The sequence below is a fragment of the Crocuta crocuta genome, unplaced genomic scaffold (assembly GCF_008692635.1).
Source record: "Crocuta crocuta isolate KB4526 unplaced genomic scaffold, BGI_CrCroc_1.0 scaffold219, whole genome shotgun sequence".
NCBI lineage: Eukaryota > Metazoa > Chordata > Mammalia > Carnivora > Hyaenidae > Crocuta > Crocuta crocuta.
The window spans coordinates 6,468,025-6,540,113 of record NW_027551572.1 but is presented as its reverse complement, the minus strand read 5'-3'; the positions used below and the strand labels follow the sequence as shown (position 1 = coordinate 6,540,113).

Below are 72,089 nucleotides of genomic sequence, written 5' to 3'. Positions count from 1 at the left end.
CCCCTTCCACCCTCCCAAGTCCATTTTAGTAAAGCTCTTTACTAATTTTCATAGTTGTAGCCATAATTTTTATCTTTAGTGTAATTTCTTTCTTTTTTTTTGTGTTTTATTTATTTTTGAGAGAGAGAGCGAGCGAGCAAGCATCAACAGGAGAGGGTCAGAGAGAGAGGGAGATACAGAATCGGAAACAGGCTCCAGGCTCTGAGCTAGCTGTCAGCACAGAGCCCGAAGCAGTGCTTGAACCCACCAACCATGAGATCATGACCTGAGCCGAAGTTGGATGCTTAACCAACTGAGCCACCCAGTTGCCCCAATTTCTGTTCTTTCATCTTCTCAAAGAAGCCCCTAATGCTAGCTGTTACACTAATAAGACAACTGAGAGCTCTCCATAAAGATTTTTTTTCTTTCAAATATAACCAATTTAAAGGATTCATCATCTGGCCATTGACAAAGAGGATCTATTAATAGTGACTCAAACCAATAAGCCTTTTAATGGCTTAACCAAAGATACAAGAGGCGTTCTTAGAGAGGGAGTAGATGAATGATGCAATCTTGTGATCCAGAAGTTCCTAAGAAAGCAAAGGCCTTCATTGCACAAGCAGTAAGGATGGCGTATCACAAAAACAATGTCCCTGGTCTCCCCCAAACTGTGAGATGCTTCCAGTCATAGATTTGCTAATCTATGACACCAGGCAGGTGCCACTGGAAATGGACTTCCAGAGGCTAGGTTGAATTGCAGACTTCTAATAGGACTTCCCAGCACTAACAAGCAACAAAGGTTGAGACAACAAAGGTTTCTTATGGTCTGGGACCTCTTAGGACAAACTTTCCTGAGAGCTGGCACAGTCAGACAAGAACTATGACGGCTTCTATTTTAAAACAGTTGCATCAAAACACAGAGAATCACAAGTTTTTCCCCACTTTGAACAGAATACGATGACTTACCAAGCCAAAACTTCACCCAAATTTTTGTTTAATTACCTATGTTTGAATCCACAGCCTATTCAGCTATCCAGCAGATGTACACAGGAACATGCATCATTCAGAGCTTATGCCAAGCTCCCAGGATATACTAAATGAAAGGAATACCTCATCTAATTTTTCTTATGTGCATATTAACAGCGTTAGCTAAGCCTTGGGTCTCTTGGAGCCCAACTAATATTAGGAGGGATGTGCCATGGAGTTAACGACTGTGTGGTGTTTTACAATGTACCACATGGCATGGAAGTTTGCTTGAAATTGACAGGTGACCTTGTATTCATCTAACCCATTCTGTGGGTTGATAGGATATGACCAAAATATCCTAACATAGGAATCTTTGAGTTAGGTGGCAGGCACTCTAACAGCTTTTGAGTGTGCAACCCATACCCACCTATTTTGTGGCTTTGATTTCCAAGATGTCCCTTAGCAACACCCTTTACCTCATGTGTATTTACATTAACAGCAAAGTTTATCTAAATAGATGCCAGTCTGGTAAGAACCATGAATTCAGCAATTTGTGAGGCTAGGTTGAATAGCAGACTTCTAATAGGGCCTATGCCTGCATTCTTACCCTATGGTTTTTCCTCTTAATGACAAACAACATTACAAAGACAAAAACAAAGACCATCTCTTGGAGGAAATGGATTCATAAAACTAAGAGTACTCTACCAAATTTAGCAAGAGTTGCTAAGTCTACAGAACTGGTTTCACAAATATTTTCTCCTGCTAATCTAAATTTAGAAAGAGGGGTGCCTGGTTGGCTTAGTCAGTTGAGTGTCCAACTTCGGCTCAGGTCATGATCTCATGGTTTGTGGGTTTGACCCCACATTGGGCTCTCTGTGCTGAGAGCTCAGAGCCTGGAACCTACTTGGATTCTGTGTCTCCCTCTCTGTCTTCCCTTTCCCTGCTCTCTCTCTCTCTCTCTCTCTCTAAAAAATGAATAAACATTAAAAAAAGAAAAAAAATTTAACATAAATTTAGAAAGAGAAATAGTACTGTCACCACTCTTGTTCCATTGGACCCTACAGACAGAAATTCTGGGAAGCTGACACGATAAGAAAACTTACCTTCTGCTGGGTGTATGTCAGATGCCCAAGGATATCAGTTGAAGCAATACTGGTGCGAGCAGTTGTCCAGAAAGTTAAAGTATCCTGATGACTCTGCCAACTGTTGGGAAGGAAGAAATTTTACTGTGCTCTTCAAGGTTCTTTTAACTGAACTAAGAATTAAATTGGCATGAGATGGCCTAACAGCTGAAAGTGAAATTTAATTTTATATGTACCGAGAATCCACATAGACATGAGATTCCAAAGTCCAGCAAAATGAGGTATATATCTCATTCTGAACTAACGGGAAGAGTAGGGAACNGGTTTGAGCCCCACATCGGGCTCTGTGCTGACTGCCAGCTCAGAGCCTGGAGCCTGTTTCAGTCTGTGACTCCCTCTCTCTCTGACCCTCCCCTGCTCACGCTGTCTCTCTCTCTCTTAGAAATAAAACATTAAAAAAAAAAGAAAAAAAAAAAGAAAACGAGTAAATATTGGGTAAACAAAAGTTTTCTGGGCCGTTCAGAAACAATGGGACAGAGAGAAGACCTTGAGCAGATAGCCTTTGCTGGTTCCTCCCTGCCTAGCGTACCTAGTTCATACTATAATGTAGTTATCTATGATGACACCTCTCTTGGAGCAGGTACTCCATCTAAGTTTAAGCAGTTGTTGGGGGAATGGGATCAGAGTTTCTTCCCGAGTCTTTTGGGTTTAGATTGTTCTCAGCTAGGCATAATCTGCATGCCAAAGTGGTCCATCTTGGGGAGGCCTGACATTGGCCCCTACAGAGACAACTCTCTGTCTCTAATGAAAATGATAATTGGAGTTAATTGAGATCATCTGGGGAAGGTATGAAGTTAGAGATAATGCTCCAGTGCAACAGCATTTAAGTGATGATCACTAGTAGAAACCAAAAGAAGAATGCTTTCAAAAATGAGGGGGCATTCAACACTGTTAGATATTCCTCAGCAGTCAGGTAAGATGACAACTGAGACGTATGCTTTAGACTTAACCAAAATGTTGTTGATGTCTTTGGAATAAGTGGTTTCATGAGAACAGTAGTGGGAAAGTAAAGATAACTGTAAATAATTACAGTCATTGGGAAGTACCATGGAGTTGAATGGGTGTGTTCATGTATTTTACAATGAGAAGGTTTTAAGTATGTCTTAGTGCTGGAGCTGAGGGACCAATGAGCCAAACTGTATATAAAGAAGGAAAGGTTAAGTATGTGAATAGAGTCCTAGAGGACTGGAGAGTTGCCAGAGGCACCTGTCTTTGATTGGGATGCATTATCTGTGTGTTTGAAAAATGTGTGGAATTGATGTGGGTGGACATAGGTTGGAATCAAGGCATCTCCACTTTCTAATTCTGTAACCTTGGCTGAGCAGCTCATTGTCTTTTATGACTGTTTCTCCCTTATTGAGCATTCTTTTGTGCTACAGGCACTAACTAGTGAAATCATTTTGTGGTTTTTCTTTGTGTAATGGGGAGGTTGTTTTGTTTTCTTTTCTTTTCTTACATTAGAGAATGCTAAAGCTATATAGCCTAGTGGAGAGAACCTGTTTGTTACAGTAAGTTAGACCACAGCCCAAATCTAAGCAGGAAATTGAGAAAATCCTTCTATGATCATTTACTTTTGTGTGTGTATGAAGTATGAGACAGAGTAGAGCTGAAGCTAAAAGGAAAGGTGGGAGAAGCCCACTCCATAAACCATGTAAAGAAAGAAAATTCAGAATATTTATCTAAAGTAGATAATCCTGTCAATGATGTCATGGAGTTGATATTTTACTTTGTATTAACCAGACTCTTGCAGACTCGGGGACAGAAAAGCCAATTCAAACTTCTTTAAATAAAAAGAGACTATTTTGTCTCAAGTCATTGAAAAATCTTAAGGTGGAACCAGACATCAGAGTGTATCCTACCCTATTTCTTCTCTCCTGTCTTCCTCCCCATATTTCGTCTCTGCTTTCTTCGGTTTTGGATTCACAAGGCTGACTGTATCCTTGTAATGACAGAGATGGACAAAGTAGTGCCAGCCTTCATCAGTCCCAGATGGGCAAAGTCTCCCTAATGAGCACTTCTCTCCTTAATTGCCCTAAAGGAACACCAACATTGACTCTGATTGGCAGGCATGGGCCATGTTTCCACCCCTAGAAATTGGGAATAGGTTTGGTAATGTACACACACACACACACACACATACACACACACACACACACACACATACACACATACACAATCTCTCTGACTGATTTAGGAGAGGGAAGGATCTCCAAAGAGCACAGCAGATCCTTTCACTCAATAAAAGGATGCTGGGCAGGGGAAAACACCACACACTGATAATCTTTTTCCATGTTCTGAAGACTAGAAATACATATTTTTTTCTCTTAAATAGTGTATTGTAAAGTTGGTTTCCATATAACACCCAGTGCTCATCCCAACAAGTGCCCTCCTCCATGCCCATCACCCCCCTTCCCCTCCCTCCCAACCCCATCTGCCCTCAGTTTGTTCTCAGGATTCGAGAGTTTCTCATGGTTTGCCTCCCTCTCTCTCCCCAACTATTTTTCCCCTTCTCCTCCCCCATGGTCCTCCATTAAGTTCCTCCTAATCCACCTATACGTGCAAACATATGGTATCTATCCTCTGCCTAATTATTTTGTTCAGCATAACACCCTCAAGTTCCATCCATGGCCAGATTTCATTCTTTCTCATTCCCATGTAGTATTCCATTGTATAGATAAACCACATCTTCTTGGTCCATTCATCAGTTGGTGGACATTTAGGCTCTTCCCATGATTTAGCTATTGTTGAGAGTGCTGCTATGAACATTGGGGTACATGTGCCCCTATGCATCAGCATTCCTATATCCCTTGGGTAAATTCCTAGCAGTGCTATTGCTGGGTCATAGGGGAGTTCTATTGTTAATTTTTTGAGGAACCTCCACACTGTTTTCCAGAGGGGCTGCACCAGTTTACATTCCCACCAACAGTGTAGGAGGGTGCCCGTTTCTCCACATCCTCGCCAGCATCTAGAGTTCTCTGATTTGCTCATTTTAGCCACTCTGACTGGCGTGAGGTGGTATCTCAGTGTGGTTTTGATTTGTATTTCCCTGATGAGGAGGGATGCTGAGCATCGTTTCATGTGTCTGTTGGCCATCTGGATGTCCTCTTTGGAGAAGTGTCTGTTCATATCTTCTGCCCATTTCTTCACTGGGTTGTTTGTTTTTCGGGCGTGTAGTTTGGTGAGTTCCTTATAGATTCTGGATATTAACCCTTTATCTGATATGTCATTTGCAACTATCTTTTCCCATTCCGTTGGTTGCCTATTAATTTTCTGGGTTGTTTCCTTGGCTGTGCAGAAGCTTTTAATCTTGATGAGGTCCCAATCATTTATTTTTGCTCTTGATTCCCTTGCTTTTGGGGATGTGTCAAGTAAGAAGTTGCTGCGGTGGAGGTCAAGGAGGCTGTTTCCTGCTTTCTCCTCTAGGGTGTTGATAGTTTCCTGTCTCACGTTCAGGTCCTTTATCCATTTTGAGTTTACTTTTGTGTATGGTGTGAGAAAGTGATCTAGTTTCATTCTTCTGCATGTTGCTGTCCAGTTCTCCCAGCAGCATCTGGTAAAGAGGCTGCTTTTTTCCATTGGATACTTTTTCCCACTTTGTCAAAGATTATTTANCAAACTTTCACTTTTCACAGACGACATAATACTCTACATAGAAAACCCAACAGACTCCACAAGAAGCTTACTAGAACTGATCCGTGAATTCAGCAATGTGGCAGGGTACAAAATCATCCTACAGAAATCAGTTGCATTCTTATACACCAACAATGAAGCAACAGAAAGAGAAATCAAGAAACTGATCCCATTCACAATTGCACAAAAAACCACAAAATACCTAGCAATAAACCTAACCANTCCAGGCTCTGAGCTGGCAGTCAGCACAGAGCCCGACGCGGGGCTCGAACCCACGAACCGCGAGATCATGACCTAAGCGAAAGTCAGACGCTTAACCGACTAAGCCACCCAGGTGCCCCTGTCTCTTGTTAGTTTTAAAAGCTTGTTATGCACTCTGCATCTGTGAGTACTGCTGTACCAAAGAAGGCTCTTTTACTGTCCAGGGCCTGTCTGTTCAGAAAGTGATATTTGAATGGTGTCTTTTGGTTTCTCTTTTTGACACCTTGGTTATTTTATTTTCTTACCTGTAGTGGTATTTGGAACTCTCCACCATGTGTACTTTGGCTTGTTTCCTGAGGTAGCCCTGAAAAAGAAAACAGACAGACAAACACTCAGGGAACAGAGGCACAAAAATGCACAGACAAATTCAACAAACACTCAAACCGAAAGGGAAAAAGAAAAAGAAAAAAGGGACACATACCAAAAAAATTAAAAAAAGAAAGAAAAAATAAAAGAGGAAGGAGGGAAGACGAATAATAAAAATAAAAGTACATAAAAAAGAAGAAAGAAGAAAAGGAAAAAGAAAAAACCCAATAGACAAAGGACAGTCTAAAGCATAGAAACAGAATTCCTAGCTACAAATAAATAGCTGGGTGTATGCAGTGCTGGAGGAAGAGCATAAAGAAAGAGAGAAATGACAGGGCGGAGAGGAAGCGAAATTGGAAATGAAATGAGCAGGCAGAAAGACTAAGAGACTTATTTCAAAGAGAGAAAGGGTGGGATATGGTTGGAGAGGAGGCAAAAGAAATGACGATGATGCTACTCAGAGAAACTATATAGTCTGATTACTGCAGAGAGAACGAGATAAAAAGTAGTNGCTGGAAAAAAAAAAAAAAAAAAAAAAAGAGGCAGCTCTGTAGTGGGGATGGGCTTGGTTTGGTCCAGTGCGTCCTGCGGGGGTCCTGCCTTGGTGGTTGTGGAGACAAAAGTGGCGGCACCCCAGTTCCTTCTTGAACAAAGCGTTACAACTCACTCTTTTGGGTGTGATCTCCCTGTGCAGGGGGCATAGTCAAGGTGGGCCGTGCTCTATATCCCAAGCCAGGCCTTGTTTCCAGATCTCAGTCCGCGTGCCCCATTGAAATTGCCCGAAATATAAACTCGCAGGTGAGCCCCTCAGAGTAGTTTCAAGCCTCTCACTCCCCCTTGGGGGGTCCAGCTGAGCCAGAAGCAGAGATGTTGCTCGCATCCCCTCCAGGTCGGGCTAGCGAGCGAGAAGCAGTTTCACCGGGGGTTGCATGGGACCAGTGCATCCGGCTAGGGTCAGCAGGACAGCAGGAAACCAGATCCCTCTGTGTCCCGAGCAGTTTTTCTCTTCTCCAGCGAGAGGGACAGTGTCTTGAGCAGTTTTGGCCACTCTTTCGTTTGTCCCCTGGACTCGCCACAGCTCCCAGCAAAGGGGGATCCCCCCCCCTCTGTGTCTCCCGTCCCAGCCGGATTTTATCTTCCCCAGTTCGCACTCACGCTATAAGGTTTTCTCAGCGGGCTCTGTCTCCTTTTCCTCCCAAACACCTGGATTCTGTAAGGGTTCCTATGGCTTCAGGCCTTCTCCGTTTTAGAGATGGGGGCGAGTGAAATGTATGGAGCTCCCTATTTCTTCACCAAATTGCCTCCAGTCTGTTCCTCATTCAATTCTAATGGTGTTCATTGTAATGGGATTTTGCTTCTAGCAGGGCATGTATCTTGAAGGCAGGGGCCACAAGAGTGGCCTAAGACCAATGTTATTATCCTTTCAAGACAGTGAATACTGTGTACTTAGATATAAGAAAGATTAAAATGTGCCCCAAATGCTCTTCATCCACGTTTGAGGATGTCAGGGGGTTGGAAGTTGTATAGAGGTAACTAGGCTGGAGTCTATCCACTAGGGGCCTGGTTATTCCATATGCCATTTTACAGGTGAAGAAATTAATCTATTAGGGGTTAGCAATTTTTTTAAAAATTTCAATTCAAGTATGTCTTCTTTATCCATTTATCTGTTGATGGATACTTGGGCTGCTTCCATAGTTTGGCTATTGTAAATAATGCTGCAATTAATATAAAGGGTGCATATATCCCTTTGAGTTATTGTTTTCATATTCTTTGAGTAAATACCCAGTAGTGCAATTACTGGATCGTAGAGTCGTTCTATTTTCAACTTTTTGAGGCAACTTCATACTTTACCAGTTGGCTGCACCAGTTTGCATCCCCACCAACAGTGCATGAGGGTTCCTTTTTCTCTACATCCTTGCCAACACCTGTTTTTTCTTGTGTTGTTAATTTTAGCCATTCTGACAGGTGTGAGGTGATATCTCAGTGTGGTTTTGATTTGCATTTCCCTGTTGATGGGAGATGTTGAGCATCTTTGTCATGTGTCTGTTGGTCACGTGGATGTCTTCTTTGGAGAAATGTCTGTTCATATCTTCTGCCCATTTTTTTTTAAGTTTATATACTTAGAGAGATTAAGAGAGAGAGAGAATGCAAGCAGGGAAGGGGCAGAGAGAGGGAGGGAAAGAGAATTCCAAGCAGGCTCCATGCTGTTAGTACAGAGCCCAACACAGGGCTCAACCCCATGAACCATGAGATCATGACCTAAACTAAGAGTCAGATGCTGAACCAACTGAGCTATCCAGGGGCCCCTCTTCTGCCCATTTTTAATTGGATTATTTGTTTGTTTGGTGTTGAGTTGTATACGATCTATATATTTTTTTTTATATTAACCCCTTATTAGATATATCATTTGCAGATATCTTCTCTCATTCAGTAGGTTGTCTTTTAGTTTTGTTGTTGGTTTCTTTTTTTTGTGAAGGAGCTTTTTATTTTGATGTAGTCCCAAAAGTTTATTTTTGCTTATGTTTTCTTGCTTCAGGGGACCTATTTAGAAAAATGTTGCTATGTCTGATATCAGAGATATTACGGCCTGTGTTCCCTTCTAGGATTTTTACGATTTCAAGTCTCACATTTAGGTCCCTAATCCATTTTGACTTTATCTTTGTGCATAGTGTAAGAAGGTGTTCCAGTTTCATTTTTTTTGCATGAAGCTCTTCCAGATTTCCCAGCACCATTTGTTGAAGAAACTTTCTTTTTACTATTGAATATTCTTGCCTCCTTGTTGAAGATTAATTGACAATATAATCATGGGTTTATTTATGGGCTCTTTATTCTGTTCTATTGATCTCTGTGTCTCTTTTTGTGCCAGTGCCATATTGTTTTGACTACTACAGCTTTGTGGTATATCTTGAAATCTGGGGTTGGGATACCTCCAGTTTTTTTGTTTTGTTTTGTTTTGTTTTTAATTGCCCTGGCTATTCGGAATCTTCTGTGATTCCATACACACTTTAGGATTATTTGTTTTAGTTCTGTGAAAAATTCTGTGGTATTCTGATATGCATTGCATTAAATCTATAGACTTCTTTGGGTAGTATAGATGCTTCAACAATATTTGTTCTTCCAATCTATGAGCATAGAATGTCTTTCTGTTTCTTTGTGCCATCTTCAATTTCTTTCATCAATGTTTTATAGTTTTCAGAGTATAAGTCTTTCACCTCTTTAGTTAATTTTTTTCCTAGATATTTCATTATTTTTGGTAAATGGGATTGTTTTCTTAATTTCTCTTTCTGCTTCTTCAAATTAGTGCATAAGAATGCAGCAGATTTCTGGGGCACCTGGGTGGCTCAGTCGGTTAGGCGTCCAACTTCGGCTCAGGTCATGATCTCATGGTTCATGGGTTTGAGCTCCGCGTCGGGCTCTGTGCTGACAGCCAGCTCAGAGCCTGGAGCCTGTTTCAGATTCTGTGTCTCCCTCTCTCTCTGACCCTCCCCTGCTGACACTGTCTCTCTCTCTCTCTCAGAAATAAATAAAAAACATTAAAAATTTTTAAAAAGTTAAAAAAAAGAAGTGAAATTCATTAAAAAAATGCAGCGGATTTCTGTACATTGATTTTTTATAGTGTGACTTTACTGAATTCATTTATCAGTTCTGGAAGTTTTTTGGGGAGTCTTTTGAGTTTTCTTTATACAGTAACATGTCATTTTCAAGTAGTGAAAGTTTTACTTATTTCTTACTAATTTGGATGCCTTTTATTTCTTTTTTGCTGTCTGATTGCTGTGGCTAGGACTTCCAGTATTATGTTGAATAAAAGTAGTGAGGGTGGATATCCTGTCTTGTTCCTGACCTTTCGAGAGCTTTTCCCCACTGAGTGTGATGTTCACTGGGGGTTTTTCTTAGAATGCCTTTTATATGTTGAGGTATGTTCCCTGTAAAACTACTTTGTTGAGGGTTTTTATCATGAGCAGATATTGTACTTTATCGAGTGCTTTTTCTGCGTCTATTGAAATGATCATATGGTTTTTCTCCTTTCTCCTACTGATGTATCACACTGATTGATTTGCAAATATTGAGCTCTTGTATCCTGGGAATAAATTCCACTTGATTATGGTAAATGATTTTTTTTAAATATTTTTATTTCTGTGAGAGAGAGAGACAGCGTGAGCAGGAGAGGGTCAGAGAGAGAGGGAGACACAGACTCTGAAACAGGCTCCAGGCTCTGAGCTGGCAGTCAGCACAGAGCCCGACGCGGGGCTCGAACCCATGAACCGCGAGATCATGACCTAAGCGAAAGTTGGATGCTTAACCGACTAAGCCACCCAGGCGCCCCGGTAAATGATTTTTAAATGCATTGTTGGATTCAGGTTGCTAATCATTTGTTGAGGATTTTTGCATCCATGTTCATCAGAGATATTGGCCTGTAGTTCCCTTTTTTGGTGGTATCTTTGGTTTCGGTATCAGGGTAATACTGTCTTCATAGAATGATTTTGGAAGTTTTCCTTTTGGGAATGGTTTGAAAATAATAGGTAGTAGCTCTTCTTTAAATGTTATGTAGAATTTGCCTGTGAAGCTATCTAGTCCTGGACTTTTATTTGTTGGGAGTTTTTTTTTTTTTATTATTGCTTCCACTTCATTGCTGGTAATCAGTCTGCTCAAATCTTCTATTTTCTCCTTCCATTTTGGTAGGCTACATATTTCTAGGAATTTATTAATTTCTTCTAGGTTGTCCAATTTTTTGGCATTCGTTTTTCATAATTCTCTTACAATCCTTTGTATTTCTGTGGTGTTGGTTATTTCTACTTTTTCATTTGTGATTTTGAGTTCCCTCCCCGACCCTGAGTCTGGCTAGAGGTTTATCAATTTTGTTGATCTTTTCAAAGGACCAGCTCCTGGTATCACTGATCTGCTGTATTGCTTTTTTAGTGTCTTTATCATTTATTTCCGCTCTAATCTTTATTGTTTTCTTCTGCTGGCCTTGGGTTTTTTTGTTTTGTTTTTTTCTGGTTATTTACACTGATGTGGATGTTATCTAGTTGTATCTATGGGACAGAATGAGGCTAGGATCCTCCTATTCTGCCTTCTTCCCCAGAAGTCACGGGTTAGCATATTTGTCTAAGGTCACACAAGTAGGGAGTGGCAGAGAAGTAACTTAGACAAAGACTTATCCCTGAGACCTTTGCTACCCAAAGTGTAATTCATGGACCAGCAGGTTTGCAGCACCTGGAGTTTGTTAGAAACGTTGATTCTTAGGCTCTGTTGCAGACTGCCTGAATCAGAACCTTCCTCTTCACAAGATCCCCAGGTGATTCTTGGGCTTGTTAAAATGTAAGGAGTCTGTTTATAGCCACTTGGGTAGCAAGTGATTGAGACTTCCTAACCAGGGGTGGCTTTCTCCATGAAGCACGTGCCCTAGAACTTGGGTTCTGTTAGTAATTTGATGACACTTTGTAGTCAAACAGAATCTGTCTTCCTAGGGGAAAGTGCTATTTTTGGTTTTTGCCTTTAATATGTCTTTCAGTCCATGCATTATGACATGTCAGAGAGAGACATGGGAGTTTTCAAGCAGTTCTTCCAATAATAAATTCTAATCTTTAATGTTCATGATATAAGCCAAGCACAAGATGGGCTCTGTAAGCATTTCCTCTTTTGCACAGCAGTGAAGGTAAATAAGCAACAAAATGGTAGGGTCCCTTTCCACTAAAGGAAACCAAAGAATTGACAGTGTGTGTAAAGAACTGAGGAAGGATTTTACAAAAGCATCTGCTCTTCTTACATTCTTCCATTTCAGGAAAAACAAAAAATCAGTACAAAGCAATTTTAAGATGCCTACACACTGGCTTTGTGTGCATGTCCCAACCCCAGCCTGCATTACAGTCATTGGATTAAGGGGTAAGACACAGAAATAAGGTCAGTCTTGTACAAAGTGACCTATGTTGATAAGCAGTTCAAATTCAAGACTTCAGTTCACAGTACTTCATAGTTAAAGGGACTTAAGCTTGTAGGTTGTAACTGTAACATCCACTAGTGAACATGGGCTGTGATAGACATTGAGGAGTGAGACAGTAAGTCAGTGAGAATTAAAAGAAACTGTGTCTCCCCATCTGTGAAATGAGGAAGTAGAACTAGATTTCTCTGCTTCCTTCCTACTTTAACATGTATGATTCTACATAACAAGTGTAATTACAAAAATGATACTTAACAAGCACTTCCAAATCATCTCATTTACTCCTTACAAGAGCCTTTAAAAGGGGCATCTGAGTGGCTCAGTTGGTTGAGCATCCGACTCCTGATTTTGACTCAGGTCATGATCCCAGGGTCATGGGATTGAGCCCTGCATCGGGCTCCATGCTCAATGTGGAACCTGCTTGAGATTCTGTCTTTCTCCCTCTGCTCCTCTCCCCCCTGCTCATGCTCTCTCTCTATAATTAAAAAAAAAAAAAGTTTTTTAAAGAACCTGTGAGGTTCCTGCTATCAATCCTGTTTTACAGATGAGGAAACGGGCACAAACATTTCAGTCACTCACTAGGTTATATTCTAAGAGGAGCAGCTTTCTCACACTCAGCAGTGTGACTCGAGCCTTGCTTCTATACACCCTGCCCCCTTGCCTCCGTCTCTATGGCAAATATGCCTCTAGCTTCGCTGGTCTTGTTGCTGGTGCAGTGGAAGCACCACAAGCAGAAATGAGGCATTTCCACACAGAGTGCAGAGCCCTTTCCATAAATGTTCCGGCCACCTAGTGACCTCTAAAGCAGCTGTCAACCTTGGCTGCACTTTGAGTCACGTGGGGAGCCTTGAACAGCACTGATTCGTGGGTCCCACCTTGAGATTCTGACAAAGTCGATCTGGCATGTAGTCTAGGCATTGGGATTTTTAAAAACTTTATGCTCCATAGAAATTCAAATGTGCAGCCCAGGTTGAGAACGACTATTCCAAATTTTCTGGGAATGGGGTTGGTTCTGAAGGCAAGTTCCACTCATATAGGATCAGGTACCCCTCTTATGTCGACCACTGATATCTTTTTTTTTTTAATAGTTTATTGTCAACTTGGTTCCCATATGACCATTAATATCTTAATGCAAGTTCTTAAATTCTGTTACTTTTATAAAGTGAATTCATCAATGTTTGACAGTATCATCTGTTGTTTTATTTGAACATTTTTCTTTCTCAGAGTCTTTTAAGTATTCCAGTATTTTATGACACACTGGTACGAGTTAAAAGAAAGGGAAAGAACACAAATGGATTCCTACTGAAAGCATCCATTACATTATTTTACTCTTCGGGAATAACTTTTTCACAAATTCTGATTGTGATTTTTGGTCCATTCTATACAAGATATGGTGAGTAACATCATTACATAGACCAATGGCAGTGGATTTCATATTTAAAAGTATAAATAAATTAGCTATCATGCTGTCTGACCACTTTTTTGATTAAGTATTAGTTATTACCTAGTAAGTTCCACGAGAACAAGAATCAAGTTTGTGGTACTTCTGTATCTCCATCCCCTTCCGTAGACGTTGGCCTGTAATAGGTACTTTAACAGGTGCTCTATGACAGTTGAATGTCAAATGAATTAATTATAATAGCTTCACATAATGAAGAAACCCAAACTATTGCATACTTCTACCAAAAAATGACTGTGTCAAAGGAAAATAAATAGTACTTTTGTTAAGATTCTCTCCCGTTTTTAGAGGTCAGATAAAAGGTGTGGTTGGGGGGCGCCTGGGTGGCTTAGTCGGTTAAGCGTCCGACTTTCACTTAGGTCATGATCTCGCGGTTCGTGGGTTCGAGCCCCGCGTCGGGCTCTGTGCTGACTGCCAGCTCAGAGCCTGGAGCCTGTTTCAGAGTCTGTGTCTCCCTCTCTCTCTCTGACCCTCCCCTGCTCATGCTGTCTCTCTCTCTCTCTCTCTCTCCTAGAAACTAAAAAAAAAAAAAAAATTTAAAAGTGTGGTTGGGAAGGACTGTGGAAATGATAATTTTTTTTATTGTTAACACACGGTGTTACATTAGTTACAGGTATACAAAATAGCTACATTTTTTGTAACACACAGTGTTACATTAGTTACAGGCATACAACATAGTAGACAAGTCACTACATTATGCTGTGCCATCACAAGGACAGCTGCCATCTGTCACCATGAAATGCTATTACAGTGTTAATGACTGTATTACCTGTGCTGTACGTTTCATCCCTGTGACTTACACATTCCATAACTGAAAGCCTGTATCTCCCACTCGCCTTCACCTATTTTCTTGTTTCCTCCCCACACCTTCCCTCTGGCAACCACCAGTTTGTTCTCTGTGTTTGTGTGTCTGTTTCTGCTTTGTTTGCTTTGGTTTTTATATTCCACATATAAGTGAAATCATATGGCATCTGTCTTTCTCTGATTTCACTTGGCATAATGCCCTCTAGGTCCAAACCATGTTGTCACAAATGGCAAGATCTCATTTGTTTATGACTAATATTCCACAGAACGTAAGTACATCTTCTTTATCCATTCATTTATCAGTGGACACTGAGGTTGCTTCCAAATCTGGGCTATTGTAAATAATACTGCAGTAAATATAGGGGTGCATATGTCTTTTCAAATTAGTGGGGAGTCTTGGGGGTAAATACACAGTAATGGAATTACTGAACCATATGGCATTTCTGTTTTTAATTTTTTTGAGAAACCTCCATACAATTTTCCACAGTGGCTGCACCAATTCACATTCCCGCCAGTAGCACATGAGGGTACCCTTTTCTCCACATCCCCAATACTTGTTTCTTGTGCTGTTGATACTAGCCATTGTGACAGGTGTGAGGTGATATCTGATTATGATTTGATTTCGATTTAATATTTAGTGGTGTTGAGCTCTTTCCATGTGTCTATCAGCCATGTGTGCCTTGTTTGGAAAAATCTATTTAGGTTCTCTAATTTTTTTTTTAATTTTTAAAATTTTTTTTTTTATTGCTAGGAGAGAGAGGGAGAGACAGCGTGAGCAGGGGAGGGTCAGAGAGAGGGAGTCACAGACTCTGAAACAGGCTCCAGGCTGAGCTGGCAGTCAGCACAGAGCCCGACACGGGGCTCGAATCCACGAACCGCGAGATCATGACCTAAGCGAAAGTCGGACGCCTAACCAACTAAGCCACCCAGGCACCCTGGTTCTCTGCTAATTTTTAATTAGATTATGTCTATTTTTGGTGTCGAGTTGTAGCAGCTCTTTATGTATTTTGGAAATTAACCCCTTATTGGAGGTTTCATTTGCAAGTATCTTCTCCCATCCAACAGGTTCCCTTTTCCTTTCATTGGTTCCTTCACTATGTAAGAGCTTTTTATTTTTACTTAGTCCCAATAGTTTATTTTTGCTTTTGTTTCCCTTGCCTGAGAAAACCTGGCTAGAAAAACGTTGCTAAGGCTGATGTCAAAGAAATTACTACCTAGGTTTTCTTCTAGGAGTTATGGTTTCATATCTCTCCTTTAGGTCTTTAATCCATACTGAGTTTTTGTGTAAGGTGTAAGAAAATAGTCTCAATAAATGGTGCTGGGAAAACTAGACTATCTTTCCCCCTTGTATATTCCTGCTTCTTTTGTCATAAACTAACCATGTAAGTTTGGGTTTACTTCTAGGCTCTCTTTTGTTTCACTGATAATAGGGTTGTGTGTGTGTGTGTGTGTGTGTGTGTGTGCGCGCGCTAGTACCATAGTGTTATGAGTATTACAGATTCATAGTATATCTTGAAATCTTTCTCAAGATTGCTTTGGTTTACCATCTGTTGCTGTAGGTAAGCTTCCTATAAGAGGTCTCATTTATATATGTATCCTGAGTCTGTTACCATCCATTAGAATTTTACTTCCAACTGGAAGAAACAAACTACATCTCTCCATCTCACAATGACAGGATATTCACTTAATCTATTCACTTAAATCTATCTACTGGCTATTGGTGGATTGAATACTTATCTGCTAAGCTCTGGATAACAAAAGAAGTGCATTCCATCCCTGTAGTTTGAGACTTTTTTTGTGAATGTTCTAGTAGGATGAATAGTAAGAAATTTTATTTGACCTCTGCTACCATAGGTCTGTTGCTGCCCATTTCCATGCAACAGACAGCCTGAAAGATGGTGTCAGGAGAAGGGCAGAGACTCAGGCCCATAAGCTCCACTGATTCTTATAAAACTTGCATTTGACTCCTCTACTACAGGGTCCTCATTAACCATTCCCTGGCTGGTTATGTACTTTGTGGCACATTCTCCCATCCTTGCACTGTGCTAGACCAGTTTTCTCACTCTGATTTGTGTTGGTTAACACCTCTGCACACCTGGCCTCAGCCACTGGTACTCAGTGCTCCCCCATCCTATCAGCTAGGCCAGATGCCTTTCAGAGTCAGCAAAACCTGTTTTTTTAAAGGTACAAAAGAGAAAGAACACATTTCACCAGCAGCAGGAACTACTAGAAGAATAGAGGCCTAGTTTTTTTTTTTTTTTTGTGATAGCTGTTTTGAAATCATTCTCAAGTTTATTTTCTTCATCTCTTTGAACCTTACCATCTCCTCAGTGGTTGAGCCATGACTGGACCCTACCCTTTGGTGTTACGGAATTGCCTTTAATCATCATTTACTTTATGATCCTACCTGATCGCAACTTTCATACATTCCTGTTTACTTAGCCCTCAGGCTACAGTCATATGGAACCCAGCCACCTATAGCATTTCATTCTTTTCTTCGTTAAAAACAAAACAATCTGTTAATCCCAACCTGTCTTCTCACGTTGTCCTTTCATAGGTTAGTGTACTAGAGATCTGTTCTCATTAAGATATTTTCATTTGGAGTAGAAGGCTTGGTCTTATCCTTACTCCCCTGCTCTGGACAATTTAAAGCATTCCCACTTACATCTGCCCCATATTCCAAAATAGTCTCAACCCCAAGGGCATGACCGAGTATGAGGTTGTGGCAAACAATCTGTAACCAACAACAAAATGTGTGTGTAAATGGAAGTCCCATTAATCTACGACTGTCATTCCTAGGCATTCCTGTATGATTTTTTGAGAGAAAGGGGTAGAATCCTAGGAGTCCTACAAAGCATTGGCATCATGTCCAGCACAAGTCATTTATACCATCGCCCTAGCCAGGCCACTCTTAATGGTTATGTTGATTACACACTGTAATAATTAATCTGGGCAGATCCTTGGGACTGTAAATAAAAGGGTCACAGCTACTGGTCTGTCATTAAGAAGTACCAATCACATTTCTTTGGGTGGTAATAGCTGTCTGATCTTCAAAGAACAAAGATTCACTATATAGTACCAAGTACAGTAGAAAACTAGTATTTAATTTACTACATAGACAGTATATTTTGCATTGGAAAATTCAGGCCAGTGCATGCTATATTATCTGAGCACTAGATGCATGCCTTGTTTTTATTTATAAGATTGTGATAAACCAGCTAGAGACGGTTCATAAGATTGCTTAAATATAAACAAAATCCTTTGGTAAAGAAAATATTTTCACACTGGTCCCTTCTGCCAGATCAGTCCCTGGTGATCAGTAAGGACACATGTCACAGCCGAACTGCTGTCACATCCAAAATATCTTCTAAGAAGAAAGCAACTCTGCTCTAAGAACTCTTACTCTTCATTCCATAGTATCACTGCTAAATGACATCTCTCAATTTTTAGGCATCTTGAATAAACCATCTTTTAAGATCATTTTCTGTTGACATCAACTGAACAGTAGAGCCCAAAAGAAAAAAAGAAAACCTTCAATCATATAAAATAAACTTTAGTTTGGCTTCATGAAACAAAAAAGCAATTCAGGTTATTTATCATCATTTTAGAGTTTGTTTCACACATATAATGTGGTGTTACTAAGCAATGAACACTTTCATAAAAAATTTATTTCACACTTTTATACAGATATCCACAGGTAGTTTCTAATCATGAATTTTACAGTGCTAGTTAGTATTAAAATGTATCAAATGCAAACAGACCAGTGACTTGACTTAAGATGACATTTTTAACAATAAACACCACTACATTCTTGTTTCATTGCTGTTGAGCCATCCTTCCACCTCGTCCCTGCCTTTTAGGACATTCAGTTTTTTAGAGCAAAGGTCTATAACACTCAAAGTACCAGCTTCTTAGCAACCTAGAAAGATAGTTCATTAGGTTACAAGTTACCTACACAAGAAACACTGGTATGACCGATTTTAGAGAAATGTTTGTAAACAAAATGTCATTTGTAAAACTGTCTTTGTGAATGAAAATTCCAAAATACGACAAGAGTATCTTAAGGGTGTAAGATTTCTGAAAAGAAAAAAAAGCTCCAAAGCAAAAATGGCACATATAGCTGTATTTTGTTCTTTTGATTGAGACACTGCTTATACTATGGCCAAACAAATTAGCACCTGTTTGCTATTATTCCCCATATAGCTTAACATTTTGAAGTATAGTAACTTTTTAAAATTCAGCTTTCCTATGCATTCAGTCTCTGTTGAATGTATAAAAATGTTTTCCTCCTCTGCCACCTCATTTTTACAATTTAGCCATTTAAAATTGTGGTTAGTGCAGTCCCCAAGTAATTTTGGGGAACACGGATTAGGAGAGGAAACAAAGTTAAAAACAGAACACTGACTCACTGATTAAATGATTCCAACATTTAAAAACTTACTTACAAGCAGTGGGATCAGATACTCAGTAGTCTCACACTGGATCGGTTTGGATCCACCAGAGGCACCCACCATCTCTAAGTCCTGATTATACAGTATTTGCAGCAAGGACTAAACACTGAAATTCAGCAAACAAATCCATTATTTCTAAGAGTTCCTGAAAGTTATAGCACAAAATGCAGGACGTCACACAGGGCTCTAAATTCTGAAATGTCCACTGTCTAATAAGGATTAAACATCTTATGGTTCAATCCTATTAAACATTCTGGGTTTGGAGGAAAGGGGGTGAGAGTTGGGAGACGTCATAACAACTTCTAATTTCTTTTTTTGCACTAAATTCAAACCAATGACATCTCATGTTCTAATTCTGATGGTCTAATCCAACTGGAAGAGAATCTTTGGCCTGTCAATGACAAAATGGTTTATAAAAAAGAAAAAATAAATACCATAGACAAGTACATATAACTAGCATTCAAGTCTGTTGCACCTGTGTTTTAGTGAAGACGAAGCATGAAACCTGTATGTTATTTAGTGAATATTCACACATCTAGGAAAGGTTAAAGATGGCAGGATGGCAACGTCACCTATTGCACATTTAAGAATAGCACTTTCAGTTGAAACACAACTCCCCCAACGGCACAGTCTTGTGATGCGGGACAGTTAAGTTGCAGGTTGTCGAGGCCTGTGGGAACAATGTGAGCAGAGGCGGCGCCAGATTAGGGCGGCCACTGTTAGCGCGGACACCAGGCGCCCGCTTGAGGATGTCGCGGGAGTGCAACCCGGCGGGCCCTTTCCCAGCACGTGTAAGTCAGCCACACCAAAAACAAAGGCAACCCGGAAAGTTAAATTAAGGCAGTGAAAGAAAAATCCATTCCAACAGTCTTCGATTTGGCTGTGCAGAACCGGAGCCTCAGGCTACGTGACCACGTCCACAGTTAAAACTGTTCTGTTCGCCCTGTGTGGCCTGTCTGAAGTGAACATTCCAGGGATGGAGCAGCTTTTTTAAGTCCATTTAGATTTCTGAGTTGGGAGGGAGAAGAAGCAGGTTGGGAACTGTGAAGTTTTTTTGGTCCCCTTTAGGAGTAGCTCTCATTTTCATTCCACCTTGTGATCCACTGTTTTTTTTCCAGGTTATCATTATATTTTTCATCTTTGATCTCCCGCTCTTCCTTCCGGATCCTCACAGCATGGTATCGGGGAACGCTATCATCGTACCTAGAGCGCTTAAAGAATCCGCACTGACAAAGGGGAAAGAGAAGCAGAAATAAATTAAGTATCTCAAGAAAAGCTAATGCACAAAATGGGAGCGTCTAAGCTTTCTGTTCAGCTACGCCTACCATTGGATAAAGGGAAAAAAAGACATGGGATAAACAGAAGAGAAGAGAGCTGTAAAACTGGAAGAAAAGTCCATTATTTCCATTCTGTCTTTACTAACAAAGTTGAGTTATAGAAAAATGCTTCCATTTTTTATAATCACAATACTATATGTTAAAGGTCTAATTTTCACATTAAAAAGACTGCTCTTTAAAATGATATTCTAACAAAGGCCATAAACCTAACAAAGGCCATAAACCAAAGATTATTTTTACCTCTCTCCCACTAACAGAGTGGAATCAGATCACAAATATTTTACAAATTACTATCTAAATATGCCAGTGTTCAAATGGGTCAGTGTTCAAATGGGTCAATTTAAGAATCTTCTCTTCTCCAAGGCTCAGCACATATCTCTCATTAGCTACCAGGCAATTTACACTGCCTGGATTTCCTGTTGTGCTTTCAACTTAAGCTGTTTCATTCATAAATCATGTAGTAACTGTGTCCTTAATAAAATCAGTCATGTACCGCAAAGAACTCGAGTAGGACAGTAGCACTACATTGAATTTTCAAGCACCCCTAATTTTTTTTTGGGCAAAAGAAATTTACACTTAGGTTATTAATGAATATATATTTTATTCATTTTTTAAAAAATATTCAATCTGATCCAAGGTAGATTTTGAGAACATATTAGGGAATTTTTTTTTAACTCAAATTGAATTTTTAAAATGAATAAAATATGTTTAATGAAAAAGGTGTGTTTTCAATTTAAAAATGCAGATAGAGGGAGGATGAGGAAGATAGTTGGAAGGGTCAATTTGTATCATGTAACAGGACTGGAACATTTATTTTGAATGATGTTATAAGATGTCATGGGGCAAAGCTTTATCCAGTCATCACTAAGTCAATTGGAAAAAATGACCAAGACATTTTGTTCTAAGGCCATGTCTACATGGACTCCTTAATTATTCTGTGCAAAAAGCCAAAATACCTATCAATTACAAAATGTGGCTCTTGCTTCATTTAGACAAAGGAGGAAATCAAGGGTGGTATGTAAAGCTGAAATGGAAATGTTGGGATGCATCATGACAATGCCATGGAAAGGGATTATGGAATAACTCCATCCTCACATGCCCACAGAAATGGAAAAAGGAATTACCACCAATTCCTGTTTCCATGGAATTACACACAAGAGAAGCAAAATACATGAACTTAAAATCAACCAAGACTCAAAGTTCAATAAAATCTCTAGAAACATGAAACCAGGGCAAATTCCATTACAACACATTGAAATAGTAACTGTCCAGAGCATTTTTATATTAGAATTTTGTATAATGAAAGTCACTTTGGTCTAGAGCCATCTTCTGAAATTGGCCATCATGTCCACCATGTCAACAGTCATAGTTTGTTGTAATGGTCTTTGACCTGTAGTAGATATGCAGGAAAAGAAGTTGCATGCTTAGCTGGCATAAAACAATTTCTGAGCAACAACAAAAGCATTCCAAGCCTTTCCCCATCACTTTATAGCAAGATCAAAAAAGACAGAAAGCCACCTCATCAAGAGAAACACAATGTTTCCAACATGCAACAGGTTAATTAGGCAGTCAGTCAACACAAGCTTCTATCTGTGGGAAATTCCAAAATGGACAAGAAACCTGTCATGATTTCTTATTCATCTTTGAAATTCCAAGTGGGGTGCTACGTACTAGATTGACAACACATGGCAAACTGGGCTAGTGTGGAGGGGTAATGCCTCCTTTTGTGTGTACATAGATTGCAATCTTCTTCATTGCCGTGGGTGATGTTTGACAACAACACAGAATAACTCACCTGTAACAAAAGATTCTTTGTGCATTTCTAAAACAAAAAACACCCTGAGCTTTCAAGTGAAATAAAATAAATCCAAGCAAGGCAAGCCAGTGTGGACATTTGGAAACATCTGTTAATGGGACACACACAGCAAGCTGTTGCTCTTAAAGTTAGCCACCACAACCACAGCACGTCCCACAGCTAGCAATTAAAAAACATTGATCAATTACCAATTACAGAAGTAGATCAATACTATGCATCAGAAGTAAGCCTCTCTTTATCAGACGGCTGAGCATGGATCTCAGCCTTGTGATATGTGGCATCATAATGATCTTTCTTATTTCTCTTGAAGAAACCACACTATAAGGAAGCAAGGTATTTAGTCAGTTTTACAGTTTTGAATATTAGGCTAAACAAAAGCAAATTTCAGATTTTAACCTGTTTTCCATTTATGGCTTGTTTACAAAGAGACCACAATGGATCAGCCAAAAGTGAAGAGCCACCGCACTATGTTACACTGACAGCAACCAAACCAACTCAATTCTCATGGGTCTCTGGTCAAATACTTAGACAAATGACATTAGTCACCTGATTTTTCTATTTGTAACAGAAGTCCTGAGTACAAACATCATTGTAAGGATTATGAATATGAACTCTAAAACAGGCAAAAGATTGACTTGTGCCTTTTACTTAGACAAATGGTTAAGGAAGTTATCTAAGATTTAGCACAAATCCACATAAAACAGATACTGCATTTTTCTGCCTTTCACAGTAACTTTTATGGAACAAATGCCATCTACTTTGGATTGTGGGTAAATCACAATATAAATTCGACTTTACCATCATGAAAGAATGACTGCTATCACTTTCCCAAATTCTGAACCACTATGGAACCCTTAAGTGGTAGGAACCTATGTTCTTTAGGTTAAGTCACTCTAAATGAACACAGAAGTGTAATTCCATTTTCTACTATAACTTCCTTCATTCAATGATGGAGAACTTTTTTGGTCTACTTGTTCATAAGGCTATGGAACTGCCTTTTGAGCCACAGCTTGGTCAAATAAATCTGCTGTCCTGGAAAATGCTGCTTCCTAGTCTGCCAGCTCAGGAAGATAAAAATCTTAAGTCTGTTTTGTACAGTGTGCTAACTACAAAGTACACGAGGGTATTCAAATTTAAATTAAAAATACCTCCGTTGCACATTCCAAGTGCTCAGTAGTCACCCGTGTCTCAGAACTACACACCAGACAGTGCAGCTTCAGAACACTTCCATCTTCACAGGACATTTTATTAGGCAGCACCAATCTAAACTCTTTATCCTGGTGTTTACTTGTGACTCTCTCCATTTAATATGCAGTGAACACATGGACCAACTTTCAGTCACACATGCCAGGCAACAGGGTGGGGAGAAGGAATGAGCCAGGAACCCAAAGTCCTGGTCCTGCCTGCAGCTTGGCAACATTCTTAACATCCGCAGGCATGAGCATCCTTGTTGGCACAATGAAGGTGACTGGCCCAGCCTGAAGGACTTTTTGTCTTTACCTCCCAACAAAACCCTATGCAATATCCTGGTGTTTAAAGCAGATAACATCAGTACCACTTGGGCTGAAGTGAGGATATCTGCACTAGCTCCACTGCTTCACTTCATCTTGGCACCTATGTGGATGTGTAAAACTCACTTTAAAGGCCGCTGAACCAGAGTCCTTTCTGGTCCTCAAGTTCTAGGATTTTAACACATGAAAACAAATAGTTCACTTTCAGAAAGAAGAGTATCCATAAAGTAATAAAGATGATGTTCATGTAGGGGATATAGAGATTGTCTGCTTCCTTTAGAGTTCACTTGTGAGTTCTGGATACTTTCAAGCTACAAACAACCCATGAGATCACATAGTCCAATCCACATACTGAAGAGCTGAAGCAAACCAGTGCCCCAGGGGGATGAAGTGATTTGCCTAAAATTATACAGCTCAGGTTTCTTAACTCAATCACTGCTATATCTTAGCCGCATTAAAGACTGCCAATAAGACCTGCTCTGAAATAGACGGTCTTTGTGACCTCCTCCCAAGAGGACACGAAGGCCATTTTCAAATATCAAACCTCAAATTCGGTTTTTGATACCAAAATAGTTTTCAGAGCATCTTCTATGGCTGGTTGTGCTGAACAGAGAAATCTACTGCCTTAAGTTAACATCAGAGGTAGGACTGGCTAATGTCCAATTCAAGGAGGAGTTTTGGCATGAACAATTATGAAGCTTTAATCACATATTTGGAGGACACCGGAAAGTTACCTCACACTAGGAAATTACTTATAAAAATTTAAAAAATGTCCAGTATTTGAAAGTGGCAATATCCGGAATCCTTGTCAATTATACGTGGATTCAAGGAAAGGATAAAGATGGTTTCATCCTGGAGATTGTTGGTAGAGGTTCATAATCATTTGGCCAAAATCCTGTGGATGAGAATTTTTCTGGAAATCTAGAAGTTTTGGCATCTTAGAAAAGTAATGTGCTGCATACATGATGCCACTGTAATCTACACATTAGTTTCACAGAACTGTTAAAGGATCAAAGGCATATACTGCCTCTCTTAACATGACATCTTGTTCCCAAATAAGTCATTACAAATTTTCAGTTTTCAGAGGTGTTTTTTTTGTTTTTTTTTTTTTTTTTTTTTTTTTTTGTTTTTTTTTTTTTGCAATTTGTAATTATTGATAAGGGACTGTGAACCTCCTTTACTTAGAATAGTCCAAAGTCTATAGGTTCATAATCTTTGGCAATAAAAGTATGCATCCATCTCATATACACATTTCTGTAATGTTGATTATTTAGTGGCAGAAATCAAGGGGACGATACTAAACTTTATTTTCAGGACCAAATTCTCATGCAGAACATCATATTAAACCCAGATCTTCCTCATGTTTGATAGAGGCTATGAAGATTCCATTGCAATGGAGTTATTAATTTCATGTTTGTTGATTTTGAGAGGGGAGAGAAAGAGAATCCCAAGCAGGTTCTGTGCGGATAGCACAGAGCCTGACCTGGGGCTCAATCTCATCAACTGTGAGATCATGACCTGAGCTGAAATCGAGTTGGATGCTGTGCCCCAATTTCATGCTTTTCTATTCCTAATCTAGCTGTAACTGTAAACAAGCCCCAATGGCTACCGTGAACATTTCGTTTACAAAAGTTGAGATTAACAAGGATACAGGTTCAGATTAATGGGATATCCCAACAGTGTGGCTTAGATTCAGAATTTTAGATGAAGAAAATGTTAGAGTAGTAAAAGTTGTAAATTGTTATTTACCAAACATGCTAAATTATGTGAAAAACACCAAGATTTTTTTATTTAGGAAGCTCCTCATAATGTACAAATAATATACATCTAAATCTAAGGTGCTGGGTGTTCACTGTAAAATTCTCAAGTTTGCTCTATGTTGGCAAAGCTTCATAATAAAATGAAAAGAGAAGCATTACAAAGAAACGTACAGACTTTGTAAATTCACTTTTTTCAAAAAACATTAAAACTCAAAATGCCAGATAGGACTTACCTTCCATAGTAAAAACACTAAGAGGGCAAGCATCAAAATCCCAGCAAGTATAGCCACTAGGATGATCCACCAAGGCACTCCTGAATATTGAGCTACAGTCTTTGAGGGAAACACAGTCACACGAACCTATGGGGCAAAAAGCAAGCACCACTGTGTAAATGAGGTTCATGGTTCTAATTCAGTTCCAGACACATTTTGAACAATCCAGCCTAATGAGATGCCTTTTGATATGAGATCTTTTCCCAGAACCTGGAAAATGCAAGACTGTGTTTTGACAGAGTATTGTTTTGCTAACTCCTCTTTTTAAAACCTTTGTATTGAATCAAAGTAGAGAAAATTGTATAATAAACCATTTATTCATCACCAAATTTCAACAATCATCAATACACAGCCAATCTTGTTTCATCTGATTAATCTGATATCTTTTTGAGAATGATCACCTTCTCTTTTCATCTCCGTAATGGAAATAGAAGGGTTCAAATGGCTAATATAGGCCATAACTAGCCTGTATTCCTCAGATTTTAAAATTTATTATTTTTTAAAAATTTACATCCAAGTTAGTTAGCATATAGTGCAACAATGATTTCGGGAGTAAATTCTTTAATGCCTCTTACCCATTTAGCCTCAGATTTTTTAAAAATGTTTTTATTTATTTTGAGAGAGCAGAAGAAGGACAGAGAGGAGGAGAGAGAAAGAAAAGCCTGTTGTGGGGCTTGAGCTCACAAACCTTGAGATCATGACCTGAGCCAAAATAGAGTTGGACAATTAAGTGGCTGAGCCATCCAGGCACCCCATTCCTCACTCAGATTTTAAAGATGATGTGAAATATGAAAATAGGGATGGAGCTGCAGTGCTGATACCAGTTTAACTTTTCCTTAGGATGTCCAACTAAGGACCCTAATACACAGTAAGATTTCCTGAAATGGCCTCGTGCGTATGTTCTACGACAATATATTTGTAAGCCCTGGATTTGTTCAGAGGTGGCTCAGAGCTGTAAGCTGCAGCTGATGAGAAGCCTAAACGCTAACCATTTGCTAGCTGGCAAATACCAAGTAAACAGAAATAGTGTCTATTCAGAAATCTAAGAAGTTGCTCATGGCAATTTGCAACAACTTGGTTATGTGTGTTTAGGATGCAGGTGGACTTCTGTGAACCCAGGAGACTATTTTTCCAAGCACGTAAAAGACCTGGTGATTGCTACAAACAGGATTTTGTAAACAGGTTAGCTTCATTTCTGATATTTCTGAATTAAGAGAATGTAAAGTGAAGTGTAAAGAAAAAGTGTGAGTTTCGCTTCAGAGAAGTGTTTTTAGTCAAGTACTCTGTATTAGTATCGAACTCCTGATGCTGCCTCAAAGTGCTTCTGTCTATATTGTGCTTCCATACTGATGTGATTCTCTTTTGAAAAGAAAACCTCTTCACTAAAATACTCCTCTTTCTATTTATGCTAGAAAACAGCTTCTCAACCTCATTTATAGAATAAACTTTAAAGCAAAACAACTGCTTTTCTTTGAACATTTAAGAGGAAAGACGTCTGTTTTCAGCCTGTTACACCAACTCTAACACCTCTATCAGCTACTGTGCTTCCTGTTATGCTCTCCTTGAGGTTTCTCTCAAACTGCCAGCCAGCTGTGGGGGTGGGGGAGCCCCTTTGTTCACTTCCCCCTGCCTCCCTTCCCCCCTGGGACAGGCATCCTAGCTGTAAGCTAAAACAACCCTCTGATTACTGGTCTAACACAGGAGTATCCATTTAGTGGGAAGAAAGAAAGGTGAGAGACCAGTGATGAAATAGTGTACTTGACAGGACTGGTAAGCCCGCCTACTCTAAACCAAAACAACAAGAAATTAATTAGCCTATACTGTATTTCATTTAACTTTGCTTCCCAATCTAGCATAGGGAAGGCATACAGTACTTGCGGGCCAGATGACAACCTGGAAGGGCCATCCTCATTTTTAAGAGTAAGTTCTGAAAAACCTGGACGTGTAGAGTGGTCCACGGCAGGGGACTCAGCCTAACAAATACCTTCATACCTGTGTACCAGAGTGCCTTTTAAATGGCTGATAATAGGGGAAAATACTCCTATAAATGGCAGCAAGCCAATAATCGTATAAGAGCCGAACAAGGTAATTTTTGATCTGGTGGAGGCAGAGTGTACATCCCGCTGGGAGGTCGAGCCCCAAGTCTGACTACCATTCAAACCAGATTTTGGAGCCTTTCAGAAACTGAAACAACTCAGCCTCAAAGACTGAAGACTGAAGCCAGAGGCAGGGCTACACTTTTAAGGGGAAGATGTGCTCTGCAAACCCAGGCTATGCGTAAGGCCACACTGCAGGCCAGAAGGTGAGAGAGGCGAGTCAGCAAGATTTTGTTGCTTCTGTAAACTGTCACCTAAAGTTTGTTTTGTTTTTGTAAGACAGTCATTCTCCAGCTGGGACTGGGAATCAAGGTGGAGCTGGCCTCAGAACTGGGGAAGGGGAGACCAGCCGTGAGCTGTGACCCCCAGAGCTCTGGGAAGCCTGGTCACATCTTCCATGGCAGCTGTTATTGATGGACAGTGACAGGTTAAGGGGAGTATAAATTACTCCAACTCCGAAGACATTTGGGGGAGAGGGGTTTCTTTAAAATCTAGGCATTGGCACATTTCATGTATGCATGTGAAAATGAGGCATGAGCTCTGCTGACGCATTAAATTCCATCACGAGGAGCAGTGCTTAGACCTCATTCACCTGCTCACTGCCCGAATGGTTCCCCTGAATCACTCAGTAGTACCCTCTATTCTTAGAACATCAATGTAGAAACTCACCACACTAAGGGATTTTCATATCTTTCACAAAACTCTCTATTAAAGACATCATCCCTTCGTGAGTGTTCCTCATGTCAGAAACCTATCTTGTAAAAGGATCCACATCTCATTCTCTGAATTTAGAGCCAGAAGAGGAAAATGATATTCCCCCTGAAGAATGATGCGCCTTTTACCTAATTTTGGCAGCAAGGAAGCAGATACTTTTTTCCAGCTTCCTTAAGAATGAAGTGGGGTATATATAAATACAACCAATTAATCTCTTCCTTCCTTGGCTTAATTCAACAATTTTTCCTGGTTCACAGTCCCCTAGACCATGAAACTCATAACAGTCAACACTGTATCTTATACAACTTTGTTCTGTACCATTTGGGCAGGGAAGGCACATAGTGTGTGCACAGTAAGTACTTGTTAACTGGATGGATTTAATTGATGCTAAAATGTAACCATTTTATCTGGTTCAATTAGGTGACCAGCTCTCGGACTTTGTTTTAGTCATGTGTTAAAATGTATTGACAAGCAAACACAACACTCTTAAAACTGGCTGGGTTACAAGGAAACTAAATTTAGGTGAGGTTTTTTTTTTTCTTCCTTTTTAAAGCCAGGATTAGAGGGAAAGCAAGAAGTTTTAATATGAAGACCAAAAGACAAGACTGAATTACTCAACCTCCTTTGCTTCCAACTCCAAAGAAAAATGATCTTCAGGCTGGAAAGGACAGCTGGACTAAGATAAAGATGAACTGAAACCCACAATAAGTGAGGGAATAAAAGAGAAAGGCATGCTGACACTTGAATTTATCTCAAATCTTTAGGCTCAGGAAAAGTATGCCTCAAAAACACTAAAGAAACATGTAGACAGGATATCTGAGCTGCTGTATCTCAGAAATCAGAGTCAATAGAAGAGGCACCAGAAGACTAGACATAAGAAAAAGTCCCCATTTTCAAAAGAAATGCAAATAGATACAAGGCAGTAATCCATTCATAAATCCACCCATTATTAAAGAAACCAAGGCGCATCATAGCAGACTCCAAGCCCCATTCGCGTGCATGAGTTCTCCAGGCCCTAACATGAACTGCCCAAGAGAACCTCGCTTTCATTTGTGACCCAACCACCGGACTGGGGTACCGGCATGCTAGTTCCACACACCTTCCCGAAAACAAGCGCATTTGATGAGGGGCTGTGAGCCCAAGGTCTACTCTCACCTCACGTGGCAGTCCTGTGACCCTGAGGGAGAGGCAACCTTCCCTGGATTGTTTTCTCATGGGAATTTGACATCTGGGGACTTAATAGAGAGTCAAAGACTAGGAGTCCTGAAACCAGAGAGTTACAGGTTTCAGTTCAGGACCCCAGCTGGCAGCCCCTCTGTGCCTGCTTCCTTTTCAGTAAAATGAGTAAGTCTACCTTGTCATTCTTCTGAGGTTTAAATAACTGCACATAGGTAAAACGTCTAGTAAATCATAGACATTTTATTAATGCTTTATAATGTTTGTCCATTCCCTCTAAAGAGAATTGTTCTTTTCCCAGCTCTAAAAACTCAGTAATTCTCAGGGTTACTGGGTTGTTGGGTTGTTTTTTTTTTTTTTTTTTTAAGTGTTTATTTACTTTGAGAAGTGCACAGGAGCAGAGAAGGGTCAGAGAGAGAGAATTCCAAGCAGTCTCTGCACTGTAAGCACAGTGCCCAATGCAGGACTCAAACTCACAAACCAGCAGATCGTGACCTGAGCCTACGCCAAGAGCCAGATGCTTAACCGACTGAGCCACTCAGGTGCCCCTCAGGGTTACTGATTTAAAGTTTTAAGCAAGCTATCACAGCGGCCTCCAGTCAGAGAGGGTAGAGAAAGCCTTCTCAGAAAGGTTATGGCTACAGTGACAGTCCTCTATGATGCCTTATTGATAAGAGGCAGAAAGGTGGGCTAGAGTAGCATGCAAAGGTAATCTAAGGCCAGGGTGACGTTATGTCCTGCTGAGCCTAGGATGGTCCTAATTTATCCCTGGTCCCAGCATCCTGCCCAGTTTAGCATTTGCCCCAGACAAATGTCTTCTGGTTTGGATGATGAGTTTTAACAGCTAAGGATCGTTCAGAAACCAGTGCTTAGGAGAGCTCACTGCTTCCTCAAAGGACTAAAGCCAAAACACCTCTATAGGCACATTAGTAGATCTGCTTAGGAACAGTAAGTCACAATCTTTTTCTCTAGTCAGTTTCTTTTGTAAAACATCCTGGTCCATGACTTGCAGTCACTGTATCTTGAGAACATGATAGAAGGCCCTGTGGGCTACAGACACCCACGAGGGGCCCTTTCCAGTGTGCCCCCAGAGCCACCGCTTGCAGCCCTGTTCAGCATTTTTCTCAATTCCCTGGATGAAGCCAGAGAAGGCACGCCGCTCAACTTTGCAAAAGATAAAACTCTGCAGGCACAGAAAGCTAACAGGGCAAAGGATCAAGACTCAGAACTACTCTGTGAACTGAAACGACAGCCCACAAGCAAATCCTATAAAATGCGAGGATATGTGTAAAGGCACGCATTTCAGGGCGCCTGGATGGCTCAGTCGGTTAAGCTTCTGACTTTAGCTTAGGTCATGATCTCGCAACTTGGTAGGTTCGAGCCCCACATCCGGCTCTGTGCGGATAGCTCAGAGCCTGCAGCCCATTTCAGATTCTGTGTCTCCCTGTCTCTCTGCCTTTAACCCACTCATACTCTGTCTCTCAAAAATAAATAAACGTCAAAAAAAAGAAAAAAGTTAAAAGGCATGCATTTAGATTTTTAAAAATTGCTCAAGGATGGGATATGGGAGTTATAGCTTGACAGCGCATTCTTTTGAAAACACTGGAGTTTCAGCAGAACACAGACAGCGGCTGCTAGAAGTACAAACACAATCTCCCATGTACACTGCAAATCAAGTTTTAGGCTGACCGACAGAAATGTGGGGCCGAGCTGTCTGGAGTTCAGGGCCTTAGGGCGAGGCAAGCTAGGTAAGTGGCCGTCCGTGCTCCGCCCACGTGGGAGTCATGCTCCAACCAGCGCCAGCCCAGGACGGAGAGGGCCTGGAGAGGGCCTGGCATGACGGGTAACTGGAGAGGGGGAGGCTTCGCTCTGAACAGAAGGAAAGGCATGTCCAAGGGGCATCCCCATTTCCTTCCCTTATTCCCGAGGCTGCTACGTGGCTGAGAGAGAGGGCGCATTTGGGGCTTGTTCCAAGGTGCATAACCGGGGACTGATTTTATAAGACTCACCTCTGGATTCACATGTAAAGAGATCTTTTCTAAGAACGGCAGCTGGCCACACATGCCATGAGCTGCTCCATAAAGTGCGGTGATGCTCCCAGCAATGACTACGGCCTCAGGGACAGCCTGAGACTTGGGGTTTCTAGAGAGGTGGACGGCGCCCGCGTTCCTTCAGTGGGCTGAGAGCTCTCAAATCTGCCCCATGCACTGCAGAACTAGATGCCCCCAGATGTGCTTCTTTTTCCAATGATTCTATTAAGATACAGCTTGGGGTGGCAGCACCTTAAAGCATCATCTGATTTGGGAGTCGCGGGGCTGTGAGAGAAAGGAATGCCACAGTAGCATGTCCTTGGGCTGGGGCACAGGGCAGAGACAGAGTGATTTGCCCTGAACTCAAGGAAGACGGGGGAACCTCGCACCTGAGTGCCTGCGTGTGGCAGCTTGATATTCTCAGCGGCATCGGCTACGTCAATGGAAGCCCGCACGAGAATGTCCAGGTAGTTCATTTTGGAATATTCCTGTTTGGAGACAAAGTCAGCAAATGCATTAAGGAAGTGAGCGATGCCATAAGAAACAGCAAATGACTTGCAGGGGACAGACAGCCTCGCGGCGGGGCCAAACCTCTAGAAACGTGCCGTTCCATAACCTCGAGCGAAGGACAACAGAGGCCTTGCTGTCCAGCCCTCGCAGGGGACAGCTTATGTTCACGCAGTTCACGTTCGTGCTGCAGTTCTGGGGGGAGCAAGAGAGTGGCAGTTAAAATCCTAGGGTACGGGGAAGACCTTCCTGCCACCATCTGCCAAACAGTTCCGGCTCCTGAAAAGTACTTACAAGGGTCTGATATTTTCTTTCAGCAAATAAAGAAAATTTTCTGCTATCATCTGTCTGTTTTTCAGCAATTTCCCGTTTCCTTCTCGAGTTGTGAGACTCCTGAAAAGAAATTAGATCCAAACTAGTTCTACTTAATGTAATTCTTTGTTCCTAGTGTACAAACCCTTGAGCACTCCCTCCCACATAACGCCAAATTCACGTAATCGGCAATTAACATCCGCCCATCTCCCGTCACCAAAGGCACAGAAATAATTTAAGTGTAAGATCCAAAAATGTTCCCATCTCACTGCAAGTTTATTGACTAAGGTCATTTATTCCCACTCTGACTTCAAAACTCAGGCAAACAGAAAGAGGCTTTCTTTGTTCAGTCTCCTCACCAAACAGAGTAGCCTGAGTTCAGGCGTCAGATCTCATTGCTGTATCTTTAGCACCCAGCTCAGTAACTAATGTATGGTAAAAAAAAATCAGCACATCTTGAATAAACATATGACACTGAAGAATAAGGAAAAAAGCAAAAGTAGTAGTATGTGACTTATTCAAAGTAGATTACTGAAAAGTAAGCCATTTAGGAATTCTGTTTCAAAACAGCATTTTCCTTAAGATAGGATTAAGAGTAATAGACTATCTTGGGGTTTAATTTTTAACTTTTATTTTAGAGAGAGAACGAAAGCTGGGGAGAGGGCAGAGAGGGTGGGAGAGGGGAAATCTTAGGCAGGTTCCATGCTCAGCACAGAGCCTGACATGGGGCTCTGTCTCACAACCCTGGGATCATGATCTGGGCAAAAATCAAGAGTGGGATGCTCAACCAACTGAACCACCCAGGTGCCCCTCGACCATCTTGTATTTCAAAGTTGATGAACACAGGATCCTTCTATAATCTGCCAACTGTCAATACTAGTCATACCTGAGTCACTTTACAACTTAAAAGAAACAGATACGCAATAAGAAAGCAGATCCTCAAACTGAAGCATAAAGGATAACCCAGTTACGTCAACAGTACTGAGGAGTTAGAGCACAGGCTCTGAAAACAGGCAGAGCTGAGCTTGAATGCAGAATCTTCCTCTTAACTGCAGAGTAATTCTTAAAACCTTAATCTCTCTGTACCTCAGTTTCCTCATCTGTGAAATGGTAGGGATAAGAAAAATACCTTAAAGGACTATTAACAGAATGAAATGAGAAAAAGCAAATCAAATGCTTAATAGCACAGTGTCTGAAACACAACAAATACTTGGTAAGGATTTATTATTTTAAAAAATAACGAAAGCTTTGAAGGGCACTTGCTAAGGTGCCAATATCCTTTGTAATGAGTTTGGTTCTGCTGGGAGTTATCGCTGGCTGCCTAACCCCCAGAAGCTAATCCCAGTCCTCTTTATAGGTCACACCAGGCCATAAAACTCCAGAAAACGTCATTTCCTTCAACAAGCGCTGAATGACGCTGCCCTAACATCACTAATCAGCAGAAATCCTCAGCCTGACTTGGATACTCAACTATAAAAAAGAAACTGACACCAAAGAAAAAGTCAACATGCCACTATGCCAGTTTCCTAAAGAAAGAAATGATTTTCCCGTCAAAGGTTCGCCTCCCTTATTTACATCAATGGAGACGAGAGATCAATCCATCAACATACCTTTAGTTTCAGGAAGTTTATTTCATGTTGCGGCTCACAAGCTATCTTTTCCAGTCCTTTGGATTCTACTTTCACCAAATAAAGCAACCATTTGCCATTGCTAATTTCTTTTGGCCACTGGATATTCAAGGTTGCTGTGCCGAGGTTTTTAAGAGGTTTACCCAAGTTAATTACCTGTTAGAAAATAATACAGATTATATCTCAGTGTAATTCTATCAACATAAATTTAAGTCGCAGCTCCTGTTGCCAAGTGGGAAAAAAGGCCACGATACCTGGCAAAATCCTACAATGCAAGTATAGGCTCCAAAAACTGGACTACCAATATGGTGTCCAACACAGAGACGGATGGGAAAAAGAGAAATGACTGCTCATTCCGTCCAGGAACTAGTGTGTGCAACAGCATCGGTGGTGAAGCCATGCCACACTGTCAATACACTCCCGGAAAGTCACCAATAACCTGCTTCTAGGAAGCCCCTCCCACTGCAAAAATGAAGCAGCCTCTGTCCTCTACTACCCAGGGGAGGCCTGGGTAGCAACGCAGACTCTGAGTAAAGCCATTATGACAGCCATGAATCAGGAGTCCAAGCTGGGGACACAGCAACTTCCTGCAGCAGAAGCTGAAGGAGGCGTGAGCTCTCTTTGTCTGTGTGTGGGGACAGCTGCGGAGCCCAGAGATGCTGCTCTCAGCCACCGCCACCACCTGTCACAGCTGTGTCTATAATGCTGAGACACACACAGAGCAGAATTCAACCCCTTCATCCTGCTGGGGACAGGGCTGGGCACATTCTTGCCATCGCAGACCCAAACCCACGGATGAGTTACGAGCCATCTCCGTACCACGCATTTCCATTCATCTAACTGGACTTAGAGGCGCACTGTGATTCCTATTTTGAAATTCTTCAGAGCAATCATTAGCCCTCCCTACTGGCACTGGGCTTGTGAAACATGAGGGGACGTTAACCACATGCAGTATGAAAGATGTCCTTATGGTGGAGGAAGAAATGAATCCTAACACATTCTAAAGCCAGATAATGAAGCACTTTGAGATTCTTCATTTTACAGACAGACTCTGGGGAGGAGCGAGATGTCCTTGGTCTCTGTACCACTTAACACATTAAAACTCTCTAATAAGAAAATGGCCAAACTGAACTGGATTTTGAACAAAGTCCTATGTTGAATGACGGCTGTGTTCCCCATTCTAGAGGATGAAACTTTTACTGTAAGCCAGTCTGTTGCTTAAAAATTGGTGAACTCACCTTTAACTGTTTATCATGCTTACTTATTAATATTTCTTAATACTGATATTACACACTAAAATCCATATCCATTTATTAAAATTACATTGCATCACGTATGTGTATATAGTTCACATTAGCTTTGAGTGTATATAATACAAAAGACCAACTGCTTCAACTCACCCTGAACTCATACTCTATTAAACTTCCCACCTCCTCTTCAGATTTCATAGCTTGCTCACCGACAACTCTTCCTCCAAAGTACACCTGGGAAGGTTTAGCAACTCTGTTCAATTAAAAAATACCAGTTTTAGCAGGATGGTAAATGGTTCTTTTAAACACTGATTTGTTATGCTAAACACAAACACTTACCCAGAGACCGATAAAAGCAGTTCAATAACCACTTTTGCTGTAGCTGTAATTGAAGCCAAATTATCTTGATTGCTTGTTCTGAAAATGAAAAGGAAACAATAGGGTTTCATTTTAACCGTCAGTTTTCTCATTACAATTACACTTCTTTTAGGAGTTAGAGCAGAGCTGGCTCATTGACTGGCTGTGTTTTCACGAAATAATTCTGAATGGAAAGCCTGACGAAACGCTTACGTTTCCAGCTTCAGATTAATATCCAGATCCGTGGTGTCAAAGGTGACCTCCGTCGTACTTAAGATTAAGTAAAAAGTAACCTGAAAAATAGAAACAGACGTTACCAGAGACCAAGCATGTCAACCCTGTAATGGCACATGACACAGTACGATACAGTATGTGAAGGCATCACCTACACTTGAATTTCTTTTAAAAGGATTTCCAAGCTCACAGTCCGCTTGTGAGCCGTTCTGATTGGCAACACAACTCAGCTGCTTCTCCTGTAACAGAAAAACACTAGATCACAATGCGTTCACTCGCCACACAGTGCTGGGCTTTTCCTCCTCGCTGCTGTCCAAAAACACTTACAGGGAAAGCCCTCAGTTCTCTGTATGCCGAGTAAGTCAGAGTGTCCGGAAAAGTTGCAATGAGTTTCGCTTCATGAGCGTCATCGCCGTCTTTTGTGGGGTTTCTTGGATTGGAAGGGCTGTTCGTCACTGTGATTTCTAAAGCAATGTCCTTCTGGTCTTTTAGAACTAGTTCTGGAACACCTTTTCGACTATTAAAAAAATGTAAAAAAAAAAGAAAAAACACAAAAAACAAGAAAAATGACAGAGTCCTCAGTACATTTTCACAACCCACTGCAAAGCCAGTCATTTCTGCTAGGATGACAGAGCGATTCTTACATTGGTAAATAAGAAAATTTGTCTTGATTTCCTTCCCGGGTGCAAAATTTATATTCTAGTTTAAGGTTGCTGTTACATATATTGTCGTTTCCACATCCCTCTTTTAAGAAGTGCACCTGTAGGAAAACAAAACCATTGTAATTTATGCCATTTAAGACCCTCAACAGTGACTGGCTGTTTCCACACAGTTCTTTCCTTGGGCGACAGTTACCACAGAAGTGGTATGGATACCAACGACCCCTCTGTCCTTTAACAGAACTGTGCTCTAAGAATACTTTGACCATGGCTCTGAGGTGGTGGGGGGGAGGGAAGAGATGGGCATGGAGGAGGGCACTTGTGGGGATGAGCACTGGGTGTTATATGGAAACCAACTTGACAATAAACTATTTGTAAAAAAAAAAAAAAAAGCATGAGCCCTGCAGCCACACAGGTCCATGTTCAATCCTGGTTCTGCCACTCACTCAGCCATGTGGCTTCAGGCAAGTCACTTAACCTTTCAGAGACTAAGTTTCATCTTAAGTAATATGGGGATACCACCACCCTACTTGATAGGGATACTGTAAGAATTCCCAACAATAATGATGATGCAAACACATGATTACGTATTTTAACTCACTTACTCCTCACAACAGACTTATGAGAATATTATTATGAGCTCCACTGTACAAATGAGGAAACAGTTTAGTCAGGAAAGCAAATGGCACAGTGCTAATGGGGGCTTAAGAACCACACTGATCAACAGTTAGGTAAACAGCCTCCCTGCCTGTTATATTACAGGACTACAGAGCTAGGAATAGACATAGGAAATATTCGTGTGATAGTAATCTCCAAAGTCTATGAAAAAGTATATGAGAGTATACGGAGCTACGCTTTGTGACAATAAAGACTGACAACATATATAGTGAAGCAAGTCTCACTGCCGGAAGGCCTCATCAGTGGGCCACCAGGACCAAGAGCCTCCAAGTGGATGCTCCAACCGGAGTTGACAGCAAGTGTACAACGTCAGACCAAGAGGCCACATGTCCCCAGCCTAACCATGTGTCTCTACTACCCTAAACCCTGACCAATAGACCCCACCTTGTATAGGCATACGGCAAGCCACATGAATTCTTCTTCCCTAGATTGCATAGGCTACATTAGCTGCTAGATGCCTATTTTCGGGCTAATCCTTTTCTGCCTTACTTAAGTTTTATATTCCTTGACTTTTTTTAAAGTTTATTTATTTTAAGAGAGAGAGGGTGCGTGCATGCGCACACACACACACACCCTTGGGGGGAGGGTCAGAGACCAAGAATCCCAAGCAGGCTTAGCAGTGCAGAGCCCCATGCAGGGCCCGAACCCATGAACATGAGATCATGACTTGAATTTTGGAAACCAAGAGTCAGACGCTTAGCCAAGTGAGCCACCCAGGTGCCCCTATAGTCCTTGATTTTAATGTTCACTAACAAGTTTGTTTTCTACATTTTAATATTCTCAGAGGTAAAAATGCGATGTATTTTTCTTTGTACATATGGCTATAAGAGAAACTTCAAGTGAGAGTAAGTTCTGCCAATTACAGTCTCAATTGCAGTGGCCAAAAATTGTTCAGAACAATACTCTCTGGTTCCAAATTGTATTCCATATGTTTCTATCTTCACTATTCATTTGGGAAAACAAATTGCAACCAAACTTTGCATATATTAAAAAGCTTTACTTAATACGAAGGAATGGACTTTAAAGCAAATCACTAGTCATACTGCCTTCAAAGACGTGTGATGTAGTGTAATAATACGGCAAAAGCTTTGGCCATACAAAAGTCAGAAAGACTTACATCTCTATGGACTGTCTTGGGTTCGTTTGAATTCAGAATTGGAAGAATTTCTGGAAGCGAATTCACTCTCCTCCGTGTGGTTGGCTCCTGGATCTCTACTGAAGCAGTTACAGGAATGGGGCGCAGTTTATCTCTGATATTTTCCTGAAAAGTATGCAGTTAAGCATGGTATCAATGCTACTGGCCAAACAATGCTTTTTTTTTTTAAAGAGTTATTTTTGAGAGAGAGAGAGAGAGAGCGCGCATGAGGGAGAGGGGCAGAGAGAGAGAGGGAGACACAGAATCTGAAGCAGCTCCAGGCTCTGAGCTGTCAGCACAGAGCCCAACGCAGAGCTTGAACTCATGAACCAGAAGATCATGACCTGAGCCAAAGTCGGATGCTGAACCGACTGAGCCCCGCAATGCTTTCTTTTGTACAGAATAAGAAGTTGCTGGTATAAATTTCAGAAATGTACACATGCCACCGTAAAACCCAACTTCTGTCCTAACAACAGACGTGACCGTCTGCGGGCCTCACCTGCAGCCAGAGGGTCTCCTCCATGCACGCCTTCTGCTTCTGCCTGTTCAGAGTTAGCTGTTGACTATACTTAGGCTCAGAACCTTGGTTTCGAAACTGAACTCTTGAGGACAGCCCAGATTTTCTTCTCTCCTTTTCTGCCTCAAGCGTACCCAAAATGGCTACATAAAATGAACAAAATCATATGAACTTTAATTTAAGTGCATCCGTGTACAGTTCAGACAGAAGTACAGTGAGTTCCTTTTGACATTATTTTAATTCCCTGTAGAGGGATACTTTTCCCATTGCTCTTGCTGTTCTTCATACTTCCTGGTAATGTACATTTTGACTGATTTATGGGAATTCAAATCAAGCTGTTCTTTCCTGCCCACTGCTGTTAACAGTTTATTTGAAGTAAAATTTCCATTGGGCCACCTGGGGGAGCTCGAGACTAAGTCAAAACCTCTGAGCAGCATCCAAGGATTTCTGGCTAAATGTCAAGAACCGACAGAGAACTAAAAATAATGGGGGACCCAACACTCCCTAAAGGCCTACACTGACTCCCATTCAGCAGTCTGTTGCCCACTGTGGCCCCACATCTACTCTCAACAAAAGGTCTCTGAACTAGCATCTCCTCAGGTCTGTTGGGAATTCAGAACCTCAAGCCCCAGCCAGACCTATTTAACCAGAATCTGCATTTTAACAGGACCATCAGGTGGTTCTTATACACGTTAAAGTTTAAAAAGCATTGATAAAGGATAGTTGTCTAAAAAGGGAATAACCTCTATTGGAGAAGTCTTGACAACAGGAGACTTTTCACTTAAAAGAATTAAAAGGTTAATCACATTCCTTTGAGAAGCTAGAGGGCCCATCTGTCAGCTACTGTATCTCCCATAGCCAAAGTTTCCAACCTCCAAGAGGGCACCAATCCTGCTCCCAATCACCTGTACCAATGGGGCTCCAAGGACAAGCCAGGAGTTGGATGATCAGAATCTCATTTCTTGACCTCAGAATGCATCCTCTGCTGATTTGCCCAGTGTAGCTACTATGTTTCTTTACGGGACAGTATTTAAACGACTTATATTCATTCATTAATCACCCACTAACCATCAGAAGGGGAAGGAAATCAAAGTGTGTACAGGGCCACAGAAGGAAGGCAGCCTCGAGGGACAGACAAGCAAACAAACTTCTCCAGAAAACACAGAAAATGAACTACCCATGTTCTAATATTCATGCTGGAGTTCATAAAAGGCCTCAAGGACATCTATTTTAATACCGTTGTCCTGCAAATGAAGAAATAGAGGCCCACAGACGTAGGGGACTGGCCCAGGATCATACAGTGAGGGACAGAGGCAGCTCCAGCTGTCTCTGTCACCAGCATACCAGACAACTGCTTTGGGAAGGCTTCTCACATGTCCAGGTTCCCACTTCTTCTGGACCTCTGCTTCTGTCACTCTCTTCTTTTGCCAGGTGGACCCCGTCCCTCTCCACCTTGCCCTGACTGCCTAGCTAACCCTACTCCTCCTTCAGATCTCCGTGCGGGCATAACCTCCTTCAGGAAGACTTTCCCAGCCTCTCCTGGGGGATCTGACAGTATTCTATTTCCCCAGTCACTGCACTTAGCCACCATGCTGTGATCGCCTGACCATCTTCCCCAGGCAAAGGCACGGACAGTGACCGAAGCAGTCTGTCCACCACTGTGTTCCCCTGGTATAAATACGATTTTTAGAACAGATAGATGAATGGAAGTAGGAGTGACTGGCACAGCAACATGCACACCGATGCACACACAGACACGCAAACAACATGATGTTATTCTTATGCTGAAACAATAGTCAGATGTGCAAGACCAAAATTTAGAAACACTGACAGTTTCACTAGTAATTTCTGCCAAATGGAATGCGCCTCCATTTTAGCCTTGTAGACTTGACATCATCCATTTATTAATGACCTGTTAACTTCACACTGAACCAGACGAAGGCTCACATGCTGAGTGCCCCTCGCAGCACAAGTAGGGGAGGGTGTGGGTGCATTAAAACCGTTTATCTACCAGGCCCAGTCTAACCTTCCCTAACCCTCCAGATAGTTCACATCATCTTAAAATCCTCGAAGGCCACCTTTACTGACCTTCTGAGGGGCAAGCCAAGTAGAATACTCATTAAGGCTCAATTATAAATATCTGTATGTGTGGAACACCGCATCTGAGGACTACCAACTTACAATAGTCTGATCAAACAATAAGCTCACATTCTCAGACACTGGGAACAGATGTGAGATATATTAACTCATACAGCTTTGTGGAAGTTCTACTTGATTTAGAATTTCCCAATACCATGGAAGTACAGGTAAAGAAGAAAATGTCTTCACAGAAAAAAGCTCTATCCATAATAAGCCATTGGTAAACACTTGGCTAGTGGAGTTGTTCATAAACACTCGGTTAATGTAGTTACTGAATATGAATTTCATACACAGGGCATCAAATGCTGTATGAAAGCTGGAACGAAGTTTGTTAATTGTATGGAAATGATTGATGCGGGGTGGGATAGGGGGCAGGGAGTTCTGGAGGAGGTTTCACATCTGGTGTGGGAAAAAGACTGACTGACATAGACGTCTCCCTGTTTCCTCTTCTCATCTAGTCTGAGCATCGCAATTTCTCCTGGTCTCTCTAATCTACTGCAAACACTGAGGTAAAACGCCCATTATCCAAACAGGCAAATGTGAGGTACTGCATTTGCGTAAAAATAACACAAACGATACTGAAAGCATGACAGGGTGTGAGAAACCCTACATGTTTTCTTTTCAGTGGACGCCACACAGAGAATCATTTCCAGTACTGAATAAAACACCAGCCACATCGAAAGGCAAAGTGCACAGGCCATGACACAGTCACGCCAAGCACGCTTCAGGCAAGGTCTGCAGATCCCAGGCCAAGAGGCTATGGCAGAGGGGCCTAAAGAGATCAGGAAGGTAAAGAAACTGCCTGCAGACGGCTTAAAATATGGAGAGACGGAGGCTTAACATACGAAAAGTGGGCCTATGATGATATGATCTGGGTGGAGACAAGCATATTTGCCAAATTCTGGGATAATAAAAGGGATATCTTGTTAATAGAGAAAGAGACTAATACTTTAGACAACAAGGAGGAAACTTAAGAAAGCTCATTACCTTAAGGTAAAGTAAAAACCCAATGCCACCCTGTCCGTCCGGAAAGCTTCCGCTGGGGCACACTACGCCCTCACAGCAGGCCTCCGGAACTCCCACCCGACCCTCATTCTTTGCACTTGCTCTTTGGGGAAGAGCTTTTCTTTAAATTCCCATCCCCCATCTTCCCTCTGGATCTGGAGCGGGTGGCTTATACCTGATAATGCATGGCTGTTACTAAAACACAGCACAGAAGGCTGTGGTGACGAGCATTCCTGTTAGAGACCATCAGCCTTGTCTAACCCTGGGGCAGACATTTTGGACCGTAGGGAAAGGGAGCAGAATAATACCTTATAAAAGACAAACAGCTTTTGCCACAGTATCTCGTTTGCTCTCACCACAATCCTCTGTAGTAATTCTATTACAGGCATTTTTATTTACTGATAGGAAAATGCAGACTCAAATGCGAAGAGACTTGCTCTGTGCGGCAGGGTCAGCCAGCTGAACCAGGAGCAGAGCCCAAGGCTCTGAATTCTCAAGACCAGCCTCCAGCCTCGCAAGAACCTGCACTCAGGGACACAGCGTGGGTGTTCCAGGCGGTGGAGGCCTCCGGGAGGGGACCGCGAATGAAGAGAGGCTAAGGCGGCAATTCTGTGCAATGCTCAGGCTCCGGCTCTCGCTCTTCTAGAACCACCACCCACCACCTCACAACCACAAAACCAATTTTCCACATGGCTCTTCAAAGGCAAAAGTGGAGGAAACGGTTGTGGTAGCAAATGACTGCTCTCCCAAGGCATTCTGTCCTAAACCATCTGCTCTGGAAAATTCAAATGAGGACCAAATGAAGTGTTATCCCCTCCTGATTAAAGAGAAGACAACAGATACACTGAATTCTGTAAACACAAATTTATGAAGCCAGCTTGGCCACTGCAGTTTTTATTTTTCTGTTATTTATGCAGAACTTGCAACCTGGCAGACAGAAAATGTAGAATTTTTTAATGTACTGGGTACTTACATATCGAAGGATTATAATCTGTGGGTTTGGCAGTATATTCAAAACAGGCCTTCACCTTGAGGCTGAATAAAATCAAACACATATTCCTTAAAAGATCCATTACTGCAGGAAAAAACCCATGTTCCCTAGCTGTCAAATCCCCCCACTGCCCACCAATGAGTAAAATGTATGTATTCACCTAAGAGTCCCTGTCCCTTTGCCCATTTCTGTCTACTCTTGCCTGTGGCTCCCTAGAGCGACAGGGTCATCATAAAGCAAGGCTGTGAAACTACGGAGATCATGGGGCCTGGACGGCTCAGTCGGTTAAGCGTCCAACTCTTGATTTTAGCTCAGGTCCTATCTCAAAGTTCGTGAGATGGAGCCCCGAGTCAGGTTCTGCTTGGGATTCTTTCTCTCCCTTTCTCTCCGCCCCTCCCCTGCTCATGCTCACTCTTAAAGAAACTTTAAAAAAAAAAACAAACACAACACTTAAGAGGTTACATGCACACAGCCAAAGTTCTTACCATATCCCACTAGGCGCCCCACAGAATGTTTTCTGGCGGAGATCAATCGTGTTAGGTGTTATATCCAGGGTTTTCTGAATATTAATCACAGGCCGGGACCTGGAAACCAAGGAATAAAAAAACACAGGCTCAGCCTTTTGCTACCTTGAAGGGGAGATGAATTTACATACTATCAGCTGCCTACGACATCTTAAAAACCACAGGGAGGGAAGAAATGTTCCCCCACTGCCAAAGAAAGTAACAGATGCCGTTGAAAACGGATTATAAATTTTATTTAAAAATTTTAAATATAACATTTATAATTATAAAAGGTTCTATATAGTCTTAACAGTCTTAAAATTTTTTTAATGTCTATTATTTTTGAGAGAGAGAGAGACAGAGAGCAAGCAGGGGAGGGACAGAGAGGGAGAGGGAGACACAGAATCTGAAGCAGGCTCCAGGCTCTGGAGGGCTCGAACTCACGAACCATGAGATCATGACCTGAGCTGAAGTCGGATGCTTAACTGACGGAGCCACCCAGGCACCCCAACAGTTTTTAAATGGAAAGTAATATGTGTAACATGTAAAAGTTCTAGAATTTTCAGGCAAATGTTAGGTTCCTATCCCCATCCACACCCCCAAGTGGCCTGGCATGTATGACCTCCAGAAACATATTTGGTCTTTGTGTTTCTGTTGAAAATATTACCTAAAATTAAATATAAAAACATACATATACTTTTCTTCAATGGGAGCTTTACATGCTTCTTGTTCTGAATGCTGTTTTTTCTCACTAACACTTCAGAGGCCTTCTCCTATCTATCCATAGTTCTAGGTCATGGCTTCTCACAGCTGGTGGGATTGCTCTGTCCCCACACAACACCATTTATTTAACCAGTCCCTAATGGGTAGACATTTATGCTATTTTTAGGCTTCGGGCTCTGATAAACATCCTTGTACCTACTTTGGCACATGTCTGAATTTACCTGTAGGATAACCTCCTAGAAGAATTTCTGAGTCAAAGAATATGTGCATGTTTTTAATTTGCCAAAATACCTTCAAAAAGCTTAAAAACCCACATACACCCAACACCTGGGATGCGATCAGGGTTACCACATCTGTGGATTTTAGTATTATAGGCAATCCTCAGCTCTCATATCTCCATCTCACAAACATCTGCCCTTCCAGGCTTCCATCCCCAGCCTCAAGCCTTTGTCCTCAGGCCCCCAGAATGGATCACGACTTTTCTGCCCCAACAGTATCTCCATAAGCAGAAACTTCAAGCCCTTTGCCTTTCTCTGCTCTCCCTTAACCCCAACCTCGCAAACACCCAAAACGCTGGAATCCCACACCTTTGGTCCTTCTCACAATATAAAAACATCTTTGCTCTTCCTTCCATCTTCTCCCCCACTTCCCATAGCCAGTAGGGTCACCACCAGCCTAGGTCCTGAGCTTTGCCACAGGTACAAGAAATCAAAGTGGATGATGCTTGGGGGTGTAAGTGGGATAGGGAGACAGACCCCTCTCATCTCCAGCACTCCTCAGCCAGAATTCAGAATGGGTTCCATGGTTTTATTACCACATGGATCCAGTTAGACTGACTTAAGCGGGCTTCTGGTAACCCAGTCATCCTGGTAAGATGTTTGATAAGCATTCCAAATCCCTTACAGCTAAGTGGAACTTCTGGACTCAGTCTACTGGTAAGCTAGAGGAAACACAAGAACATTCATGGGCAAGGTGGAAGCCTATAAAAGGACAAATGCCCACATTCTGGTTTGTAGATTTCCTTTTATCTCAATTGTTCAACTTTCTATTGTTATCTTAGACAGCTGCTAGTTTCCAAGATGCTAACTAGATATATTTCTAATTAATGTTTTGGGAGCATATTTAAGAGTCAAAAATCCACAAATATTTTATAACCAATTGCTACAGGTTCAAGAGTGTTTCACATATGATAGTATTAAGGCTTTAATGTGACATAAATATCAGAAGGAAATATTTTAACACACACTTCTGCCTAAAACATTTTTATCTTTTTAAGTTTATTTTTTAATATTTATTATTTATTTTTGAGAGAGAGAGAAAGGGACAGAGTGTGAGCAAGGTAAGGGCAAAGAGAGAGGAAGCACAGAATCTGAAGCAGCCTCCGAGCTGTCAGCACAGAGCCAGATGTGGAGCTCGAACTCACAGACTACTAGATGGTGACCTTAGCCGAAGTCTGACACTTAACTGACTGAGCCACTCAGGCGCCCAAAATAAATGATTTTTAATGCTGATTTCCAGCAGTGAAAAGGGGGACTCAAGCAAAGCTGATGGGCAAACCGCTGCAGCCCTTCTGGAGGTCATTCTGGTGAATCTGAATCTAACGTCTGAAAACACATATGCCCTTTGACTTTTGAAATTCACTTTTAGGAATTCATCAGAAGGAAAAAATTCAGGACATAAACAAAAGTCAATATGTTCACCTGCCTTGTGTATCATGAACAACAAACCCGGAAAGCAACATAAATATCCAAGGACAGTATGGTGGTTCTTAACGAAATTAGGACTCAGCCATGTGACGCCTTAGAGGCAGCTGTTAACCTCATTTCAGAAAAGTGCTCAATGACAGGGCAAGAAACACCTGTATGTTATAAACTCACTTACATGGAAAAAGTCCACAAAGGCATTACAAACTGACAAAAGCAGATTATAAAACAGTATGTACGTTATGATCTCAGTTTTGTTAAATATACATGGATCTTCGCAGAAAACAAAGGACTAAAAGGATGTAAACCAAGATCTTGGAGCTTACTAACGGACAGTGAAATACGGGGGATGCTTGTTTCCTTCCTTATAATCTTTGTACTGTCAGATTTTATGTTTCAGTTTTTATCAAAATACAAGGTTTTAAGAATATACATGAAGTAAGATTTCTCACTAATTCTGACTTTTTCCTCAATTCAAAATTAGCAAGATTTTACAAAATAGGTTTTATCACATTGTTATACCGCTCTCAAAAGAAAAATCTTCAAAATTCACACAAGCTTTTGACTTTGAAATCTAAGTATTACAATTTTCAATTAAAAGGGTCAAAATCTGAGTGTGGCCGGATTACTGAACCTGCTTAATGGAAGTCAAGGAGGGCACACCTGAACACAGTGACGGAGTCGGAGAGGGAACCCACAGCAATATCGGGGTAGAAATTTCTATCAAGGTCCATATCTCCAGCAATTGAATATCCAAAATAAGGTGTTTTACCCTCGAGAATCTGAAATGAACAAGGCATCAGGATGAACAACAGCCCACCATAAAGAGCTTGTCTGGGCTCTGAAAAAGCATGGTTCCTTTTAAACTGAAGTTCAAGTTATAAGTGATACTAAATTATAAATGAGTTATAACTAAGTCTACATGTGATCCCACACCTCATACATTTTATTTCATAGAAGTCATCTGATTTACATTGGATCTCAAAGGTTTTGGGACAATTTTTGGTGAGCTTCTTTACTATATACCAAACAAACCTCTCTGCCTGCCCTCCAAAATGTCGTCTTCTTCTCAAAAGCAATTTTTAATTTTTGGAGTCTCAATTCTCCACGTAATCACAATCATCTATTTCATTTGCCCCATTTTTACCTCCATTGAGTATGCTACCAAAGGAAAGATATCACATTTCCATCTATTTATGCTGTCCGGTAAAATAGTCTTTTCTTTTGGATTACTTCGACTCCTAATTTATCTAAGAAATTTTTCAATTAACATAAGTCCATCAATGCATTTATATCTATTTACTGTCCTGGTAAAATCGTCTTTTCCTTTGGATTACTTCGATTCCTAATTTATCTAAGAAATTTTACAATTTAAGTAAGCAATCCACATCATTGCATTTATATCTGTTTCCAAGCTATCTTCCAATAGTACATTATTTAACTACAAAATTCACACTACTACAGATTTGTATATAAAATGCAAGTGGCATGAAAATGCACATAAACCCAAATGCCCTATTACAAGGCAAAAAGCGGAGACCCATACTGTGGAAATCTGGGCTGTCTATTTACCTGTGTTGGCTTGGTATTTATTCCATTCCGGGACCCATGATAGATGAAAACCTTTCCCATATCATCATAGGGTGCTCCAACTGCAATATCTGTTGACGACATCACATTTCAACAAACGCTACATTTTAAAAACATTCCAATACAACATTTCAGAATAAGAAACCATAAGCATTCATCACCTCAGACAATCAAATAATCTACCTACAAACATCGTAACGGTTTCACAATCTACTACCTACCCGGGTAGCCATCTTGATTAATGTCGCCAATGTTTTTCACTGCAATGCCAAACATGGAATCTTTGGTTCCATTGAGACGAATTGGCTTGACGTTATTCCACCTGCCTTGCTGGTTAATGTAAACGTACACCGCACCTCCGACTTCTCCATTTCTATCAAAATACTGTGGAGCTCCAATAACTATATCTTGCCACCTAAAAATGCAATGAGGGATAAAAGTCAACCATCAGCTAAAATACCAGTGAGCTCATGGAGAATACCTCCAGCCCAGGGACTAAGGGCACGGGGATTGGATGTAGAAAGGATCTCAAATCTGGAATTTATTTCTCCTCAATTAAAACATTTTTAAGGTATGTTTATGTAATGTTTAGGAAACATAATGTTTAGGCATGTAAATGTTTATGCTTAGGTAAAACATTTTACATGGTGGCCCATAATAAATGCCCAAAGAAAAATACCAAAGGGCCTGAGGACAGTCCCCAAGTAAGAACAAGTGTGCAGATTCCACTCCCCTACACCCGCCACCCAAACCGGCACCACCAGCCATAACTATTCTGTCCCCAATCCAATCCCTACTTTCAAAAGCACATCCTAGATGCTCTGACAGCTCCTAAGAAACCACAGAAGGATGATGCAGGTGTTGTTTTTCGAGTTAACTTTTTTCCCCCAAATTTTAATTCTCACAGACCGGAAACTCATGTTTTGGGGTCTGAAAACTGAAAACTGAAATGTAATCCTACACCATGGGGAGGGCAATGAAGGCCTGCTGCCAAAGTACAAGTGATGAAGATGGGACAGGATAGTAAAAATCTGGCAGCAAAAACATTCTTTGGAATCCACTAACCTGAAAGGATGGCTCTTCTCAAGACCTAAAGAAGCCAGAGAACCAACAATTTCTTGGCAAATGTAAAATAACCTAAGATACTCTTACCCATCCCTGTTAAGGTCCGCCACTGCCACGTCATAGCCAAATGACGATGCCAGACCCTCCCCGTCGAAAATGTGCTCAGGGAGAAGATGTGCAGACTTCATGTCTCTTTTCAGCAAAACCACAGCTCCACTATGATTGGCTCGTGGAGCACCAGACACGAAAGTGAGCTCATCTTTAGAAACAATACCTTTTCCTGAGTCCAAAGAAAAGCCTAGAAAAACAAAATAATGTTCACATCATCCTGTATTCAGGAGTTATCTACCGCTGGCAACTCCATCACTGCCTTTTCCTCTGGCTTCCAACCCCCTCCTTCTGAGCCTCTCTACCAGCTCATCATATTTACAACACGAAAGAGTTACAGAGCTAAGAGGTCTGACCCGAGTACAAAGAAGTAGGCTAGTAGGCTATTTCACTGCTTTCTAAGGGAACATATGAAGAGTTTTAAAGGAGACTACCTATGCTACTTAACACCTGTGTAACTTAAATCATGAAGCATTCATGCACCTGAAGAAGCCATTTGAACCCCATTTTAATACCGGGACTGTGACCAAAGGAGGTCAAGCTGATACTAAATTATCATGGGAGAGGATACACAGAGATACAGGCAGACACAGCATACCTGAGTGCATGTTATTGGGCTCTGTCATAATGTAATGATTAGTAATCCCCTCGGTAATCAGGCAAGAACGCACGCGAACATCATTCGTATACGACAGACAACATTTCAGTATTTTGAACCAACTTGATTCTCAGACACAAACGTGCAAACAAGACCATGACTGGTGAGATACAGTATTTGAGAACCCAGTATAAACAATAGAGGTGAGCAAGTGGTCACTGATGACAATTATATACTTGTTCAGAGAGCTGAACATGTGAGACACCTGACTACAAAGCATCAGGTAGGATGTCAGGTAAGAGACTGAGGTCTGGTAGCAAGTGAGTGTAAATGCCTCCATCAGAACTACTCACATTAAGCAAATCTTGCTATGTAAAGGTGAGGCAGATGCAGAATGGTGTAAGCTCACCCTTTTTAGTGGGATTTATAAAAAGCTTCACCACTACTGTTGTAGTTCTCAAATTGTGAAGTGTGAGTTGCAAAATACAATGAGCTCCAAGTTTAGAAAAGGGTGATATAATTGAGTCCAGCTCTGAACACCACGCGGCATCAGAGCCTCAACCGTGGCAGGTTCTTATGCGTACTGACTTGAAAGGAAATAGAAAATAAAAGGATGGATGCTCTGTATGAATCAAAAAAAAATTTTTTAAATGACCATGACCAAGACAATTTATTTGTCATCTCAGAGGTCACAAACCTAGGTAGCTATTCATCATCACATCAGGGGACGCGTTGGGCCGCTCCCTGGGAGGCTGTGTTTTATAAACAAACTGATCGGGGTCTGCATAGGAAACGCTGGTCAAAAACAGCAGGCCTGGACACGTGCACAGAACGGAAGAGATTGAAGAAAAAGCAATTACGCTTCATAAGAGGCACGACAGCTTCAGCTTCGGCTGCTCCAGCCGGACAATGAGGCCACCAGGCCACCACCGCCTCCAGCAACCACCCTCTCTGCCAGCTTCCAAAACCTCAAGCCGATCATTTTATTCCTCAAAACCATGGACTTGTTGAAATAACAGATGCACAGACAGCATGGACAACAAAAAAATGTAACGATACAAACTTGACGGTTTCCCCCTCCAGGCACCCACATTCAAGGATATCCACTGATCAAGGTGGCAAATGTGCTTAATAAAAAGGGTTGAATCTTTTCAGATGCTGCAATAGCATCTATGTTCACAAAATCCAGAGTGTTGGTTTCATGACCCAGAAAGCCCTTACTGGGTTTCCTGGCCATTAAGTTAAATTTTAATTTAAAATTAAATACTACTTCTCTCTTTCTCAAAAATAAACATTAGAAAATTTTTAATTAAATACTTCTCATCATAGGGGCGCCTGGGTGGCTTAGTCGGTTAAGCGTCCGACTTTCGCTTAGGTCATGATCTCGCGGTTCGTGGGTTCGAGCCCCGCGTCAGGCTCTGTGCTGACTGCCGGCTCAGAGCCTGGAGCCTGTTTCAGTCTGTGACTCCCTCTCTCTCTGACCCTCCCCTGCTCATGCTGTCTCTCTCTCTCTCTCCTAGAAATAAATAAAACATTAAAAAAAAAATACTGCTCATCATAAATAATTCCTAAGTAACACATTTGATTTGATAACACATATACTCAAATAAAATATGGGTTTGTTGATGGTATTTATCCTGAAAAATCATATTTAATACTGAGACTACAAACTGCTGGCACCTATGTCCTTTCCTGTCCTGCAAAGCCACTGACGAGGCACTCAAGCATCCAGCCGCTTCCCACCCTGCCCCTGTCATTTCCAGGAAACTTTCTTTCCTTGGCTGAGGGGTCAGTAACTGTGTGACCTTGGACTAAGAAACTAATCTTCCTAAGATACACTTTTTTTCATCATCAAAAGAGGGATAATCGTATTTATTTTATAATATTGTTGGGAAGGTTAAGACAGACCTGTAAAGTAGTTAAATATAGCACATGACTTCCAGCACATGGTTAGCACTTAACAAGTGGTAAATTTAACTTTTCTCTGCCCTCTTCTATGCCTTCATGATTGCATTTTTAATTTGGGGGTAAGGAGGGAGGGTCTGAAAAATTTTTTTTCTAAATTAACAGTACCATCCATGTATACCTACATAATTAGACCATTTTAAGAATACGTTTAGGGGGGTGCCTAGATGGCTCAGTTGGTTAAGGGTCCGACTTCGGCTCAGGTCATGATTTCATGATTCGTGGATTCGAGCCCCACGCCAGGCTCTGGGCTGACAGCTCAGAGCCTGGAGCCTGTTTCAGATTCTGTATCTCCCTCCCTCTCTGACCCTCCCCTGCTGATGCTGTCTCTCTCTCAGAAATAAAAAAAAATTTTTTTTAATTTAAAAACAATTTAAAAAAAGAGATTATGTTTACTAACACATTGATAACAATTATTCTTCGTGTTTACTTTTATAATCCATTGTTCCAGTAACATCTCTAGCATAGGGGGACTTAAAAAAAATAGGTTACTCTTTAGGAGATTTTTTACATTTTTTTAAAAAAATGCACAGTAATTATTCTTTATGTCAACTCACACCAAGAATTAAAGCTTTTAAAAGCCTTTGTGTAATTACCATAATGCACATGAATGATTTAGGACGCCCATTAGTAACGCAGACAAGCCTGAGGACTTAGGGAACTGGCACTCAGACATGATCTGGTGTCCCCCAGTGGTGCAGCCCAGCTTCCGCTGGAAAGCTGCCGCGCCACCCACGAAGGGCCCCATGACATGGGGGCCCCAATCCAGAAGCAGGGCCAACCTTGGAAGAGCAACAGTTACAAAGGAAGGACATGGAGGTCTTGATCCGCCACCACAGAGTAACTTCATAAACGTAGCTCTCAAGAGCATCTCTAGAAAGGAGACGGCTCAGCTGACTGCTAACAGCCACGTACTTTTTCCCAGCTGCATGAACAGCCTGCGTCAGGGTACAGAGGCCGACACTAGCTCCAGAGATAGACTTCCATGCAGGAGGTTTCCTCTCATCTTGAGGGAACCCAGGTCAGAAGGGAAGGGTTCCAGGCACCTGTCAGGTTACCTCAGGATCACCAAAGCTTAAGCCCAATTGCCCATCAATGTAGCCACAGGCCCCTGGCTCCACCTGGCCTATTCTCAGCCTCCAAGTCCAGGTCCGGGGAGGACCCTGTTGCACTGAGGCATCTGAAAAGACAGGCGTGCCAAGCTATGCTCGTTCCTACCTAAATAACTGTTAGCAGGAACAGGAACTAGACTCTCGTCATGGTCAGTCTCTCCACCAACTTCGTAAGGCCCATCTTCAAAGATGTTCATGTCAAAAAAAGTGTGATTCTTTTGCTCTACGCGAACAATGCCTACAGGAATGAAATGGCAAAAACAACAACAACAAAAAAAACAATGAAGATGAAACAAAATAAACGAGATGGTTCCTAATAAACATGCCTCATGTTATTACTATCAGTATAGGAAGAAAAGTCTAGAGTAAGAAAAGGCAAAGGAAAGAGGGCTTTTGAGGTTATTAAAGTTAATAAAATCACGTCTGTGTGAATTTTTACAAAGAAATGTATTCTAATAGTTTAAAAAAAATGCCCCATGCATTTTCAGGAATTATCTTTATAATGCCACAAAACTAGATGAAAAATGGAAAGTTGACTTAATGAAACTACAGAAAATAACTTTTTAAAAGCTATAGGGGTCTGATGTAGCAATCCTACATCAATTTACCTACTTTACTATAATATAAAAGTGAAATGTTTTGATCCTTTCTCCAAATCACATTAACCAAGATTTCATCTTTCTAAAATTTTCACAATTAACAACTAAAAAAAGATTTCATATAGTAAGCCTATTACATTTTAAAAATGATAACATTTCAGGCCACCTGGATGGCTCAGTCAGTGGAGCCATGAACTCATGATTTTGGCTGACTCTTGATTTTGGCTCGGGTCATGATCCCAGAGTCATAGGATCAGGCTCCATGCTGAGTGTGGAGACTCCTTGAGATTCTCTCTCTCCCCCTCAGTCCCCCACCTGTTTGTATGTGCTCTAAAATTTAAAAAAATAGGTAACATTTTAAGTCAGGGTTTATAAAGCAGGTAAGACGCGTTTCCCATAAATACATACATACATAATTGGTGGGTGTCTTTGTTATCTTACTAAATATGGCAGCTCTTCTTGCTACGATAGAACTATTTCTAAATTCAGTGCGTTATCTTCATTAGGTCAATATAACCTTACAAATACAGTTATGTTGGGGGTGGGGAGGCCAAAGAAAATTACTCCCAACGGTTAAGATGGAGGATATAAAGAGGAAGGTGTCCTCAAGAATTATTTCTAACAGGAATTCAAACTTGGGGGGAGGGCGCCTGGGTGGTTCAACTGGTTAAGCCTCCAACTTTGGCTCAGGTCATGATCTTGAGGTTCATGAGTACAAGCCTTGCATCAGGCTCTGTGCTGACAGCTCAGAGCCTGGAGCCTGCTTCAGATTCTGTGTCTCCCTCTCTCTCTGCCCTTCCCCAGTTCATGCTTTCTCTCTCTCAAAAATAAATAAAAACATTTAAAAAAATGTTTTAAAGGAATTCAAACCTGGGGAGATTTTTAAAATGCATTTCCTAAGTTTTTCTTAACTAGTGAAAATGCTGTAACATAGGATTTATTTTAATAAATTTGTCAAAAGTCTTATGTCTAAATCATATACAGTTTTCTTCATTATGCGTTAGAGTTAATTGTCCTTTGAAATATAATGGTTTTCTGTGCCTGCCTAATTTCTTCAGAGAAGTTAAATTGTAATTTACAGGAGCTGACCAGGTTCATCCAGTCAAAACTGAGGACATTCTCCTCCCCTCTTCCCACCAATTGTCTCCTTTTACCTAGATCACAATCATCATTAAACAATACCATTAAACAACTTTCCCGTAAATAACCTAAAATTCTCATATCAAAATATTCCTAATTCATCTACTCGTCTAACTTTTATGCTTTATTAGTAAAACACAGCCTTTTAAGATAATATATAATAAAAGAAATCTCTGTATTAATACACTGTTACTTACATAGGCCACCAATTATTTTGTTTTCAGATCACAACCTTAAAATGAAACGTTTACTAATTAAAACTTTCACCTTCAAGGAACAGGAAAACACAAAACAAAAAAACCCCACTAATGTTAATTATTATATTCTTACAGAAAAAGGCTAACTACTTGTATTAATGTAAATTGCTGAGAGGGGAAAAAATATCTTCAAACATTTCTACCACCGTTACTGAAATCATATAGTTGAGAGATTATAAGATCCTACTTTACTTCTATAATACATAAGTGCCTCCTAACACATTTTGTTTTAACTTAAAATCTACTCAATCATAGTGCATATAGGAGAATTATGTGGACATTCTAATCTCTGTCACTATAAATACATGTCCTACCTTTCCAGTTGTAAGTGCCTGGGGCTCCAAACACAATGTAATGGAAGTCTTTAGTGAACGTGGCTGCGACTCCTTGCTGGCAAGAACCAAATTTTTCATGACCTCTCAATCGGCCGTCGCAGAAACTCCAGTCTCCTCCATCCATGTCATCCTCAATCCGGAGATTCTGACTCAGGACGTAACACCTTCCAAAGATGTCGCGGGATTCTTGCTTTGTGTTGACGTGTTGCCTTTTTTCATATCGATGAGCACATGTCTACAAATAGTTGGAATGAAGCAGCCCATTCGTTTCCTCCAATCTTACGCTTATTATTGACAATTTTATCAATTTGTAATAAAGAGGGATTAATTCTAAATGGGAAACAAAACATGTCCTCATCGTGGGCCTGGATCCAAAACCAGCGAATGTTCCCCCAAGTGGCACGGAGAAGACTGTTATCTAGCATATAGGAACTAGGACTCCTGTCTTCTCACCTGGAGAAGAACTCTCCAGTGCAAATACTGAATACCAATCTATAGTTCACAGGCAATTAATTTGTAAATTTATCTGTCATATAAACAATGGGAAATATCTTATTTCAGTTTCTTAATTTAACTGGCTTTGAAGGCTGTATAAACTTTCACATCAGTGTGTTTGTGAAAATAATGTGATTATGTTCCAGAGGAGAGAAATCAGACATATTTTCATAGGGATCAGGCAAATACAGCTAAGTCAAAAACCTTTCCCTTTTATGCACATTATTTCCTTATAATCACTCCTAACTTATACTGAGATTAGGTTTATTTTAAAAGGCAGAGAGAAATATACTGCCAAAAGAGATGAAATAATTTCTAAAATTTCACAAGGTATTCATGGCTACCCTCCATGTAACAGGATGAAGAGACTGTACAATATCCAAGTGGATTTCCTGTAAGGATCCCTTAGATATCAAAATTTAGTGTTCACTAAAATTCTCGTTTTCCCCCCCAAACCCTATATAAATTTGCTACAGCAACCAGAGTTTGAAACAGACACACAAGGATCATCATAAGCCAGCCTGGAAGGCATTGCCAAGGCCATCTCACACAGCCTACCTAACAAACCCCTTTTCTTCACTACCACTTGTATTTGACTTTGTTCAGAATAAACAACCAGGAAATTTTAAATGATCTGATCTTACTTTCCATGACATTTCCCAGATTTTTTAGAACTCCTCTACAAAAGACACATAGTTCCTGGAACAGAAACCAGGTCTAGTTTTGTGTTTTAAAGACTATCAGGAATCACGGGGAAAATAATGCCTTGATTTCTTCTTGACACCAATTCCTGCTTTAAAGCAGTAAATCTTCTAGAAGGTATAACTCTGTGTGGGCAGGGGCTCTGCCAATCTTGTTCACTGCTGTACGTCTCATGCTGTCACATAATAGGCACTCAGACATTGTGGAATGAACACACTTCTCTACACTTACCACAACTTTGCCCCCTGGACCTTGGCTCTGGACGGTGACCCCCATCCATTGATCTTCCTTGCTTTCTGATAAAGGGTCAGCTATGGAAAGCAGCACAGGTGACATACACACAGTTAGGACCTTCAAAGTGACTGAACCAGTCAATAAAGCAAGAGATGAACACAATACGAGACGGTTTCTAAATTGCCTAGATTCCAAGTCTTGCTACTTAGTAAATTCACGTACTCGATTCAGAAAAATTAAGAAAACGAGTAAGTGGTTATTGGTAAGAACCTTCTGTAAAATTCTTTACATAAAATATATAGCTCTATTTGGTAGCCCTACATCCTCTCTGACACTTAGGGTCCTAAGTACAGAAAGGTATCTGAAAATTATAAGGCTAAGGGGTAGCCTTCCACCATATGCCACTTAAAGCAAAGACATATTTAAAAAAAAAAAAAAAAGCAGTGATGCAGAAATCCAGTTTCCAAACTCCAACTACCATCCAAACTAAAAAAAAAATGGGCAGTTCTCTACACAGTATCAATTTTGTTACATAACAACATGAACCATTCTCTTTATTGGAGGTAAGAAGACAAGGCTTTATTACCTTTCTATCAATGCTAAAAAGGAAAATAGATATATTTTTAGCCCCCAAAAAAGAGAGAAATCACAAAAGCCGTCATGTACTCATTTCAGTATCAATCTGAACCTACTGTGTGACCCTATATCCAAAATTCTGCCTTCCTCAATGAGGAGGCAGGTATGATTTTTAACCTTCAATCATTATAAAAACGCAGAAAGTAAATACAGAAGCCAAAATTTTAAAGAGTGATTATGTCTAGATTACCCATGGGTTCTTGGTTTATTCTTTACATAGGTCAGTGTCTTTTACAAGTGTCTCACAGTTAACATGTATCATTTTCTAATCACTGAAAAAAAACAAATGTTATTTCTAAAAGATGTAAAAGTGAGAGAAGCACATAAAAGTGAATCTGCAAACCAACTTAGACCACGTTATGTCAAATCCAGCTTGCTTGAGCCTTTTCAGTACACTAACTGCTCTGCTCAGCAGAGTCCTCACAAAAGAAGCCTCTGTCTGATCCATTAGGGCAAAATTATCCATGATGGTCAGTTCTTATTTCAGAGGGAGCTGATATTTAAAACAGACTTTCTCCCAAATATTTTAACAGCAAGTGAGGACTTTTGGCAGCTAAGTACAAGCTATGCACAATTTTCTTTGCTGCTGTGAACAGCCTCCTGTAGAACCTCAACACATCACTAGGTGGCGACATCAATACACCATATCAGTTTAGAAAGCAGGATTAGGAAGGGCAGCAATTCCAAGCATCCCACCGTCATTCAAAATGTAGATGTTTTCAGAGCAAACAAGTCAAGACATGTCATTAAAAGAGGCCCCTTCTCCAAGAACAAATGCTTGAACCCCCTTCTCCCCTCAGGGAAAGGGCGAATGGGGTACAGGTAAGCTGGCCAAGTGGATACACAGTACAGAAGAACACACCATCGTTATCAAATTCAATCCGTGTGCAAGGACCCCGGGAGGTGATGTCGCAGCTGTACAAGCCTCCTGTTCTGTTGGCCTTCTGCAGTGGAAGGGCCACGGCCCGCGGGGCCCCTACGAGCAACCTGTTGACGAAAGAGAGAATTTAGGGATTATGAGTTTCACACTGAACATTTCAATTACACATTCTTTGTCAAGAGCTCCCAGATGCCCTGCTGGCTTGGGCGCTGGGGAGAGTAAAGGCGGAGTCCCGTGACCGGATCATGCAACACACACATGCACAAGTAGCCAAGTCAAGCCCCAGAAGAGGGGTTGTTCAAACAAGGCAAAAAGTATCAGCCACCTCTCACAGGATCAGCACCTCTCTGCTGAGTGGGATTCTGGTGTTTTATTTTTTTTTAATTTTTTAATGTTTTATTTATTTCTGAGAGAGAGAGAGAGAGACAGCGTGAGCAGAGGAGGGTCAGAGAGAGAAGGAGACACAGAATCGGAAGCAGGTTCCAGGCTCTGAGCTGTCAGCACAGAGCCCAATGCGGGGCTGGAACCCACAAGCTGTGAGATCATGACCTGAGCCGAAGTCGGACACTCAACTGACTAAGCCACCAAGGCGCTCTGGATTCTGGTGTTTTAAAAGACACACTTTTCATAGATAGATGGAACATGACCCCTAAACCTAAACCCAGGACATATGGAACTTAACAGACAAATGCTCCCACATGGGAGGGGGGAAAATGGCCCCATTAAACTTAACAAGCAATAATATGTCAATTTCTAACACTGCCTTCCTGAGGTATTTTTCAAAAGTAATTTTAACTATACCCTCAATCTTCAGTGTACATACTGGCTAAATTAATTAAACAAGGAGGCCACTAGGCTGCTGTGGCTCTAATGACATGACAGCCTACATAAGCAAAAAAATATCTAAGCCTATAAATGCCTCAAGGTTATAAAATCAAACCCGACAGACAAGCGATCGTAAACAGCCAATCAGACCTTAAGGTACAGTTGATTAAATAATTTTTCTTTGATTCTTTACTTACTCTATGTACGTCTTTCCCCTGCTTCCTGTTGGCAGAACACTCCTAACCACTTCCAACTTGCTGCTGCCAGATTCCAATCGATTTTTGCTCAAATAAACTCAAAAGATTTAAAATATGCTTCAGTTTATCTTTTAACAATACTGATTTAGAACCTAACCTTGCCCAAGATACAACTGGCCTGAACTTCTTTCCCTCCGTCCCTCTCTCTACCTTTCTGTGTCACCCTTGGCGCTCTGGCCTCAGAGAGGGTCCTCCACAATCGTCCTCTCGGCCTGGCACAGAGACCACAAGCAGGGTCTGCACAGGCCCACCTGCATACTAGATACTGTAACGCTCCTTCTTCTTCCCTCCCACCCCGAGAGGGGGCCTTATCCCTAACCCACAATCCTTAAAATCCTTAAAATGTAAGCCAGGAAGGATCTTTAGAGCCCTACTGTCTTTCTGTAGGGCTCCTGTTGCTAAGGCTTTACTCACCATCTTTGGGTCTGACTGACTCATGGAACAGCTTGGAACAGAGACCAAGGGAAAGAGCACACCTGACTGGACAGAGAGAAACAAGGCCGGAGCTGGGGGTGAGGGCTAGACACACAAATGTAAACAAAACACCCCCAAACAGAAAATAGGCTACTCCTGGCCTTTAAGAAACCCACAAAACTCAGATGCAAAAGCAAAAAAGACAAAACAAACAAACAAAAAAACCCACCTGCAAGCGAAAGTCTCTACCACTTGTCTCTATGATCCCAGTAAAGGATTTAACAAAAAAAAAAAAAAAAAAATTAAACCAATAGAATGCAGCAGGTGCAACAGAAGGAAATGCACTCAAAAAAGCGGAGGGGCCAGACTTTGTCCAGGGAGGCCCAGTGAAGCCAGGTGTTACGGAATGAGGGCTGGCTTGCGTGGGAACACACACCCCTGGTGCCGTCCTTCCTCCCGGCTCCCCAGAGAGCAGGCATGGCGAGCTTCCACCTCGAACCCCGTCCTACATTAAAGGGATGAACAGCATACACCAAGACAGAGAGCTGGAATGGAGACTTAGCAGGACCAAGGCAGGGTCCTTAGTGCCTGGAAGCTTCTGGCAGAGGGTCGAGGCAAGGCCAATGGCCACAGGAACTGCCACACACATACTCCACAAATGTTGTCCCAGATCCCAGGAGCTCTGACAACTAGCTGAGAGGTGAACTGGCCTGGAATGTCAGTGAACAAGCTCAATTATGTGGCAGGATGGGGATGGGACCCTGACCCAGGGTCTGTGTGGGGTTAGCAAGGTGCTGGGGTCAACAGTGCTGGATCACAGGATGTGAGCACTAGAAGCACCAGAAAGCACCTAGCTCCCTGATTTTACAGATGAAAACAGAGGCCTCTGCAAGGAGGGGAAGTAGTCTGCCCCTGAGATCTCACAGGTAGTTCTCTAATTAGGTGCAAGTGTATAGATAGGACAAAAAATTACTTTGGAGCAATGTCTCTTTCCCACTCCTGTTAAATGCTCGGAAATATAACCCAGGATTTTCAAGCATTTACAACCTTGCTGAAAGGGCACAAAGACCCAAATGAAATACTGAAACAAAACTGCTCTGGTTACTGACAAATGTAGGCAAAATATAGGAAGGCTGAAGGAAGGCAGAGTGAAAGCGTTGTTAGAACTGGGTGGGGTGAAGGCTGGGAAGAAGTTATCTGTAAAAGTAACCAACTGCACCGGGAAGGCTATAAAGGGCCGCCGGGGAGTCCCAAGGGTATTACAGTGTCTTCTCTGACCACGTCTCCTCATCCACACCCAAGGAAGCTGGCAAGCTACCTAAGGCAGGTGGTGGGCTTGTTATTTCCTGTTCACTCATACACTTAATCATTCCACAAACATTCAAGAACCTTCTACGAGTGTGGGTTGCCCCCTCCCCCCCAAACTCTGGCCCTGAGGGAGCCAGATTCATAAGCAGGTACTAAACCAGAGGGAGGCAGAGGCCATTGCGAAGGCGGGACGGTAATTCTGCGCACGGTCCAGGGGAGGGCGCCAAAACCTGCCTGGGGGAAGGGGGGTCACCCAGACCACGGAGGAGCCGAGGGAGGGGCTTGTCACGTGCAGAGGCTGACGGGGGGGTGGGGGGGGTGGATGGGAGAGCCAGAGGAAACAGAGGGGTGGTAATCAGGGATGCCACAAGACGGGGCCGGGAGGCGCAGCCTGGCTGAGGTTCTGGGGTGAAGGGCCAGAGGCACACGCACCTGCAGCGCCCCTCAGAGCCCCAGGCTGCCGTGCCCTGCAGAGGATGGGTGCTTGCAGACTTCTGCTCCACGTACTAGGACAGACACCCAGAGTGGGCCTGCCGCCTCCCCCACCCCGTTTCTCCTGGCAAAACGGTGGGGCTTCTCTCTCCTCGGTACTTCCACCGTCCACTTGTCCCCCTTATCCTGAATGGCTATGACAAGCCTTTAGCAGACATGCGAGAAAGAGGCGGCCTTTCACTCCAGTTTGCCAACTGGTTTTAGAGGCTGTGGCAGCAAAATTTCATGTGTGCTAAAAACGCCAAGCCCTCGCAGGAGCCCCCACAGGAGCCCCCACCCCCCCGGCTACCGCAGATGAAAGCTGACATACAGAATGATGGAAACAGCAAGAAGGTTTGAGGGTGTGGGGAGGGGCAGGAAACACAAAAAAGTTAAACAAGAGAAATGTACTTCTGGAGAAGAACATTAAGGGCCACGTCGCCTCCTGGTGGGTTCTGCCTGCACGTGTTCCCAGCACAGGTCTTCCCCCCAGGTCCCTGGACAGCTGGCACGGTGAGCCCACTTCAGAATCCATCCCGCCCTGGATGGAGGGAGGCGGGGTGCTCTGCCTCAGGCCCAGGCAGCCAGAGCAAGAGCAGACCGTAACTACTGGGGCAGAAGCACGCCCCTGCTCTGGCTGCACCTGGGTCCCTGGGACCACACTTCATCGGATATTCAGGAAAACAATGACTGGTGTGGGGGAGGGGAGAGCAGGTGGAATTAAGTGGGATAAAATGAGAATCATAGAAAATATAAGGAAGCACCTTGATGGGAAAAAACATAGCACCTAACCCCAACCAAATTCAACAAATGGCAAGTGTCTCAATTCTCAGGGTAAAAGTGATCGGGAAGTAAGCAAACTCTACTCGAAACCAGCCTTTATCAGGAGGTCACAGCCCATGAGTGGAGGCTATGTCTGGCAGGAACAAATAATCAAAAAGAGCTGTGTCCAGGCAAACGACACCATCCGTGGGGCAAGTCCTGTCTAAGTCCTATAGGATGGGCACTAGTCTATAAGCCATTCAAACACAACTGGCGCCTGAGCTAGCCAACTGGGTAGGCCCCAAGAGGGATGGTCTTCACGTAGAGGAACCCTCAGGCCACACCAGAACCCACAGTTTCTGTTCAAATCCCATTTTTCTTCACGCTGCCCCCACTGCCCATGATGCTACTTCGGTGTAGGCAGCACACACTTTCCGCACAGCCAGGACAGCCACTCCTAAGACTCAGGTAGCAGCTGCTAGGCTGCTGAGTTAATTTCCTTTTAAGAAGCAGTGACAGCAGCTGCTGTTATTACTGACCCACATGTATGGAAGAATTCAAAACTGCAGTAACAATTCACATTCAGAGTGGCAGGGGCCAGGGGACAGAAGTTATGGCCTTCAAAGGGAAGTGGTGGAAATTAACAGAATTGGGTCTAAGAAGCCTATTTCCATATCAAGTCAAAAAAGGGCAAGAATCTTAAGTTTTGAACTAAGATTGTTTTAGGCACCAAAAGGAACAGGAAAAAATACTTCACAGATTGCTTTCCACAGGGCTAGTGAACAATCACCTTCACTATTTTGAAGCTGCAATGGCATAAAAACTGCTCTGGGATTCCAACATACTGGAAAGTCACACTTAAAATATAAAAATACGAAACTCAGGGGCACCTGGGTGGCTCAGTCAGTTAAGCATCTGACTCTGGCTGAGGTCATGACCTCATGTTGATGGGTTCGAGCCCTTCATCGGGCTCTGTGATGACAGCTCAGAGTCTGCAGCTTGCTTTGGATTCTGTGTCTCTGCTCCTCCCCCTTCTCAAAAATGAATAAACATCAAAAATAATTTTTTAATACAAAACTCAGGGCACCTGGCTGGCTCAGTCAATAATACAGCATGGGACTCTTGATCTCTGGGTTATGAGTTTGAGCCCCATGTTGGACATAGAGATTACTTACATAAATAAAACTTTAAAAAAAAACACACACACAAAACTCAAAACCTGCAAAACCACATCATCATTACCTTTAAAGATGAGAAATAAAATCTGAAATAGTAAAATGTAAACGGCTAATAATGTCACAAGTGTGACATAAAACTGTGTATGGTTTGAAAATTCAAGGTCTTTTTGGAATCCAATCAGAAGCCCTAACACAAAGCTTCAGGACCCACTATCATGCTATTAACCATAAGGTTATTTCAAACTTCAAGTAAGCCATACTGCTATTTCATATACACAAGTTCTCCCCCAAACAAAGCCGGTATACTGTGGTAGAACTACTTCAACCAAAAGATCTAAACACTGAAACACTTTTAAAACTCTAAGGACAATAGCAGCTTTGCTTCCTTGCTTTTGGCAATAACTCATTTCCTCAAGGATTAAAGATTCTGCCTCTAGCTATGCAACTCTGTCCCAGGAAACATGAAATATTGCTTCATTAGAACAAGGACACTATTATTGCTTAATTTAAAACACAGCCTTCTTAGTTTGTTCAAATTAAGCATTAGAAAATGAGAAGATACCATTACTATCAATTTGTGTCACCTCTGCATCTAACTCATCCTCAAACTTAATTTTTAATTTTTGTTAAATACAAATGACCAAAAAGAAAGAACTTATGATGGTAAGCAACAGATTCCAAATTCATCCCAAGCTCCAGTCTCTAGGAAAACCTCTTAAAAAAAAAAAAATCTGTATTTACTTCTCCATAATTCCTTTACTTCTATCTCTTGATTTACCATCTTTGGAGAGTACTGTTGACTCCACAACACGAAAAGGGAAGAATTTACACTACTTGCTACTTCAGTTTCCCTCCTAAGTTTAGTAACTATATTACCTTAGTTCCTGTATTTGTTATCCTTAATGTTTTCACCGTATACTTAACCCTATGTTTTCCTTTTGCCAACTTTCAACAAAATCTCTCTCCATTCCCGAATTGGAGAGACCAAGCCGTCAGCATTCTGACCCTTTCTCCCAAACTTTCCCTTCCAAGTCCTACCAACCATTAGCTAAACTTTTACACTGTTATCAGACTATATTACCACTTACATTTTGTCTCGTGTAACCATAATTCGGTCACCTGCTCTTTTACATAACCAGGTGAACATTCAGTGTTGAATCAAACCAGACTAAAATTATCCTCTTCCTATCTGGGACCGGTTTCAGAGTCCTTGGCCTCAAAGGAAACTGTGCCCAGCGCCAAGGTCAAATAGACTTCTTACGTTCTCTCAATGGCTTAGTGTACTTCACATGTGAACCATGACTTTTGCTTTTCTTGGCATTTCTCATTGCCCTTTTCCTTACTTGGTTTACTTTTTTTCTAGCCTCCGTAGTTTCTGAGCCCCCAGGCATCCCTTCTATTAAATGAGGATTGTACCTCTGCCCAGGTTTCTTCCTCAGAGGCCTCAGACCTCTTGTGACTACACAGATTGTTCCACAGGTCTGTGCGGGGTCACCCTAGGCATGCCCTCCTGGGCTCATCTGTTTTGGAAAACAGTCTTTCCTCTAATTCTAATTATTTTCTTAAAAATCATCCTAAGAACAGTAGATGACAAGGAAACTTAGTCCCTTCATATAAAAAAAAATGTCATTATTCTGTTCTTACCCTTGATAGTTTGGGTGTTTTTTTCTAGGCTGAAAAACGTTTTCTTCTGCTCCTTCTGGAACTTCCTAACTAGTCGGATGTTGGGCCTCCTGAATTAATCCATCTTTTCTCTCATTTCCTTCTTTCTATTCTAAGGTTTTTCAACATGATTTTCCAATAGTTCTACTGAAAAATCTGAATTTCAGCAGTTATGTCTGTAATATCCAACCGTGGTTGGTTCTGACCGTGCCTTTTATATTACAATACACTCTATTCTTAAATTGTAGATCAACATGTTCTCAAAATTCTGAGCATTTTACCTAGAAGGTTTCCCCCCCAGGTCTCGTTCTGTTCCTGGGTTATCTGTTTCCCAGTGTTTCACTTGGTTTACTGCAGCCATTCCCCTTCATACTGACTTTCATCACATGCCTCATGGTTCTCCTGTGTTGGCATTGTCTTAAAATGTCCATTTTTGGCTTGGTCTCACCCTGAGCAGGAATTTTGAAGGGAGCCTGCAGGATTCACTATTGGCTGAGTGGGTGGGGAGCTGCTGTCGGACTGCAAACCACTCTTCAAATAAATGCTAGAGGAGGAAGCCTTAAATTATTGGGGTGCCGGCATTCACAGCAGAAGACCTAGCTTTGGGTGGTTTTTTGTGGTTTTTTTTGTTTGTTTTTGTTTTGTTTTTTACTAACACATAACTTCCTTGTCTACAAGAATCCATTTTTACTTTTGAGTTGTAATCAACTCAAGCCCTTAAAACCCATCAACATTCCCATCCCACTATCCCCAAAAAAGTGGTATGGGGTTTGGTTTTGATTTTAGCCACAGTGTTAAATGCCGACAGCCTATCCTGTGTACAGAAGCGGGAAATGATGGCATCATCTGGCATCTGTGGTCCTGCACATAGGCCTTCCCTATACACCTCATTCCCCAGCCCTGCCTTATCTGAGATTCCAAGGATGGTCTGTCACAGGGTCGAGCATCTCTCCCCTCCGCCCCAGTCCCCACTGAGGTGCTCCAGACTGTGGTTCTTCCCCGGGTCACAGTCATAAGCCAGAGCCATCTGCTTCCTGTCTTTCGGTAACCTAATCTCACCCATTAGGGATCCTTGACAAGCCTGGAGTGAAACCTGTACACCTAGGCCACCATCTGCAACCCCAACTCAAAATCCAATCACTTCTTGAAGGAATCAGATCTTCGTTCCAGTCTTGTTTCCTTGCAGTCTGCAGTGGTCTTTCTCCCGACTGTTCCCATAATACCTCGTCACCATCACTACCGCCTCTCACCTACTGTATATATCTACTTAGAAGACTCCCTTCATGGAAAAAAAAAATCCAAAACAGGTTTTCTAGCGAATGGGCATATGTAAGCTTTTATGAATATAGATGATAGTCCACTGACCACATCTGATCATTTATACAAACATTTTAAATAACACATGAAACATTTAAAAATAGTTTTACTTGTGTTTCATGCAGTGACTTTATTCAAACTCCATATGCTTCTTTGACACTACTTTCTGAAAGCCAGGTCTAACCCAGCTTTCAGGAGCATTCCCAGGACATTTTAAAGTTTATAACAGTATCTAAGACTTGCAATTATGGTGTCAAATCCTGAGGAATTATTACTAAATGGGAGCTAAATTTCTTTGCCTCCTTTTTAAAAGCAATTTATTTTATTTAAAATATTTTAAAACCAATTTAACCTCTCTCCACATCCACAATTATAACTGATTGAGGTCCTTTCAGGCTAATGTGTTTATAACAAACAGAACTTTGTTGTTCAAAATAAAGTAATCAAGAGGGCAGCTCTCACAGGAGAATAACTTCATAAGGTTCACATATAAGGTGGAATAATTAGGAGTGAAAAAATAGATCTTGCATTATATTCAAGGGTGTAGAGAAAACTCTTCAAGACCCTCCAGCCGGAGAGCTCCCCGTGCTGTGGACAGGCATCTGAGGAAAGGCCTCGGGGGGTCATGCGTTCTCTCCTGAAAGAAGTAGTCCCGTGTACACAAAGGCCGTGTTGTATGGAGTTATTTTTGGTCAGCAGACTATCCGCAGAGTGGTTAAAGCTTTCAGCACTTAGCTCGGCTAAGTGGAAATCCACCCAGGTTTTCCCAGGACAGTCCTGATTCACACCTGTTGTCCTGGAGCCCCTCACTCCCATATATACTGCAGCCTCAGACAGAACGCTAGCAATGGAACTGGACTCATGCAGTGGCTTGAATTCAAAACTGCTGTGCTTGAAAACTCCAGCTGTGTGGTTGGATCTGACCATGGCTTCACAAGCACTGGTCACTTCACAAGGGAGATGTTTTGGCCTGGGAGGCCCTATGTACAATTTCCATATATCTGGGCTACGTGGAGACAGCTTGTCTGGTCTCCAAAGCTCTACTGGCCTTAGGAGAGCTCCTCTCCCCCGACCAGGCGGACTCTCCAGGCATCCACTGATAGAAGCACAATCTTGCCTCTGGCTGGAGGGAGAGGCACTTGCTTTCCAAGGACCAGTGGTCAGCAGGGAATGTCCATACCCCTGCACTACCATCGGCAACCCAGGTAGCCTGCCCATACTGCTGAGGCATCTCATCCTTCCCTTTTTAAAAAAAATTTTTGTAATGTTTATTTCTGAGAGACAGAGACAGAGAGAGAGACAGAGAGAGAGGAACAGAGAGTGGAACACAGAGAGGGAGAGAGAATCCAAAACAGGCTCCAGGCTCTGAGCTCTCAGCAGATCCCAACACGGGGCTCAAACCACAAGCTGGGAGATCCATGACCTGAGCCACGTCAGACGCTAAACCAACTGAGCCACCCAGATACACCCCCTTTCTAAATTTTTTTTTAGTGGTTCTTCCCTCTCTTGAAAGGCCCTCCTCTCCTCTCTTCTCCACCTGGTAAAGAGAAGCAAAGGCATTAAAGCTTTTCTCAAACCCTGCAACTCTGCCTGAATTAGATTCGTTCAGGAGAGAAAGGGCCTGCTTCTCTCTCCTTTGCAACTAGAAAAAAATCAATCAGACTAATACATCCTGTTAGGCTTTCCAACAAAAATATATGCATATATAGATTACTGAAGTTACGAAAACTTAACCAATGTTCCTTATTTTGATGACTGGTCATATAGAGATTTAAAAATACATGAGAACTCTGCATTCACAAAATTTTCTATCCAGCAGCAGTGAGCTAGAAATCTCTGCCCCCACCAGCCCTCTGTATAAGTCGGGGCTGTGAGGCACGTGGACTGAAGCTCTAGGAAAGCACAGATCCTTCTGTTTTTAACCTGCGGACTCACCCAAGCTCCTAGAGCGGGCTCTGGCACACGGCAGTGCAGCCACAGACGGGGTGTGTAAGAGCCACTCTCCCCTATTCTGTGAAGAGCAAACATATTGTCAGAGGTCGTTACCACCAAGTGACTTAGTGGCAACAGCCATCTATGCAACGAGACCTGGAGCTGGGCAGGCATACCAGTTCTCTATGGCTGCTGTAACGAATTACCACAAACTTGGTGGTTTAGGATGACACTCGACATCGCATCTTACAGTTCCATAGTTCAGACATGAAAAGCAAAGTGTCAACAGTTGCTTTCTGAAGGTTCTAGGGGAGCCAGTATCATACTTATGCTGCCCACATTCCTGAACTCTGGGCCCCTTCCTTTTGCGAGGCTGGCAGTGAGTGAGATTTGCAGCTCTCAATCCTCTCTTCTGCCTCCTTCTTCCACATTAAAAGGAGCCCTCCGATGACACTGGGCCCACCTAGGTAATCCAGGATTATCTCCCGAATCATTAAGTCGTTTGATTAGCAACCTTAATCTTCAACGTTTAGTCCCTCTGCCACTTAACCTAATACATTCACAGGGAGTGGGGGGGGTGGGGGGGCAGGGGTGGTTAGNGGGGGCTGGGGTGGGTAGGACACAAACTACTTCATAGGCATTACGCTCTCCACCATGGCAAGGAATCTACACAGCCTCCTCCTTATTCACCTTCACCTAGAACTTAAATTTTGATGATAACCTAAAACATTTTTGCAGAGGCAAAGTATGTCTGAAGAGCACAGTCTAAGTTAAACTCTTCCCTCACTCTGGACCCTTTAACTGGATGGGGCTTCTTTCAAACTCCTCCATCACATACTCTCTCCTGGCTCCAGACCTCTGCACATGTTCCTCTCTCTCCCTGCAATCCTCCTACTCAGACTTGAGGTCTCTGCTTAAAAACCTTCCTATGCCTTCCAACCTCTTGTTAAGTTCTCGTGTATCCCCCCTTCACAGCAATAACCATGGTTAGTAATGCGATGACTTGGACACTGTTCATCTCCCTTCCCACCAGGCCAGCTCTGTGGGGACAGGGGCCACACTTCTTCTGTTCACTGCTGAATCCATCCTCCAGCATCCAGCTCAGTGCCTAACCCTTAAAGGACACTCAGGTATTTTTAATAAATGAGCCATGCTTGGGGCACCTGGGTAGCTCAGCTGGGTAAGCATCCAACTCTTGATTTTGTCTCAGGTCATGTCAGATCTCATGGTTTGTGGGGTTTAAGACTCACATCGGGGAATTCTCACTCTCAAAAAATAAATAACTTTTCTTCAAAAGTCTTAAAAATAAACAAACAAGGGGTGCCTGGATGGCTGTCGGTTAAGCATCTGACTTCAGCTCAGGTAATGAACTCACAGTTCTTGGGTTTGAGCCCAGCATTAGGCTGCAGGCTGACAGTGCAGAGCCTACTTGAGATTCTCTCTTGCTCCCCCTCTCTCTGCTCCTCCCTCATTCATGCTTTCTATCTCTAAATAAATAAATAAGCAAGCCATGTTCATACAGTAATTTACACAATTAAAAGTTCACTTTTAACAATTTCAACACAGCATATATAAAATCTTAGAAACCTTAAACCTTCAACCATTTCTACAAGCAGCCCTCTAAAGGCAAAGGACAACAGGGGATCCTTTTCTTTTTAAGTTTATTTATTTATTTTGAGAGAGAGAGAGAGAGAGAGAGAGAGAGAGCACAACCAGAGTAGGGGCAGAGAGACAGAGACAGAGAGAGAGAGAGAGAGGGAGGATCCCAAGCAAGCTCCGAACTGTCAGCAGAGAGCCCAATGCAGGGCTCGAACTCAACAACCATGATGAGAGCATGACCTGAGCCAAAACCAAGAGTCGGACGCTTAACCAACTGAGCCACCCAGGCACCCCGATGAGGAGATCTTAATACCAGCAAGCCAAACACTCCTTTGAGGGCTCTAGTTTGTTTTTTTTTTAATGTCTGCATTATGAGGTTCTAAATGTGAAAGTTAGACTAATAAACATTTTTAAATTTTTAAAAATATATATGTAAACATTAAAAATTTCAAAAAAGGGGGGACCCCCAGGTGGCTCAGTCAGTAAAGTGTCCAACTTCGGCTCAATTCATGATCTCACAGCTCCTGGGTTCAGGCCCCTTGTCGCACTCTGTGCTGACAGCTCAGATTCTGGGTCTCCCTTGCTCTCTGGCTCTCCCCCCCTCATTCCGTTTCTCTCTCAAAAATAAACATTTAACAAAATTTTTATAATGTTAAAGTTAGACTGTAATAATGGGACACTGTTTTAAACAAAAAAGTTTTGTCTATAAACCTTTGAGTGAAAGGACATGGAAATGGTGGCTGCCAGTTTCCATCCTCTCTTCACTCCTTCATTCATTCAGCAAATATTTCCTGAGCTCGTCGCTGAATGGGTGCTCTGTCCTACGCTGTGACTGACCCACTTCCCTACCTCAACTGGACCTATTAGAGGAGCCAGTGGTCCTGTGTCCAGCGATTCCTACTGACTAATGCATCTGCAGAGGAAACTGATCTTTTAAAACGGAACACTTAGTGGGGCACCTGGGTGGCTCAGTCAGTTAAGCGTCCCACTGCAGCTCAGGTCATGATCTTGCAGTTCAGGAGTTTGAGCCCCGCGTCAGGCTCTGCTGATAGCTCAGAGCCTGGAGCCTGCTTCGGATTCTGTGTCTCCCTCTCTCTCTCTACCCCTCCCCCACTCGCACTCTCTCAAAAATGTTTAAAAATTGACAGCAATTTGCCCCAGGTGCCCACACCACATTTGGAAAGTCCAAGGAGGGTCTGCAAGTTATTAAAACATAGCTCTGGGGCACCTGGGTGGCTCAGTCAGTTAAGCATCCGACTTGGGCTTGGGTCATGATCTCGCGGTTCATGAGTTTGAGCCCCGCATCAGGCTCCGTGCTGACAGCTCAGAGCCTGGAGCCTGCTTTGGATTCTGTGTCTCCTTCTCTCTGCCCCTCTCTTCTCACACTCTGTCTCTCAAAAATAAACATCAAAAAAAAACAAACAAACATAGCTTTAAGTACCATAAATGCCCTCAACTATAACACAACCAAAAGGACAAACCAAAATGAGCCCATTTGATGGATTTTGAGAGAAAGCTTTAGAAACTTCTCCGTGTCAAATGAAGTTTAAACTTTGTTTCTGGTTTTAAACATGTAGAGCTCATAGCCCTACTGTTTGTTTGTTGTTGTTTTTTTAATAAACATCAAGGAGAGAGAGAGAGAGAGAGAGAGACAGACAGACAGACAGCGTGAGCAGGGGAGGGTCAGAGAGAGAGGGAGTCACAGACTGGAACAGGCTCCAGGCTCTGAGCTGGCAGTCAGCACAGAGCCTGACGCGGGGCCTGAACCCACGAACCGCGAGATCATGACCTAAGCGAAAGTTGGACGCTTAACCGACTAAGCCACCCAGGCTCCCAACCCTACTGTTTTTTGAATGCCTTTAACTCATCCCACTTTGGATTCTCCACATGCCTGCTCGTTCAGATGAGAAAATACAGGAGAATCACCTACTCCTATACAACAGTCGCCCTTACCTGGGGTTTCTCTTTGTGCAGCCTCAGTTACCCGAGGTCAGTCGTGGTCCACAAGCAGTTTACCCTCCTTCCAACTACAATCAGAAGGTCAAGAGTAGCCCAACACAGTGTCAACAGCGTCACAGTGCCTACGTCATTCACCTCACTTCATCGTATCATGTAGACATGTTAGCGCACATCATTACACACAGGGGGAGCACAGCACAGTATCGTGAGACCACATTCACGTAACTTTTATTGCAGTGAATTATAATTGTTCTATTTTATCATTGTTATTAATCTTTTACCTAATTTATAAGGGCAAATTCTTCATAGGTAAGTAGGAATAGGAAAACACACAGTATATGCAGGGTTTGGTACTATCCATGGTTCCAGGCATCCACTGGGGGTCTTGGAATGTATCCCCCTTGAGTAAGGTGGCACTGTGGCACATGAGGTCCTGGGACACTCATCACTTTCCCCTCCACACCCACCTAGACGCCAACCAGATGAATCCTCTGGATGCATCCTTTCCACCAGGCCAGCACTTCCACGCTCTGCAAAAGCCATGCATTCCTGCAGAACGTCTGCCCTACATCTTCATTCAACTCAGGGAGTGAAGGGAGCCCTTTCTGCTTCCTCCAGCACCAGCTCCCATGCACACTCTGAGCCCTGGTACCCCCTGTGCATATCCACCACCCACCAACCCCCATCAGGCCCTGGTTTC

General features: G+C 42.0%; 1 protein-coding gene across 2 annotated transcripts; it reads right to left on the bottom strand.

Annotated features, from left to right (window-relative positions):
• Positions 1-18,022: 18,022 nt before the first annotated feature.
• Positions 18,023-57,806, bottom strand: ITGA6 (integrin subunit alpha 6). 2 transcript variants are annotated; one of them, XM_077751095.1, is made up of 25 exons: positions 57,688-57,806; positions 56,187-56,266; positions 54,738-54,993; positions 52,534-52,665; positions 48,732-48,942; positions 47,801-47,994; positions 47,562-47,650; positions 46,653-46,771; positions 43,546-43,644; positions 43,043-43,104; positions 38,908-39,068; positions 38,391-38,534; positions 36,581-36,696; positions 36,264-36,453; positions 36,092-36,175; positions 35,916-35,995; positions 35,685-35,762; positions 35,496-35,598; positions 34,078-34,251; positions 32,450-32,548; positions 32,240-32,350; positions 32,038-32,136; positions 25,594-25,719; positions 22,278-22,407; positions 20,074-20,162 (listed from the first exon to the last, which is right to left on the bottom strand). In XM_077751095.1, the coding sequence occupies exons 2-24, from the start codon at positions 56,229-56,231 to the stop codon at positions 22,300-22,302; spliced, it is 2,880 nt and encodes a 959-aa protein (XP_077607221.1). In that variant the 5' UTR covers positions 56,232-56,266; positions 57,688-57,806; the 3' UTR covers positions 20,074-20,162; positions 22,278-22,299. The 2 variants fall into 2 exon arrangements, with proteins under 2 accessions (XP_077607220.1, XP_077607221.1); XM_077751094.1 differs by lacking the exon at positions 22,278-22,407 and having other exon boundaries at positions 18,023-20,162.
• Positions 57,807-72,089: the final 14,283 nt, after the last annotated feature.

What these genes read in the sequence shown, in the direction of transcription:
- ITGA6 (XM_077751094.1), bottom strand. Translation starts at nt 56,231, where the DNA reads ATGGGGGTCACCGTCCAGAGCCAAGGTCCAGGGGGCAAAGTTGTG. An exon ending in GGGGCGCCTAGTGGGATATG is followed by an intron (nt 43,105 to 43,545) that starts GTAAGAACTTTG and finishes GATTTTATTCAG; the next exon opens with CCTCAAGGTGAAGGCCTGTT. An exon ending in TAGTGTTTTTACTATGGAAG is followed by an intron (nt 20,163 to 25,593) that starts GTAAGTCCTATC and finishes CCCCTTTGTCAG; the next exon opens with TGCGGATTCTTTAAGCGCTC.